At 40.8% G+C, this 66,858-nt stretch overlaps 2 protein-coding genes and 1 pseudogene across 4 annotated transcripts; 2 read left to right on the top strand and 1 right to left on the bottom strand.

Annotated features, from left to right (window-relative positions):
• Positions 1-9,219: 9,219 nt before the first annotated feature.
• Positions 9,220-15,043, top strand: RAB39B (RAB39B, member RAS oncogene family). The gene is made up of 2 exons (XM_027534459.1): positions 9,220-9,789; positions 12,191-15,043. Exons 1-2 carry the CDS (start codon positions 9,575-9,577, stop codon positions 12,615-12,617), a joined length of 642 nt encoding a protein of 213 aa, XP_027390260.1. The 5' UTR covers positions 9,220-9,574; the 3' UTR covers positions 12,618-15,043.
• A 6,038-nt stretch (positions 15,044-21,081) lies between these two features.
• Positions 21,082-22,696, top strand: LOC113887353 (annotated as a pseudogene). Its single transcript, XR_003509716.1, has one exon. The product of XR_003509716.1 is annotated as an obg-like ATPase 1 pseudogene (transcript).
• An 8,530-nt stretch (positions 22,697-31,226) lies between these two features.
• VBP1 (VHL binding protein 1) lies at positions 31,227-56,469 on the bottom strand. 2 transcript variants are annotated; one of them, XM_027533745.1, is made up of 6 exons: positions 56,331-56,469; positions 52,062-52,186; positions 40,793-40,859; positions 37,893-37,991; positions 35,278-35,416; positions 31,227-32,769 (listed from the first exon to the last, which is right to left on the bottom strand). In XM_027533745.1, exons 1-6 carry the CDS (start codon positions 56,421-56,423, stop codon positions 32,699-32,701), a joined length of 594 nt encoding a protein of 197 aa, XP_027389546.1. In that variant the 5' UTR covers positions 56,424-56,469; the 3' UTR covers positions 31,227-32,698. The 2 variants fall into 2 exon arrangements, with proteins under 2 accessions (XP_027389546.1, XP_027389547.1); XM_027533746.1 differs by lacking the exon at positions 56,331-56,469 and adding an exon at positions 55,735-55,976.
• Between the last annotated feature and the right edge of the window lie 10,389 nt (positions 56,470-66,858).

Below are 66,858 nucleotides of genomic sequence, written 5' to 3'. Positions count from 1 at the left end.
TAGCTTCCAAATTTTCCATGCCTAGCGAGGCTAGGTGCTTCCTGACAACCAATCCAAGTTTGGGATCTAAGTCACAGTAACAGTATAATCACAAGTCCCTTGAAAGTCCGACAGATTAGATTCGTACTTCTAATTCCCAAGGAGTTATGAAATGGTCAAAGAGACCAAAAAGTTAGACCAAGAAAGGAGAGTTTGGTCCACATGCTTTATCCATTTCCGGTCGGTCCCCAAAGAAGACATTGGGTGTCTCTTGGCATTGGCAGGTCGGTATAAACCCCCAACAGGTTTCTGCCGTAAGCTGTATGAGGTCACCGCGGAATCGCAGAGCAGGGCTCCTCACTTGCTTCATGCAGGGCATTTCATTCATTCATGCAAGCACACCGTAGAGTTAGTAAAGCATAGCAGAAAACGTGTTTGCTAGGAGAACAAAGAACTAGAACTCCAAGCATCCTTACCTTGTCCTGAAGAATCACGTATGAGCCCCCAAGATGAAATGTTGTTGCTGAACCATGCAAAGACGCCAGGATTCTTGGCCTCCAGAGGAGAAGAATTCAATCTGGGGCCAGAGACGAGACTTGAATGCTCAGAGCTTTTGTGTAATAAAGTTTTATTAAAGTATAAAGGAGATAGAGAAAGCTTCTTACATAGGCATCAGAAGGGGGTAGAAAGAGTATCCCTTTGCTAGTGTTAGACATGGAGTTATATACTCTCTAATTAGTTATTGCAGTGAATCAATACACTGTTGGTGGGAATGCAAACTAGTATAGCCACTATGGAGAACAGTGCAGAGATTCCTTAAAAAACTGGAAATAGAACTGCCATACGACACAGCAATCCCACTGCTGGGCATACACACCAAGGAAACCAGAATTGAAAGAGACACGCGTACCCCAATGTTCATCACAGCACTGTTTATAATAGCCAAGACATGGAAGCAACCTAGATATCCATCAGCAGATGAATGGATAAGAAAGCAGTGGTACATATACACAATGGAGTATTACTCAGCCATTAAAAAGAATACATTTGAATCAGTTCTAATGAGGTGGATGAAACTGGAGCTGATTATACAGAGTGAAGTATGCCAGAAAGAAAAACACCAATACAGTATACTAACACATATATATGGAATTTAGAAAGATGGTAACGATAACCCTGTATGTGAGACAGCAAAAGAGACACAGATGTGTAGAACAGTCTTTTGGACTCTGTGGGAGAGGTGGGGGGGGCTGATTTGGGAGAATGGCATTGAAAAATGTATAATATCATAAAAGAAATGAATTGCCAGTCCAGGTTTGATGCAGGATACAGGATGCTTGGGGCTGGTGCACTGGGATGACCCAGAGGGATGGTATGGGGAGGGAGGTGGGAAGTGGGGTTCAGGATGGGGAAAACGTGTACACCCGTGGCAGATTCATGTTGATGTATGGCAAAACCAATATAATATTGTAAAGTAATTAGCCTCTAATTAAAATAAATAAATTTTTAAAAAGGGTAATTATTATGAATATATATATATATATATAAAGAATATCTGGAAGTTGTAAAGACCTCACTAGACCTACTCCCATAATTTACAGCTTAAGATAACAGGATTAGCCAGAAGGTTTTTTCCAGAGACTGTCTTCAAGCAGGATACATTATTGTTATATAATCCTAAGGAATGTAGAGGGACAAAAAAGTTTGTCCTTTCTTCCTCCTTGAGAATTCCAGACCCCTTTCTCCTTGGGGACCCCTAGACTTATTATCAACCTGCCTAGGAAATGACTCTCTCAATGATCTTCATTTTTTGAATGTTGCATTTTAAGCCAGTTTTTTCACTCTCCTCTTTCACCCTCATCAAGAGGCTCTTTAGTTCCTCTTCAACTTCTGGTATCATCTGCATATCTGAGGTTGTTGATATTTCTCCCAGAAATCTTGATTCCAGCTTGTGATTCATCCAGCCTGGCATTTTGCATGGTGTACTCTGCATATAATTAAATAATCACGGTGACAATATATAACCTTGTCGTACTCCTTTCCCAATTTGGAACCAGTCCATTACTCTACGTAAGGTTCTAACTGTTGCTTCTTGACCTGCATACAGGTTTCTCAGAAGACAGGTAAGGTGGTCTGGTATTCCCATCTCTTGAAGAATTTTCCATAGTTTGTTGGGATCCACACAGTCAAAGGCTTTAACCTAGTCAATGAAGCAGAAGAAAATGCTTTTCTGGAATTCTCTTGCTTTTTCTATGATCCAAAAGATGTTGGCAATTTGATCTCTGGTTCCTCTGCCTTTTCTAAATCCACCTTGAACATCAGGAAGTTTTCGGTTCATGTTCTGTTGAAGCCTAGCTTGAAGAATTTTGAGCGTTACCTGGCTAGCATGTGAAATGATCACAATTGTGTGGTAGTTTGAACATTCTTGGGCATTGCCCTTCTTTGGGATTGGAATGAAAACTGACTTTTCCAGTCCTGTGGCCACTGCTGAGTGTTCCAAATTTGCTGGCATATTGAGTGTAGCACTTTCACAGCATCATCTTTTAGGATTTGAAATAGCTCAGCTGGCATTCCATCACCTCCACTAGCTTTGTTCACAGTGATACTTCCTAAGGCCCACTGACTTCCCACTCCAGGATGTCTGGCTCTAGGTAAGTGACTATACCATTGTGGTTATCCAGGTCATTAAGACCTTTTTTGTATAGTTCTTCTCTGTATTCTAGCCACCTCTTCTTAATCTCTTCTGCTTCTGTTAGGTCCTTACTGTTTCTGTCCTTTATTGTGCCCATCTTTCATGCCCATCTTTGCATGAAATGTTCCCTTGGTATCTCCAATTTTTTTAGAGACTTGGACTATGCTAGAAACAAATAAGACCTAATTCACATATAGGACAATCCACCCAAAAGTAGAATATAAATTTTTCTTAAGTGTACAGGGAGAATTTACTATACCATAAAACAAATTTTCAATTTTAAAAAGTACAAATGATACAAAGAATGTTCTCTGACCACATGAAGTAAAATTACAAGTGGGGGAAAATGTAGAAAACTCACAAATATATAGAAATTAAACAAAACCCTCCTAAATAACAAATGGGTCAAAGAAGAAATCAAAAGAGAAATCATAAAATAATTTGAAATAAATGAAAATACTTATATGAAAATTAATAGGATGCAGATAAAGAACTGCTCAGGGGGAAATTTATAACTGTGAGTGAAAGTGAAGTGAAGTCGCTAAGTCATGTCCGACTCTTTGCGACCCCATGGACTGCAGCCTACCAGGCTCCTCCCTCCATGGGATTCTCCAGGGAAGAGTACTGGAGTGGGTTGCCATTTCTTTCTCCAGGGGATCTTCCCTACCCAGGGATGGAACCCGGATCTCCCACATTCCAGGCAGACGCTTTAACCTCTGAGCCACCAGGGAAGCCCTCCTGGTAGCTCAGAGATAAAGAATCTGCCTGCAATGCAGGAGACCCCGGTTCGATTCCTGGGTTGGGAAGATGCCCTGGAGAAGGGCATGGCAACCCACTCCAGTATTCTTCCCTGGAGAATCCCCATGGACAGAGGAGCCTTCCGGGCTGCAGTCCATGGAGTCACAAAGAGTCGGACACGACTGAGCGACTAAGCACACACAGTACAGAGAAAAAGAAGATCTCAAATCAATAACCTAACTCTACACCTTAAGGAACTGGAAAAAGATGAATAAACTAAAAGCAAATCACACAGAAAGAATGGAATAAGATTAGAGCAGAGATAAATTACATGGAGAGCAAAAAACAAAAACAAAATAGAATCAACAAAATCAGAAACTGGTTCTTTGAAAACAAATTGACACCATCTTTAGCTAGATTGACCAAGAAGAAAAAGAAGATTCTCAAATCACTAGGATCATAAATGAAAGAAGGGACATTGCCACTGACCTTATAAAATTTAATATTCCATAAAGTAATATGATGAACAATTGGATGCTGACAAATTGGATAACTTAGATGAAATGGAGATATTTCTGCCAATACACAAACACTGAAACTTACTCAAGAAGACATAGACAATTTGAACAGAGTTATAAGAAGTGAAGAAATTGAATTAGTAATCAAAACACTACCCACAAAGAAAAGCTCACGCCCAGATGGCTTCATTGCTAAATTCTAGCAGATATATAAAAAAGAATTAATACTAGTTCTTCATAAACTCCCCCAAAAAGCAGAAAAGGAAGGAATTTTAGGAGGCCAAAATTCAGTTCAGTTCAGTCACTCAGTCATGTCCGACACCTTGCGACCCCAGGAATCGCAGCACGCCAGGCTTCCCTGTCCATCACCAACTCCCGGAGTTCACTCAAACTCATATCCATTGAGTCGGTGATGCCATCCAGCCATCTCATCCTCTGTCGTCCCTTTTCCTCATGCCCCTAATCCCTCCCAGCATCAGAGTCTTTTCTAATGAGTCAACTCTTCGCATGAGGTGGCCAAAGTACTGGAGTTTCAGCTTTAGCATCATTCCTTCCAAAGAACACCCAGAGCTGATCTCCTTTAGAATGGACTGGTTGTATCTCCTTGCTGTTCAAGGGACTCTCAGGAGTCTTCTCCAACACCACAGTTCAAAAGCATCAATTCTTCGGCGCTCAGCATTCTTCACAGTCCAACTCTCACATCCATACATGACCACTGGAAAAACCATAGCCTTGACTAGACGGACCTTTGTTGGCAAAGTAATGTCTCTGCTTTTCAATATGCTATCTAGGTTGGTCATAACTTTTCTTCCAAGGAGTAAGTGTCTTTTAATTTCATGGCTGCAGTCACCATCTGCAGTGATTTTGGAGCCCCAAAAAATAAAGTCTGACACTGTTTCCATATTACTCTGATGCTAAAGCCAGAAGAGGACATTACAATAAAAGAAAACTATAGACCAATAAATATCATGCATAAGAATGCAAATATCCTCAATAATACTAGAAAATCAAATTGAAAAACATTTTAAAAATTATATACCATGATCAAGTAGGATTTATACCAGGAGTGCAAGGTTAACTCAACATCCAAAAGTCAATTAATGTAATACATTATATCAATAGAATAAAATCACATGATTGCCTCAAAGATGCAGAAAAAGCATTTGACCAAATCATAAGGAATGCACTAAAAAAATTGGCTCTCCAATGGTTAGAACTCAGTGCTTTCACTGCCAGGCCCCAGGTTCTGTGCCTGGTTGGAGATCTAAGATCTGCAAGCTATGCAGTGCAGTCAAAATAAAAAGACTGAAAAATGCTATGAAGAATCCAAAAATGAAAAATTAAGAAAGCAGATAACTTAGCTGAAGAAGTTCAAGACTTGTAAACAGAAAACTACAAATCTTTGTTGAAAGAAAATTTAACATACCTAAATATATTGAAAGATATTCTATGTTCAAGCATTGGAAGACTTAATTTCATTATGATGGCAGGCAGTATTCCCCAAATTGATCTATATATTGAATGAAACCTCAATCAATATCACAGCTGCCTTATATGCAGAAACTGACAAGCAGATGCTAAAATTCATATGGAATTGAAAGGGGCCCCAAAATAGCCAAAAACAATCTTGGAAAAAAAGGAACACAGTAGGAAGCTCTTGCTTCCCAATTTCTAAACTGACTACCAAGCTACAACAATCAAGACAATGTGGTACTGGCAGAAGACTAGACACTAGACATAGAGCAATGGAATAAAATTGAGAGTCCAGAAATAAACCAGTCTACGGTCAACTGACTTTCAACAAGGGTGTCAAAATCATTCAGTGGGGGAAGAATAATCTCTCCAACAAATGGTGCTTGGACAACTAGATATCCACATGCAAAAGAATGCAGCTGGACCCCTACCTTATAGCATATATAAAAATTAGCAAAAAATGAAATATAGACCTAAATGTATGAGCTAAAACTACAGAACTCTTCGAAGAATGCATAGGAGTAAATCTTCATGTACTTGAATTTGGCAAAGCCTTCTTAGACATGATATCAGAAGCACAAGCAACAAAACAAAAATAGACAATCTTCATCAAAATATAAAACTGCACTTCAAAGGGCACTCTTAACAAAAGTCAAAAATGGACACACAAAATGGGAGAAAATATTTACAAATTGCATATCTGATAAGGGACTTGCACCTACAATATATAAAGAGCTCTTATAACTCAATAATAAAATGATAAATAATCCAATTTTAAAATGGGAAAAGGGGCAATTCCCTGGTGGTCCAGTGGTTAGGACAACACACTCTCACTGCCATGGTCCCAGGCTCAATCTCTGGTGGGGAAATAAGATCCCACAAACTACTTGCTCGCCACTTGGCATGGCCAAAGAAAAGAAAAGAAAAAGAAAGAAAAGGCAAAGGATCTGAGTCTACATTACTCCAAGCCAGTTATGCAAATGGCCAATAAGAATGTGAAAATATGCACATTGTCATTAGTCATCAGGGAAATGTAAGTCAAAGCCACAATGAAATACTACTTCATACTCACTAGGACGTCTAGAATAAAAAAGTCGGAAAATAAAGTGTTGGAAGATATGGAGAAATCAGAATCCTTGTGCATTGCTGGTAGGAATGTAAAATGGTGCAACTGCTGTGGAAAACATTCTAGCATTTTTTCAGAGGATTTAGCATAGAGTTATTATAGGTCACAGGAATTCTGCTCCTAGGTTTAAATCCAAAAGAGTTCAAAGCTGGGTTTTAACAAAAACTTGTACATGAATGTTCATAGCAGCATTATCCGTAACAGTCAAAAGGCAGAAACAACCCAAATGTCCATCAACAGATGAATGGATAAACAAAATATGGTATGTCATACAATGGAATATTATTCAGTTATAAAAAGGATCAAAGTCTTGATATATGTTACAATGTGGATGAACTCAAAAACATTATGATAAGTGAAAGAAGTCAGTCACAAAAGTCCATATATTGTGTGATTCCATTTATTTGTAATTACATCAGATTGGAAAGAATTAATAAAGAATATCACATATGATGCTTGAAGTAATGCCAAAGAAATGGTCTTTTCAAGCCTCACTGTTAGGGCTTTTAACTGCTGTAAACTTGTCGCTGAAACTTGGCCTCTGTTCAACGGTGCCAAATAGGAACAGGGACACAGAGTTTTGGGTAAAGTAGAAAATAATAGTTTTTTTATTGCTTTGCCAGGCAAAGGGGGCCACAATGGGCTAATGCCCTGAAGGCCCTATGACCCAGCCTGGAGTGGGTAGTAAGGAGTTTCTATAGTGTTCAAGGAGTAGGGTGTGATCAGCTTGTGGACAGTTCTTGGATTGGTTGACATCAAGGTGACATTTCAAGCATTATCAACCTTCTTGTTTCAGCCAGCCTAGGGTCTGTGTTCTTGAGATCAGCAGTTTTCATCTGGTGGGAAGGGGGTGTCTGCTTCCTGTAAAAACAACTTAGGAATATATATCAGGCCTTTATCTATATCCTTCAGGGAACTGGGACTTTGGGTGATTCTGTTATGTGGCAGAATTATAGTCTAAATTGTTACCAGTTCCTTAGCCTGACAGCTATTCTTTGTTTCTAAATCTTCACATTTTCCAATCATTGACTCAACTCAGCATTTTACTTCAAAAGACAAGGCCACAGAGGCTTGAACACAGTTTTAAACTTTGTACTGGTTTTGTCAGGAGTAAAGTTAATGATTTTAGTACATCATATTCAAAGACTACAAGATGTTCACTCTGCAATTTATAGTCTTGGGAGAGCCAGACACCCCACTGTACCCATCCCACTGTGGCAGGATTTAATTTTATTAAAGTAACTTCTGATAGTTTTCCTAAGAAAAAGAAAAGAAAAAAAGAAATGGTCTTTTCAAACTTTGCCAACTAGAATTTAAATTGCTAAGTATGTTTTCAAAGTATAATGGCCATATCTATAACATTTAAAATATTCATACTCTTTGACTTTTTGGTCTTTCTTTTTAAAACCCTATTTCATAGAAATAACATATGTGTTGTTTATCCATTTATCTGTTGATGGACATTTGGGTTGTTTTGCAGCATTGTTATGGCAAAAGGAAACTGAGTTGGAAATAAAGAGATGTCTACGATTCTTTATTAATTGCAAAAAGCAAATGTCAGAATGGTCCAGTTTGATCAAATTTGTGTAAAATCAAACAGCAATAAATGTGTATATGTATATATTTTATAGAAATACATGTGGAAGAATATATAGCAAACTTCATATTTCTTTTCAGTATATTTATACTGTTTCACTAGTTTTAATGAAGAGGTGTTACTTTTGCTATTTGAAAGACAGAGAAAAATTTTAATTAAGAAAAGGAGGTGGGTGGAAGAAAGGAAGTTGTTGTTCAGTGGCTAAATCGTGTCCAACTCTTTGTGAACCCATGGACTGCAGTACACCAGGCTTCACTGTCCTTCATTATTTCCTGGAGTTTGCTCAAAGCATTGAGTGGATGATGCCATCCAACCATCTCATCCTCTGCCATCCCCTTCTCCTCCTGCCTTCAATCTTTCCCAGCATCAGGGTCTTTTCCAGTGAGTCAGCTCTTCCCATTAGGTGGCCAAAGTATTGGAGCTTCAGCCTCTGCATCAGTCCTTCCAATGTATATTCAGTGTTGATTCCTTTAGGACTGACTGGTTTGATCTATTTCCAGTCCAAGGGTCTTTCAAGAGTCTTCTCCATCACCACAGTTCAAAAGCGTCAATTCTTCGGTGCTCAGCCCTCTTTAGGGTCCAACTCTCACATTCATAGGTGACTACTGGAAAAACCATAGCTTTTACTATAGGTACCTTTGTTCACAAAGTGATGTCTCTGCTTTTTAACAGGCTGTCTAGATTTGTCATAGCTTTTCTTCCAAGGCTTCCCTAGTGGCTCAGGCGGTAAAGAATCCGCCTGCCAATGCAGGAGACCCGGGTTTGATCTCTGATTCGGGAAGATCCCCTGGAGAAGAGAATAGCAATCCACTCCAGTATTCTTGCCTGGAGAATTCCATGGACAGAGGAGCCTGGCGGATTACCACCCATGGGGTCGCAAAGAGTCTGACACGACTGAGCGAGTAACACTGTCTTCTTCCAAGGACCAAGCGTCTTTTAATTTCCTGGCTGCAGTCACCATAGCCTTTGATTTTGGAGCCCAAGAAAAAGTCTGTCACTGTTTCCATTTTCCCCCCATCCGTTTGCCGGGGAAGTGATGAGACTGGATGCCGTGCTCTTAGATTTTTGAATGCTGACTCTTAAGCCAGAAAAGCAGGGAACTAGCTTCTGCCCCCCCAACCCCCGCCCCCGGCCATTTCTATGTGCGCTGCTTTTACAGACAATGTGGTGCTGGGCGTCGCCTCTACCTGGAGGATTACAGTAAGCCTGTTGTCAGTGATGAGTCAGAGTGCGTGGTGCTGATGCTGCTGCCATTTCATCACCTCCGCGAGCGCAGCATCCATCCCTCGGTCCTCCCCGCGCCTGGGCCTACCTGGCCTGAGGCTCCCAGGCCAGCGATGCCCTCGTGGCTGATCTAGATCAGGACCGAGCCGCGCTCTCCGAGGCCCCGGCCTGGCGCCCCCATCTCGCCGCCTGAGGCCCGGGCCAAGGAGACCTGCCGAGCCTCGGCAATGGAGGCCATCTGGCTGTATCAGTTCCGGCTGATTGTCATCGGGGATTCCACGGTGGGCAAGTCGTGTCTGATCCGCCGCTTCACCGAGGGCCGCTTTGCCCAGGTTTCGGACCCGACGGTGGGGGTGGATTTCTTCTCCCGTCTGGTGGAGATCGAACCCGGAAAACGCATCAAGCTCCAGATCTGGGATACCGCGGGTCAAGAGAGGTTCAGGTGGGAGCGCAGACTCGGCCCGTGAGCAGTGGGAGGTCTTCTGGGTTTTCCCGATCCCCGGGGGAAGAGGACTTCCTGGTCCCGGTCGCCGCCCTTAGCGAAGGTAGCGAGGCTCTGAGAGTTTCTGCTCAAGCCCACCTTCAGCTAGCTGGGAATTCAGTAGAGGGAAAGATACATCCTGGCAGTCAATAATACATATTGCTCGTACCACAACTCCACCAACTTGCCCCCTTCGTGGTTAATCAACTCGCTGGAGTTGATCTCTGTCATTCATCAATTTCAGTCCCTATGCTACATTTCAAAAAATGTTCCCAGGTCATCCTAATGTAGGATGACAGATCTAGATAGGTGATGTAGAGATAAAGATATAGATAGAAACATAAATACTAGATAGAAATAGAGATGTATGTGATGATTGATTCTTTCTTGCAACTAGCACGCATGCAATGATCATTCACTCTCTGCCAGACACTGCACCTATCACTGGGGAAACAGCCTGAGGAACCTCCTGTAAGGGGATGCCATGTAAACAAAATAGACACAGGCATTGCCCTCCTAGAATGTCTCTGCTAGCATAGTGGAGGGGGAACTAGGTCAGTAATTACACAAAAGAGTGCCTTGTTCATATTTGTAGGCTCACCGCCTATGATAACATTTAGCACATAATGAGTGATAAATAAACAGGTGGAATTTTCTCTTCCAACACTTTGTTTCACTTGTAGCATGTATCACGTGTAATTATATGTATGGACACAGATGAGGGAAGGCTTACTGGAGACAATGACGCCTGATGAGTGTGAGGAAACTGCATGTATAAAGACAAAAGTCAGAGCAGTGTACGCAGAAAACTTTGAGCTACAGTCATGCAGAGCAGCCAAAACTCAATCAAGAGGCCTCAATAAATCATCATTTATCTAGTGAACAAGAATCAAACATAGAAGATATTGGTTAGCTGGTTGAAGAGGGGTGGGGAGAAAAGTTAGACTTGTCTCCACTTCCCCACTTCTGCAAACAAATATCCTTGTCCAGGTTCACTTTGAACTTGTGATTTCATGTTTCACATTATAACCGAAGAAAGGCATCTTTTGTGTTTGTCGCAATTTCTTTCTGTATGAACAGCCTTTTCATATCCACGGATTATTATTTATTGGATGATAGTGACTTCTAAGGGTTCTTTGTATATTAAGAATATTAATCCTTTTCTGTCATGGATGTTGTAAAGTGTTTTTTCAGTTTTTCATTTGTCTTTTAACTTTGTTTACATTAAGAAAATTTTTTGCTGTTTTGTTCTTACCATCATCTAGCTAGGACTCCAATTCCCTGGACAATGTTTGTTCTGTGGCCCCAACTGGGCCATTTGTCCTAAGGCTTAAGCTATCGAGTCCCTCATTGTTTATATTCTTCATCCAAGGAGAAAGAAAAACTAAAAATAGACATAGGTCAAGAAGCATGGTAGTCTAAGGAAAGTGACTGGATAAGCAAATAGTTCTACAATGTCTAAGATGCCCTGAGAAAAGTACCATAATGCACATTGAAAATGAAGCTCCTCAAATCAAGAAGCGAAAATATATGTGGTTTCTTCCATTTCAGAAGTAGAGAAAATGTATAATAGGTTTTAGAAACATTCTGATTACAATGCTTTAAATAAATCATACGATTTTAAGGGGAAGCTTTGTCTATTTAGGCAGTTTCTCCCACCTGGTGGCTCCTGAGTCAGCCTCTCTGAAGTGGGGCAGACAGACAATTGGCTCAAGGTCTTTGCAGACAATCCCTCTTTTTCCTATTCCCACATGGCCTGCAAAGTAAAAAAACAAAATCGTGTTCCCCTTCACAGAAGAGGTTGAAGACCTCTGGTGAAAATAAAAAGGTAACAGAGAAATACGGTAATGATAAATGGAGCACTTTTGTGATATATACTTGTATTTCCTGTCAACTATCATAAATTCATTTTTCTTTTTTAGAAAATCCTATGCCAACTATGATCATTTGTAATGAGCTCTCCAGGTGACAGAATACTTAATCCATTATTTCATTTGCCTCATGATAACCTGTTACTTAGATATCCCACTTAGCAGAAAAAGAAATCTCATTCAGCTCTTCAGTGGTGAGAATGGACAGGTTAACTATGGTTTGACCTAAGCTGAGGGAAAATGCCTGTATGCCCACGAGCATTCATTTCTAGAAGATACCATTTCAAAGCTTAGCTCAATTGAAAAGTTTAGCTCAATTGCAAATTCATGTATCGTTATTATGATGGAATGACGTTTGTATTCCTTTGTTACAAAGAGAAAAGCATTTTCACCGAAGGACTCTGTCGCTAACCAGAGACCACTCTTTGAGTTCACTGAAGTACAGGAGTTTGGGCTTGGCATTCAATCTTGACTTCTCTCTTGTGTTCTAGATCCATCACTCGTGCCTACTACAGGAACTCAGTAGGTGGTCTTCTCTTATTTGACATTACCAACCGCAGGTCTTTCCAGAATGTCCACGAGTGGTTAGAAGAGACCAAAGTACACGTCCAGCCCTACCAAATTGTATTCGTTCTCGTGGGTCACAAGTGTGACCTGGATACACAGAGGCAAGTGACTCGCCACGAGGCTGAGAAACTGGCTGCTGCGTATGGCATGAAGTACATTGAAACGTCAGCCCGAGACGCCATTAACGTAGAGAAGGCCTTCACAGACCTGACAAGAGACATATATGAGCTGGTGAAAAGGGGGGATATTACCATCCAGGAGGGCTGGGAAGGGGTGAAGAGTGGATTTGTCCCCAACGTGGTTCACTCTTCAGAAGAGGTAGTCAAATCAGAGAGAAGATGTTTGTGCTAGTTAGCCCTTGTGTCTCCAAAACCTGCTGTCCCACCTGGACTTCCAGCTGATCAAAATGATAGAATCATCATGCGACTCAAGAGAACTTAAACCTCTATATTGGATACCAAGTGAGCCTCTTCCCCAAGGGGCCCTCAGACAGGTGATTGGTAGGTGGGCGGGGGAACCTGGAACTGGAACTGGCCCTGTTTTGTGGCCCAAGCTGCGCACTGGCTGCTCTGTATGCCCTTTGTAGACTGTATGTCAAGAAGCTGAGGTCCAGGGAACCAGGCCCCCCAGGAAAGTACACCCACAGTCAGGACAACTATTTCTCGGTGTTGCATAGGTCACGATCATAATAAAATATGTAAAAGGGATAAAAGTATCACATCGGGAACAATGATCAAACCTACAAAAATGAGAGATATTGACCCAACCAATATGAATATCCTGCACTAAATGTATGTGTGGGGTTTGGTTAAAAGGTACCAATTAGCTCTCCACAGCTCATCTGTAAAATGAGGGGTATGGGCCAGTCTTTTCATAAGACCCTTTCAAGGCCTGGTGTTCTGATAAAAAAAAATGGTGTGAATGTCAAGAGGGAGTCAATTTATACACTGTTATTATCAATTCAAAAAAATGTACAGTCTTGTGCAAGAATAACCAGCACTGTGTAAGAAATTTTCCCATGCAAATTATCATGGAATTAGAAGAGAGAAATACTATTAATACCGATGTCATCCCCCTTTTGCCTCTGACCACACCTGGGATTTCACTGCTTTGGTGACTATGATCTGAACGTAAACATCTGCTTAGGAGGGGCTGTAACCCTTACAGACACATTATGGTTCACTGAATGACCTGTTTGATCATTGTAAGAGGCCATGAGGTTTTCTTCCCCAGTTTACAAAAAAATTAACTGAGAGGCAGAGGAGAGTCACTAGGCCAAAGTGAAGGTCTTCTGACTCCTGGTTTTTACTTCACTGCATCATCCTGCTGCCCAATGAATAAACTGTTATTGTTTACTTTGGAAGAGATATGACTGCAAATAAATATTCTCTACATGTTAGGATATGTTTCCTTATTGATTATAACTCAGCTCTAACCCTGAGGAAACCTGGGCATAAGTCAAAGGTAAAGCCCATTCAGGTATTATTGACAAGAGGATTTTACACAAGTGAATAATTGCACAGTGAACACATATTAGAACTATTTGGGTTATGTGTTCTTATCACTGAAATGCAGTGGATATATTATTGAAAGGAACTAAATACAGCAATGGGGAGTGGGGTGGGGGTAAATACTCACTTCACAATGACCTTGGCTCCTTGTTTGCCATATGCCTACACTGGGCTCCTATCTACCCTACAAAGTTAACTCTTAATTCTCAGGTGAACAGACAGCTAACTAGTTGCATCAGAAACTTGAAATGGTTGCCTTGCGGTTCCATTATCTTCTTTAAGAGAGGTGATGCTTTAAATGATTTTTTGATTGTAGCCAGTTCAGCTAGGCAAAAGCCATACTTTTTGTAGTAAAAAAACCAATTCTGATTAGAGTCAGGTTTCTCATTTCCATTGTGATACGAACGCCTAAGGATGGTAAATTGCTTTGAAATATGGTATTAAATTTCAGAATGGATGTAACTGAATCTGAAATTTGGAGGATTTACTTCAGCCAAAATAAAGCAGTAAAATCATGAAAATTATGGGAACAAACCACCTTAGACCTACCTGCAGCATCCACTACAAGTGACCCAATCATCATCTCTTCCTTGGTTTAGCGTGACCTAGCTTGGGTGGAGTAACTAAGTTGCCAGCTTTGTGGTTGTAGAAGACAAATAAAAGATAGTAAATTGGGCTAACACAAAGTTTCATCAACTGCTATACTTAATTATGTTTAGAAGATTCTGAAAGCAAGATTATCCAGTGGATAGATGAGAGTTGACTGGATTCTGTCAGTTCAAGAAAAAAAGGATAGAAACAAAACTCTCTACCATTTTCTTGACTTAAATACATCATATGTATATTTTTCTCATTCTTTGCATTTTTAGGCAGGTTTAAAAATACTCATCATAGATTCAGCAGAAGTGGCTGAGCTTAACTGCTTAAACAAATTCTAGAACTTTAAAACTCATTTTAGTAGAATTCAGTGCTGTTGTCACTGCAATAAGTGGGTTTTGGAAAAGGTGTGAAAAAGTCAGGTGTTAGTACAATATTAAGGGTAAAGCTCTAGAAGCTATTTTACTACATAGGTGAAGACAAGATAAACTAACTTGCAACAAAGACCACAACTGCATGTTGGATTAGATTGCCTCATATTCCAGAATAAAATGTACTGTGTACTTTTCCTCACTTTGTTGTGCACTGTAATGAAATGTGAAAAACTTTAGCTGTATGTGAATGAAAATATGCTTGTATTTAGTAAAATGGTTGATTATGTGACTGTAAGATTCCAAGTGTGTGTTGTAGCTATTTCCAGAGGAGTCTGTCCCTACAGTGTAGCAACTGCTACCAAGAACATCAGGTAGGTGGGACATACGCATAACAGTATTCACCAATATCTTAAAGCCAGAAAGTTACAGGATCATCAGGTTGAAAGTCACAGAGACCTCACTAATCCCTGGAAATGCCATATGACTTTTGCAAACATTTGTTCTGTGAAGCCTAAATATGAATCGTTGCAATTTTTAGTCAAGGGTTTTTTGTTTAAATTTAACTATTTTTGTTAAATAGCTCCTAAAAATTGGGGGGGGGTTGTTTTTTAATTGAAGTATAGTTGATTTACAATATTATACTCATTTCAGATTTATAAAATAGTGATTCAGTATTTTATAAACTATACTCCTTTTAAAGTTATTACAAAATATTGGCTATATTCCCTGTGCTGTACAATATACCCCTGTAGCTTACTTATTTTATACATAGTAGTTTGTCCCTCTTAATCCTCTACCCCTATCATGCCTCTTCTCTTTCTCCCTGCTAGGAACTACTGATTTGTTTTCTATATCCATGAGACTGCTTCTGTTTTGTTATATTCAGCAGTTTATTGTATTTTTTAGATTCCACATGCAGGTGATATATTTGTCTTTCTCTGTCTGACTTACTTCACTTTGGTATGATAATCTCTAGGTCCATCCATATTTCTGCAAATGGCACAATTTTGTTACTTTTTATGGCTGTGTAATATTCTACTATATATATATATATATATATCACATATCATATATATATGTGTGTGTATATATATATCACATCTTGTTTGTCTATTAATCTGTTGATGGCCACTTAGGTTGCTTCCATGGCTTGGGTATTGTACATAGTGCCACTGTGAACACTGGGGTGTGTGTATCTTTTAAAATTAGAGGTTTTATTTGCTTTAGATAGATGCCACATAGCTTATTACAATTGTTTTCCCTAGAAAGTCTTCTTTTCTCAAGGCTACATTGCTTCTATCTTTTCAAGTACTACTAAGATGTGCATTTTGTGTCAGGATCACTTGCAGTATGGAGCCCAGATTGCAACACAAGAGTTCCATACACTGCCTAGGGTTTATAGCACATATTTGGTGGAGGAGTAAAAAAAAAAAAAAAAATGGAAGCCCTTCCCAATAGCTCAGCAGTAAAGACTCCACCTGCAATGCAGGAGACACAGGTTCTATTTCTGGGTTGGGAAGATCCCCTGGAGAAGAGAATGGCAACCCACTCCAGTATTCTTGCTTGGAGAATCCCATGGACGGGGAGCCTGGCGTGCTACAGTCCATGGTGTCACAAAGAGTAGGACACAAATGAGCGACTGAACACACACATGAAAAAAAAGGGAAAATGTTTGATTCAGAGTCTGAGCATAAGCTTTATCACTTTTATAATCATGAGTGAATGAGGGAGGTAGGGAGGGCGGGGAGAAAGGAGGGAGGGAAGGACCAAAAATGCAATATCATTCAGTTACATGACTGTAAATATCACCTGTCAGCCAATGAGTCCTGAATTTCTATCTGCAGCTCATCTCTTTCTCCCTTGAAGTTTACACATTTAGAACCAACTGTGTAGCCAACGTCTCCATTTGAATGTCTATTAGGGTCATAAGTGTAACATGTCACACTGTCATTTGTTGCCACGGTTGTTGTGATCACTGATCTCCCTGCTTCCAGAGTCTATTCTCCACACAGCAGCCAGAAGGAGCCTGAAAAAACATTTATTATCAGCAATCAGCTGCTCGTAATGCCCCAGTGGTTATCCATTTTAGTCAGCTGAAAACCCAAAGTATTTCCAGTGGCCCTCAGAAAAACTTTTAAAAATGAAGTTCAACCCCTTTGCATCACCTGTGTGGCCTTGTTCATCAAACACCCCTGGCACATTCACACCTCAGGGTGTTTGTATTTGCCCTTCACTCAATCTTAGATTCTCTACCTTGAGATGTCTTCATGGATTTCTCCCTGACCTCCATCAAGTTCTGAAACCAACAGCTGCTGAAATCTGCAAGCAGCTTCCTGATCCTAGAGAAGATGTGGCTTGAGAAGTTGTTCCTGACAGTGCAACCTATGGTCTAACTCCTTAGTCTGCCCTGGGAAACCACAAGGTTTAGGGAAAGGGAACTTCAGTTCAGTTCAGTTCAGTTCAGTCACTCAGTCATGTCCAACTCTTTGTGAACCCATGGACAGCAGCACACCAGGCCTCCCTGTCCATCACCAACTCCTGGAGTCCACCCAAACTCATGTCCATTGACTCTGTGATGCCATCTAACCATCTCATCCTCTGTTGTCCCCTTCTCCTCCCGCCTTCAATCTTTCCCAGCATCAGTGTCTTTTCCAATGAGTCAGCTCTTCCCATCAGGTGGCCAAAGTATTGGAGCTTCAGTTTCAACATCAGTCCTTTCAATGAACACCCAGGACTGATCTCCTTTAGGATGGATTGGCTGGATCTCCTTGCAGTTCAAGGGACACTCAAGAGTCTTCTCCAACACGACAGTTCAAAAGCATCAGTTCTTCAGTGCTCAGCTTTCTTTATAGTCCAACTCTCACATCCATACATAACTAATGGAAAAACCATAGCCTTGACTAGACAGACCTTTGTTGGCAAAGTAATGGAACTTAGAAGGAGAGAATGGGAAACTTTGAGAGCACAGTTTCACATGAAGGAGTAGACAGTAGTATCCCCAAGCAGCAGTGGGTTCAGAAAGACAAGTCTGAAAATATATCCCTAGGATTTCAGGGAGCAGGAAGGTATGCACGACCTTTGCCAGTATAGTGCTGGTGGAGTGATTTCTGCCGACACCAAGCCTCTTAGTAAGTTGATGTTCTGAGTTCTGTTGGAGGCCCAATCTTTTATGATTTTAGTCACTGTCTTTGTATTGATGACTCCCAACTGAAGGATTCCAGCCCACTCTTGTGTGCACTATACCAATACAACCAACCTGCCTACTAAACACATCCACAAATTCCTCAAACTTGACATATCCAGTATGAAATCAATGGTAATCAAAACAAGCTCCTTCAACCCCAGACTTGCTTCTGTAAATGACACCACCATCTACCCCCTTGTTCAACACAGAAACTTAAAAGTTATTCTATTTCCTCACTTTCCCTCACTTCCCATATCAAATAGGTCATCAAGTCCTATCAATTCTTTCTCCAAAATATAGCCAACTCTGCCATTTTCTCTGCCCCTATTACTATCACCTTTGTCCAAACCACTATCGACTCTTTGCTGAACTATTTACTATCTTTCTAAGTGGTCTCCCTACTTCAGCTCTTATTCCCATGATACATTCTCAATATAACAGCCAGAATGATCTTTTCAAAAAGGAAATCACATCAAGTCATTCACCTGCTTGAAACCCACCAACAGTTTCTCATCACATTTAGAACAAAGTCCAGACAAACTTGACATTTCTTAATGTGGCTACAAGGCCATGCATGATCTGGCCTCTGGCTACAGCTCCAGTTGTAAGGTCCATGAAAGTAAGAACATTATTCATCTTGTTCACAGATATTTCTCTTATACAATGTGTACTATAGATATAGGTTTGAATCATGATTTCTTCTTGCCCAACTTCAATTCAGTAAGAAAGATATACCCACCTGAATGCAGAGTTCCAAAGAATAGCAAGGAAAGCCTTCCTAAGTGATCAGTATAAAGAAATAGAGGAAAAGAATAGAATGAGAAAGACTGGAGATCTCTTCAAGAAAATTAGAGATACCAAGGGAACATTTCATGCAAAGATGGGCTCAATAAAGGACAGAAATGGTATGGACCTAACAGAAGCAGAAGATATTAAGACGAGGTGGCAAGAATACACAGAAAAACTATACAAAAAAAGATTTTCATGACCCAGATAACCATGACGGTGAGATCACTCACCTAGAGTCAGACATCGTGGAATGTGAAGTAAAGTAGGCCTTAGGAAGCCTCACTATAAACAAAGCTAGTGGAGGTGATGGAATTCCAGCTGAGCTATTTTGAGTCCTAAAAGATGATGCTGTGAAAGTGCTGCACTCAATATGCCAGCAAATTTGGAAAACTCAGCAGTGGCTACAGGACTGGAAAAGGTTAGTTTTCATTCCAATCCCAGAGAAAGGCAGTGTCAATGAATGTTCAAACTATCACACAATCACACTCATTTCACATGCTAGCAAAGTAATGCTCAAAATCCTCCATGCCAGGCTTCAACAGTACATGAACTGAGGACCTTCAGATGTTCAAGCTGGATTTAGAAAAGGCAGAGGAACCAGAGATCAAATTTCTAACATCCCTTGGATCATATAAAAAGCATGAAAATTCCATAAAACATCTACTTCTGCTTCATTGACTACACTAAAGCCTTTGACTGTGTGGATTCCAACATACTGTGGAAAATTCTTCAAGAGATGGGAATACCAGACCACCTGACCTGCCTCCTGAGAAACCTGCATGCTGGTCAAGAAACAACAGTTAGAACCAGACATGGAACAACAGACTGGTTCCAAATTGGGAAAGGAGTATGTCAAGGCTGTATATTGTCACTCTGCTTATTTAATTTATATGCAGAGTACATAATGTGAAATGCTGAAATGGATGAAGCACGAGCTGAAATCCAGATTTCCAGGAGACATATCAATAACCTCAGATATGCAGATGACACCACCCTTATGGCAGAAAGCAAAGAGGAACTAAAGAGCATCTTGATGAAGGTGAAAAGAGAGTGAAAAGGCTGGCTTAAAACTCAACATTCAAAAAGCAAAGATCATGGCATCCAGTCCTATGACTTCATGGCAAATACATGTGGAAACATTGGAAAGAGTGACATATTTTATTTTCTTGGGCTCCAAAACCACTGTAGACGATGACTGCAGCCATGAAATTAAAAGACACTTGCTCCTTGGAAAAGCTATTGGAAGAAAAGAAAAGCTTGGAATGAAATCTAGGCAGTACATTAAAAAGAAGAGACATGACTTTGCTGACAGAGGTCTCTATAGTCAAAGCTATGGTTTTTCCAGTAGTCATGTATGGATTTGAGAGTTGGACCATAAAGAAAGCTGAGCCCTGAAGAATTGATGCTTTGAACTGTGGTGTTGGAGAAGACTCTTGAGAGTCCCTTGGACTGCAAGGAGATCAAACCAGTCCATCCTAAAGGAATAAGCCCTGAATATTCATTGGAAGGACAGATGCTGAAGCTGAAGCTCCAACACTTTGGCCACCTGATGCAAAGAACTGTCTCATTGGAAAAGATCCTGATGCTGGGAAAGATTGGAGGCAGGAGGAGAAGGGGACAACAGAGGATGAGATGGTTGGATGGCATCACGGACGTGAGTTTGAGCAAGCTCCGGGAGTTGTTGATGGACACGGAGGCCTGGCGTGCTGCAATTCATGGGGTCTCAGAGTCAGACCCGACTGAGTGACTGAACAACAACATAGCTGCACACAGACTGTCTAGATTAACACATGAATCCTTGTAGGTAAATTTTGGTAATTTATATTTCCTTTGAAACTTGTATCTTCCATCTAGAATTTCAAATGTATGGGCATACAGTTGAGCTTAGTATAATTTTAAAGTATCTGTATTTGTGGATAGAAACCTTTCATTTACAATGTTACATGTTTCTGTTTTTTATTATTCAGAGGCGTTATATTAGAGGTCTGCCTATTTTTATCAGTATTTCCAAAGAATCAGTTGAGTTCTTGGTTTTATGCTTTTTTACTTCTTCTGCATTGTGATGTATTAATTATTATGTTACCTACGTAAAAGGCCTTCCTTTTTCTGTGCTCCAGTCAGAATTCCCAACCAAGCCAACATGATTGAAGGCAGAAGGGGAGGTAAGAACAGAGTGTTAACTGCTGTACAAGTATAAAGCAGGGCTGTCTCTAGTAAACAGTGGCATCCATACTAGAGTTTATTTTTCTGGGCTCCAAAATCACTGCAGGCTGGGTGGCCGGCATGGGGCGAGGGCAGCTGGCGGCGTGCAGCGTGTGGATGAATGAGGTGTTGTTGGACTAGGCCGCGCCTCACGAGAGCGGCCCACGCCTCACTTGATGCCCCCCAAAAAGGGAGGTGATGGAATTAAACCACCCCCAATCATTGGAAGATTTGGAACCTCCTTGAAAATTGGTATTGTTGGATTACCAAATGTTGGGAAATCTACCTTCTTCAATGTACTAACCAATAGTCAAGCTTCAGCAGAAAACTTCCCATTCTGCACTATTGATCCGAATGAGAGCAGAGTACCTGTGCCTGATGAAAGATTTGACTTTCTTTGCCAGTACCACAAACCAGCAAGCAAAATTCCTGCTTTTCTAAATGTAGTGGATATTGCTGGCCTTGTGAAAGGAGCTCACAATGGGCAAGGCCTGGGGAATGCCTTTTTATCTCATATTAGTGCCTGTGATGGAATCTTTCATTTAACACGTGCTTTTGAAGATGATGATATCACACATGTTGAAGGAAGTGTAGATCCTGTTCGAGATATAGAAATAATACATGAAGAGCTTCAGCTTAAAGATGAGGAAATGGTTGGGCCCATTATAGATAAACTAGAGAAAGTGGCTGTGAGAGGTGGAGATAAAAAACTAAAACCTGAATATGACATAATGTGCAAAGTCAAATCCTGGGTTATAGATCAAAAGAAACCTGTTCGATTCTATCATGATTGGAATGACAAAGAGATTGAAGTATTGAATAAACACTTATTTCTGACTTCAAAACCAATGGTCTACTTGGTTAATCTTTCCGAAAAAGACTACATTAGAAAGAAAAACAAATGGTTGATAAAAATTAAAGAGTGGGTGGACAAGTATGACCCAAGTGCCTTGGTCATTCCTTTTAGTGGGGCCTTGGAACTCAGGTTGCAAGAATTGAGTGCTGAGGAGAGACAGAAGTATCTGGAAGCGAACATGACACAAAGCGCTTTGCCAAAGATCATTAAGGCTGGGTTTGCAGCACTCCAACTAGAATACTTTTTCACTGCAGGCCCAGATGAAGTGCGTGCATGGACCATCAGGAAAGGGACGAAGGCCCTTCAAGCTGCAGGAAAGATTCACACAGATTTTGAAAAAGGATTCATTATGGCTGAAGTAATGAAATACGAAGATTTTAAAGAGGAAGGTTCTGAAAATGCAGTCAAGGCTGCTGGAAAGTACAGACAACAAGGCAGAAATTATATTGTTGAAGATGGAGATATTATCTTCTTCAAATTTAATACACCTCAGCAACCGAAGAAGAAATAAATTTTAATTATTGCTCAGATAAATGTACAACTTCCAAAAGGCATATACTTTTTTTTTTAAATTAAAATTTCTGAAAACTGAAAGGGCAGGTAAAGTTGGGGTGATGGGAATCTTCTACAAACAATTATTTTTGTTTTAAAATTAAAATACTGTGTACCTCCAATGAGATGCAAGTTCACCAAATGTGAACAGCTTTGCTTTTCACGTGATTAAGACCCTACTCCAAATTGTAGAAGCTTTTCAGGAACCATATTACTCTCATGATACTTCATTAATCTCCATCATGTATGCCAAGCCTGACACATTTGACAGTGAGGACAATGTGGCTTGCTCCTTTTTGAATCTACAGATAATGCATGTTTTACAGTACTCCAGATGTCTACACTCAATAAAACATTTGACAAAACCAAAAAAAAAAAAAAAAAATCACTGCAGATGGTGACTGCAGCCATGAAATTAAAAGACACTTACTCCTTGGAAGGAAAGTTATGACCAACCTAGACAGTATATTAAAAAGCAGAAACATTACTTTGCCAACAAAAGTCCATCTAGTCAAGGCTATGGTTTTTTGAGTATTCATGTATGGATGTAAGAGTTGGACTATAAAGAAAGCTGAGCCCTGAAGAATTGATGCTTTTGAACTGTGGTGTTGGAGAAGACTCTTGAGAGTCCCTTGGACTGCAAGGATATCCAACCAGTCCATCCTAAAGGACTGAATATTCATTGGAAGGACTGATGCTGAAGCTGAAACTCCAATACTTTGGCCACCTGATGTGAAGAACTGACTCATTGGAAAAGACCCTGATGCTGGGAAGGATTGAAGGCAGGAGGAGAAGGGGATGACAGAGGATGAGATGGTTGAATGGCATCACCAACTCAATGGACGTGAGTTTGGGTAAACTCCGGGAGTTGGTGATGGACAGGGAGGCCTGGCGTGCCACAGTCCATGGGGTTGCAAAGAGTTGAACATGACTAAGCGATTGCTGAATTGATACTAGAGTTAAGTACTCATGGCAAAATAAAGCAAGGAAGAGGGGTAAGGACACACATTTGTGTGTGTTGTGCAGGGGGCCAGTCCTTTCCAACGTGTGTATGGTGGCCTTAAGAAGCTCATTTAGGAAGTTATATTTGAGCAGAGACTTGAATTTAGAAGAGTTCAGGGGGAAGCTATGTAGATAACATCTGTATATCTGGACAAAATGGGGAAGGATTTTCCAGGAAGAAAGAATAGCAAGCAAGAAAAGTCCTGAAATAGAAGCAAAATGATTGTCCATTCCAGGAAGAGCAGAACCAGGCGTGCTAAAGCAGAAGGCCCACAGGGAAGGGTACGAGGTAGGCAAAGGGCCGGAGTGGAAGCCAGCTCATGTCAGTGAATTTAGATCATTGTCAGGATGCTGGCTTATGCCCTGAGCTCTGACCTCTTCACATGGTGGACCACAGAGAGACAAGCGTGGAAGCAGAGAGCCCACCTCAGAGGCTGTGGTGGTGATCCAGGCAACAAATGTTGGGACTTGGGCCAGGATTGTAGCTGAGGAGGTGATGAGTCAGTCACATTTTGGATACACCATGATGTTAAGAGTCAGGATTTACAGATGGATGAATAGGAAATCAGAGTATGTTGGAGTGTGGATAGACTTGAGTTGGAGGTGAGGCAAGGGAAGGAGTTAAGTTTTTGACACGTTGAGCTTGAGATGTCCATGAAGTTTGGCAGATGGAACTGTCAAGTAAGCAGCTGGATACAGGCGTCCAAAATTCTGAGCTCTCAAGGTCCAAGTTGGAGACCAAATTCTGAGGCTCACCAGGGCAGGAGTGTTTTCCAACACGAAATGAGTGAAGTCACTCAGTCGTGTCCAACTCTTTCGACCCCATGGACTGTAGCCCAGCAGTTTCCTCCATCCACGGACTTTTCTAGGCAAGAGTATTGGAGTGCGTTGCCATTTCCTTCTCCAGGGGATCTTCCCGAGCCAGGGATCGAACCCAGGTCCCCTGCATTGCAGGCAGATGCTTTCCTGGCTGAGCCACCAGGGAAGCCCTTGCAACACGAGGGTGAATGACAAACCAGAGGTCTAGGAGATAGAAGCGCTGGCACATGAATGTGAGAAGAAGCAGGCAGAGAGGTGAGAGGAAAACCAGGCAAGGACCCTAAAAAGCCAAGAGGGAATCTCAGGAGGAGAGAGCAATCTTCCATGTTAGCTGCATCTGACTGAGAACAGGAGAGAAACAGGAGAAACAACGGGGACCATGAGTACAAACACTTTCAGGACAATGCTTTCTGTGAAGGGCAGAGAAATGAGGATGGCAGCTTGAGGGGAAGAGAAGCCAGGAGAGAATTGTTTTTAAGATAAGAAAAATTCAGTGGACAAAGATAGAGGATGCAGGAGAGAGGGGCCCTGGTTGTGGAGAGGGCGGGTGAAGTGGAGAGAGGCCAGCTGCTCTGCTGTGGACCGTGACACGATGCCCATGCTCCTCTGACATTTCCAGAATCTGCAGGGCCATGCTCTGCCTCTGATGGGCTGATTTGTGTCCCCCCAGCAAGATATGTTGAGGTCACCACAGTGAATCTGACCTCGTTTGGAGACAGGGTCAGAAGCTGTCATTAGAGGGGTGGCCCCATGGATCCGTTGATGTCAGACTTCAGCCTCCAGAAAAAACTCGAAGACATTTCTGTTGTTTAAGACTTCCCTGGTGGCTCAGAAGGTAAAGCGTCTGCCTACAACACAGGAGACCTGGGTCCGATCCCTGAGTTGGGAAGATCTCCTGGAGAAGGAAATGGCCACCACCTCCATTCTTCTTGCCTGGAGAATCCCATGGACGGAGGAGCCTGGAGGGCTACAGTCCATGGGGTTGCAAAGAGTTGGACATGACTGAGCATCTTCACTTCACTTCTAGGCCATCAGAGGCCAAGAGTTACAAGGACGAAGGAACAAACAGGTTTGGTCACTGGCACTGGGGACAGAATGTGTGCACTACCCAGGCCAGAACCTGGCTGAGCAGATATGGCCCCTGCACACATTCAAGATGCTTCACATACCGCCCAGAATGCCTATGATGGTCCACATGTCTTGGCGAGGGTAGGGTGGCCAGAGGCTGACAGTAGGCAGAACTGAGTTGGGTGAGACAACTGTGGACGGAGGCAGTCATAGGCTGGGGGCTACACTCAGCAAGGGGCCTCCTGCAAAAGCTTTTTTTTTTTTTAATTATTTTAATTGGAGGCTAATTACTTTAAAATAAAAAAAGTTAGAGAAACCACAGCACAAAAAAAGCTTCTGTCTTTTACAGCCAAAGAGACACAGACGTAAAGAACAGACGCTTTTTTGGGGGTGTGGTTTCTCTTTCACTTTTTCTTTTTGTAAATTTATTTATTTTCATTGGAGGCTAATTACTTTACAATAAAAAAGCTAAACAGAAACCACAGCACAAAAAAAGCTTCTGTTCTTTACAGCCAAAGAGACACAGATGTAAAGAACAGAAGCTTTTTTGGGGGTGTGATTTCTCTTTAATGTTTTTTTGGGGGGGGTAAATTTCTTTAATTGGAGGCTAATTACTTTACAATATTGGCGTGGTTTTGACCATACATAGACATGAATCAGCCACGGGTGTACATGTGTTTCCCATCCTGAACCCCCCTCCCACCTCCCATCCCAACCTACCCTCAGGTCATCCCAGAGCACCGGTTTTGAGTGCCCTGTTTCATGCATTGAAACTGGACGGGTGATCTATTTCACACATGGTAATATACATGCTTCAATGCTATTCTAACTTTTTTTGCTGTTGAGTGACAGAAGCGACAGCCAAGGCTGACAGATATTGACAGCTGGGAGCAAGAATCGGAGCATGGAGGTCTGAATGGCTGACCTACGGATGGTGGAGCCTTGCACCCCTGACTTTAAAGTGCTGGGAATTTGATGTCTGATTAAACAAGACACTGGCTTAGCCAGGTCAGGACAGCACAGCAGGAGTGGAACCAAAGCATGTGTGGTGTGTGCAAGGACCTGAACAAGACAGACCATGAAAGAAGTCAAGATGTGGGGGACAGTGAAAACCTGGAAGGGAACAGAATGGCTTGAGGTGGAGATTAAGAAGGCACTGCAGGGATTGACAAGGTCTTAGCTGTGACTGAGGCTGAGAGATGGGGAGATGACAAGACACCCCAGAGAGGGAGATCAAACAGGAGAAACACTGTCCTTACCTTAAGGACAGACCAGCTGCAATCTCTATTGAGGAAGGCAACAGAAGTTAGTTTGTTTGACATTTTTGTTTCAAATTTCTATTTTCATCCAAATCCCTTGTTCCCAAGTTGCCTAATGTCCACATTCCATTAAATTCTGCAAGACACAAAATTGATTCTCCAAAACCTCCCACTGCTATCTCACTTGAAGTGTTCAAAACATTAAAAAAAATGTTACTCTGAAAAACTTCATTTGTATTAATGACAATTCCATGCAAATATTTTTTGGGGGTGGGAAAAAAGCAGAAACAGGTGGGTTAACAAAAGTCATACTAGATAATGTTTACAATATGAATACTGATTTCCATAACCAGTGTTCAGTATACCCCACCACTTCTAAGCTCAATATTAAATATTGGTATATATTTGCCATTATTCAGCTACTTGAATCATTTTTCCTTATGACATACGCAGAGTCACATCAAAGTTTCGAGCTACACAAAAGCACTCTGACCATATTCCTGCCCTTTTTAAAACTCTTCCAAGCTTTGTTACTATCTGCTTTTAAAATATCGTTTCCCTTGGTCATTCCTGCTGCTGCTGCTAAGTCACTTCAGTCGTGTCCGACTCTGTGCGACCCCATAGACGGCAGCCCACCAGGCTCCCCCATCCCTGGGATTCTCCAGGCAAGAACACTGGAGTGGGTTGCCATTTCCTTCTCCAATGCATTAAAGTGAAAAGTGAAAGTGAAGTCACTCAGTCGTGTCCGATTCCTAGCGACCCCTTGGACTGCAGCCTACCAGGCTCCTCCATTCATGGGATTTTCCAGGCAAGAGTACTGGAGTGGGGTGCCATTGCCTTCTCCGTTGGTCAGTCCTACGGGTGAACAATTCTCCCTATGGTCACTAGTTATCTGGATTTCTCCCAGAAGTATGTTGGGACCCATCAACTTTCCGCAGTTCGTGGTGTGACCACCTGAATACATATAGGATAGGAGGAGAGTCAAGGACGGGATCTTCCAGGATTATTTTATCTTGGACCAATTCTTATTTTTCCAGGACCTTCTTTGTATCATCTGAACTGTGCAGATTCTATCCTTAAAGCCAAGGTCAGTCCTAGACCCTGGTCATCTCTTGCATAGCTGAGGACCAATGGAAAACAAGGGCAACTACAGCCCACTTGTAACTGAACCCTGGAGTCGATGTTTCAGGGTGACACCAAGTCGATCCTGAAAAGCTAATATTGTCACTTTGCTGTGGTATTGCAAGCAACAGTGATCGTGGAGTTGAAAATTACATGTCCCGGGTCAGTTAAAATGTAACTCTTAAGCTGCCTCTGGACCACCTGGCTGAGAATAAACAATTGCCCAAGCCACTCCAAACATGGACCTAAGTAGCCAAAGATGTAGGTATTGACGAAAAGGAAGAGATCATTATCTCCTGACCTTTAGCTTTTTAAAATTTTTGTGTATTTTACTCTCTAGAATCCACAGCTTTGAACTGGAGAAAATAAGCTGATTCAGCCTAAGATGGGTTTACTTGGAGGTGCTAATAGATCCGGGAAAAAACTCACAGCCCCAAAGACAAGTTGTTACACAATCTACTGAACATAAGCCATGGCTAGGAGGCATGATCCTTTATACACAAACTGCTCAAATACACTGTGCACACAAAACAAGAAAGAGACACAAATAAAAGTCAATTCTTTACATGAACTTTGAAGCACTATCCATACCTCAAAGGAGTCGGCTCTTCACATCAGGTGGCCAAACTATTGGAGCTTCAGCTTAATATTATATCAACTTAGTAATATATTACATATTATATTAGCTTAGTATTAACTTATCATTATACTAGCCTATTAGCTACTAATATATAATTTTAGCATTAGTTTATTGTTAGCTTAATATATTAAATATACACAATTTATATACATACACATACATATATATATCCAATTTATATATATATACAACTTACATAATTACATAATTTTGTATTATATTAATACAGAAGTGTATTAATGTAGAGATGTGGCGAATAGCAAGCCATGTAGTCTATGATACTGGTTGTGGTTATAAAATTTCAAATTAATACATGTACAAATTCAAAAGTTTATTGACTAGTTTTGGCCACAAGACTAAAAAGTCACTTTGCTTTAGTATACTGTATTGGTGTTTTTCTTTCTGGCTTACTTCACTCTGTATAATAGGTTCCAGTTTCATCCATCTCATTAGAACTGATTCAAATGTCTTCTTTTTAATGGCTGAGTAATAATCCATTGTGCATATGTACCACTGCTTTCTTATCCATTCATCTGCTGATGGGCATCTAGGTTGCTTCCATGTCCTGGCTATTATAAACAGTGCTGCAATGAACACTGGGGTACACGTGTCTCTTTCCCTTCTGGTTTCCTCAGTGTGTATGCCCAGCAGTGGGATTGCTGGATCATAAGGCAGTTCTATTTCCAGTTTTTTAAGGAATCTCCACACTGTTCTCCATAGTGGCTGTACTAGTTTGCATTCCCACCAACAGTGTAAGAGAGTTCCCTGGACTCTGTGGGAGAGGGAGAGGGTGGGGAGATTTGGGAGAATGGCATTGAAACATGTATAATATCATGTATGAAACGAGTCGCCAGTCCAGGTTCGATGCACGATACTGGATGCTTGGGGCTGGTGCACTGGGACGACCCAGAGGGAGGGTATGGGGAGGAAGGAGGGAGGAGGGTTCAGGATGGGGAACACAGGTATACCTGTGGCGGATTCATTTCGATATTTGGCAAAACTAATACAATATTGTAAAGTTTAAAAATAAAATAAAATTTAAAAAAAAGAGGAAAAAATTGAGAAGAAAAAAAAAAAGTCACTCTGCTACGAGCTCCTGAAGTTCAGTAAATTTATGGCAACACCTGGCTTTGGGTTAAGGAGAAAACAGCTCTCCAATCTATCATGTCATTGTCAAACTTGACCTTTCAGCTGATTCCTGAGTTTTGCCTCACCTAGACAGAAATTATTCCATCTGGCTCTTTAAAATATCTTAACTTTTTGTTGGTATTTTAAAATAAACAAAAGATTATTGCTTTTGTTTTTTTGCGGAGGCAGATACTAGCTAAGCAGCCTTATGAAGGGGACTAGAAAAGGAAGTATCCCACTGACAAAAACTGACCATGATCATGCAAGATCCAACAGGCCAGGTGAGAGGTGTTGAAAAACCCTTTCTCCCTCGAGGCAAGATGCTCACCTTGGATCAGCTTTCTAGTTTGGTTGTCCTGGAAACATGATGAAGGTGTATGGTCCTCTGTGGGACTGCTGGGCCTGCTTCCAGTATAAAGTCATGGGTACCTGACTCCTGGCCTGGGAGGGCTACAATTGAATGTAAACATCTGCTGGGGGCCACAGCTCAGGGTCCCTGAGTGCAATGGACCTCTTGTTCCCAGGCCTTGACCCTAGCTGGGACCCAGGCTGTGCACAGGGGGCTGTTACAAGATGGTTTCTAAACCCAGCAGCTCCTGCACCCATCTGTGTCGTCTGCGGGGACCACTGCAAGAATTTCCACCTAAGAATGATGCTTCAAGCTGACCCCTGGCATGGCGTCCATGGGGTCTTGCCTGTCCCCTATTCTTCAGAGTAAACTGGTATTCAGGCATGGCCTATCCAGGTCTTGGGAGTTCAAATGTGTTGCTAAACACAACTCTAACTATGATGAGTATTGCCTGTGCTCTTGGCTGTCTTCAGAGACAATACACCTCCACATTTAGCACTAAACAGACAACAGACATGGCTCCATAGGGGATCAGGACCAACCAAGATGAACCTTTAAGAAATGATTTGAGACCCTTAAAGATATTGTGAGGTACAGGGCTGAGAATAGCAAACATAAAAGAACGGAGAGTATTCATTCATTAAGGAACTGAACTTAATGAATTACTCAGTATGTGCCATGGTACAGACGGAAGGAAATTCACCTGGGAACCAGACCTTGGTTTCACTCTGGCTTTGTGGTTGTGGCCATCAGTATCTAAAGTATGTCAGACATTTTTTTTTTTGGGGGGGGGGAACATTTATTTTTGTTTCAAGTTCCTGTGTTCATCTGAATCCCCTGTTGCTTCCCATCATCCCCTTACCAAACTCCTCTCAGTTAACCCCAGAAAATAAAATGTTATAATCTTTGACTCTGTAATTCTATTTTTGGTAATCTAATCTCAGGAAAAATCCTAAATACAGGAAAAATCCTTTTGTAAAAATGTAAAGTGCTGAATTATTTACTTCACACACAAAAAAATTTAAAACATCAAATGTCTATAGGTCACAGTTTACTAGGGTCCAGCTATTTAGAATACTGTTAAACCAGTAAAATAATGTTAATTTAAAAGCATTATATAATAGGCAGATTGCAAATTCCATGTTAAGTATGATAAAAATTATACAGACAAAATTATTTAAATTATGTTTTTTTAAAAACCTATGCATAGTAAAAGAAATGGAAGCCATAGAATCATTAAGGGGCGGCTGCAAGTGGAACTGAAATGTCTTTTTTTCTCCTAATTTCAAAACGTTCTCAAGTGAACATGTTTTACAATGGAAACGTTGATTTCAGTTGCATTTTCAACGCATTTGTTACTCAATATCACAATTTTATAGTCAATCTTGTGCTCATTATGCTTTCAGGTATACTATACTAATATTAGCCTTGAAGAAATCATGGCAAATCAGGATGGTTATGTTATTCTGAAAATGTAAACTGTTACAAGAGAAATAGTCTGGCAGACGCAAGATTTAAATATCTTTTATTTAATTAACAAAGCCTAATACTCTCTCTGACACATACTGCATACTTAGGTAATATTTGTTGTGCTTAGAAAACCTAAAATTCCTTTTTAGATTTTCATGGACTTAAAGGAAGACAAAAGGAAGATCTTCTGACTAAATCATTCCTGTTAACAGGAACATTTCATACCAATATACTTACCATAATAAAGTTTGGGGGAAAAGTAACACAAAAATATATTAAGATGTTTACAAAGCTCAAATTCTAAAATATGGGAATTTAAACTCATGAAAGAAACCCTGAGAGGAAACTTTGGTATCTCTCAGATTTAACTTCTGAATTGTTTGCTTATCTATATTCCTTCCAAAGGGATCTTATGTTGTTTCTACAAACATAAAAGGTTCTGGACATGGCCAGTTATACGTGCAAGTAAATAAACTTTACAAAAGACCCATGTTGATTTTAGAAAGAATAACACGATAAAGGTGCTGTGCTACAATTGTTAACTTCACTGCTTTAGTATCATGAAATACCAGTACAAAACACTGTACAAGTATACTCTTTGCTACAGGGACATGGAACAATACATTTGTGTTTTTACCAGAATTCTGTATCACCCAGCCACTGTACCAATGGCTTTCCACAGGGATTTTCTACCACTCTTATGAAGTTTTACCATGAATAAAAAATCTCACAACTCTCTTAAACCACTGCAGATTTATATTTATCTTAATATTCCTGTCTTGCTGCTTTGGAGAACTGTCAAGAAGTACAAAATCACCTCAGGCAAGAGTTTTCAGTAGGTAATTTTGTTATTTTATGTTGGCCAAGATCTCCTTTATGTTGGCATTGCAAAGGCTCTGTGTACCTATATCGGGTTAGAAAAAGTGTTGTCTCAATAGCCCTCTTACAATTTAGGAATGAAAATTTCCATTTCCTTAAAAGTATAGAACATTACGTAGTTATTAGCTAAGCAGTAATTCATGAAACTCCATTTACAAAGGACAAATAACAACAGAGGACCATAAAGCCCTACGTGTACTAAAGAAAAACAAATTTTCAAATATTTCAACTGTTTTTTCTACCTCTAAACTCATTTAACCATATCACAAGTGAGAGTAACACCAGGCAATACAGAAAAAGTAAACTGCGCTAAACTGTCCAGAAATCAGCTTCTGTAACATATCTCACAGTTTCTAGCCATTTTGGCTAAGACCTTCCTTATGAAAAACAGACAAACAAACAAAAATGATGAAAGCAGCATTTACTTTGTTGGAAATGCAAAAAATAAAATAACAACACTGTAAGTTTCATAAAATATTTGCAACTAATTTTGTTTTTATAAATAAATAAAGTGGTGCTTATCTGTTTTTAAAGTTTTAATTATTCTTGCTGTTAAAAATCATTTAAAGTTATGTCAACTTTTAAGCATAAACATGTTTGGAAAACTGAACCACATTTTTAACTGCCATCTTTATGCTTTGTTCTTGGTAGAATCATCTTTGTTTCTTCTCTTAACATCCCAATTATAAACTCTGGCCATATCTGCAAGAATTGTCAAAGAAAATGCCAAAGCAATTCAAAAGATAATGTGCAATCACACACACAAAATACTAGTGTCTACAGCAAGGTGTAGTATCACCTGCCAAGCAAAGACTGGAATAAAATTCCACCAAAACTTAGTCAAGACCTCAAATCAATGATTGTTTAGCATAGTTGGTCAACTATAGTATTATATTTGACACATGTGTGCCTGACACTCCCAACAGTTTTCAAGAGAGCCCCTCATCCACAGTATTTCAAAGGTGGTTCAAAGCATAACCTGACATGCAATATTTAAATTATTACAATTTAATTATCGCTAATTTTATCTCTTACCCTCTGTTTGGCTTAATTTATGCAATCTATTCAGCATCTATATCTTTTCCTTTCCACAAGCACCACCCTGCATAGGCCTTCGCCTATCGGTGCTTTCTTTCCCAGCTCATGCCTTTGGCGGTATGTCCTGAAGGTACAATATTATCTTCTAGGTATTTTATCTTTTTTTTCCCTCTGAATGAAGTCTCCACATTACCAATCATGTGCTAACGCCTGCTCTAGGCCTCAGACAGGCCTTCACCCAACCCCTTAAAACCTGTCATGCACTACATGCTATGGAGGAGAGAGAACATGGAGCTCTTACACTTGAAGAGCTCCCAGTCTGGCACGAAAAACAAATTTTAAGTACTATATGCAAAGTGCTCAGGAATCACAGAGGAGCAACAGAACACCCTGAGAGGACTAGAAAATGTTCAGAAATGTTCTGCTGCTTGAGCTGAAAGATGAAAGATAAGATGGAGGAACCCAAGCAAATAGGGGGAAATCGGTCTAGGTAGGAGGAACCAAGTGTGGACGTATAAAGGGCACACCCCATTTAGGGGGTGAGGAAAACCACCTGGGGTGATTTGGACCTTGGGTGCACCAGGGGAGGACCAGGGCAGGAAATCAGTCAGTGGCACATGGAATCGAGACTGGCAGGGACCACCCCCTAAGAGTGCCCATGTGCATAGCTGACAAGTAACAAAGAACCACTGAAGCATTATAGCCAGAGGAATAAAAATAAGAAGTGTGACTCAGTGAATTCATGGCAGAGAGAGTGTGAAGGACTGGGGGGAGGAAAACAGAGTAGAAAACTGCCATATGACCCAGCAATCCCACTGCTGGGCATACACACTGAGGAAACCAGAATTAAAGAGATGTGTGTACCCCAGTGTTCATCACAGCACTGTTTACAATAGCCAAGACATGGAAGCAACCTAGATGTCCATCCTTAGACGAATGGATAAGAAAGCCATGGTACATATGCACAATGGAATATTACTCAGCTATTAAAAAGAATTCATTTGAATCAGTTCTAATGAGGTGGATGAAACTGGAGCCTATTGTACAGAGTAAAGTCAGTCAGAAAGAAAAATACCAATACAGTATACTAACACATATATATGCAATTTAGAAAGATGGTAATGATGACCCTAGCCAGAGAGATACAGACGTAATGAACAGACTTTTGGACTCTGTGGGAGAAGGCGAGGGTGGGATGATTGGAGCGAACAGCATTGAAACATGTATATTATCATATGTGAAACATATCGCCAGTCCAGGTTCAATGCATGAGGCAGGGTGCTCAGGGCTGGTGCACTGGGATGACCCTGTGGGATGGGATGGGGAGGGAGGTGGGAGGGTCAGGTTGGGAAGACATGTAAACCCACGGCTGATTCATGTAAATGTATGGCAAAAAACACCACAATATGGTAAAGTAATTAGCCTCCAATTAAAATAAATAAATAAGAAAACTACTGACCCTTAGTTCTAAAAGGCCAAAATGAGTGTAACAGAGAGGTAAGAAGATTGACTCCCAGGTTTCTGTCTTGAATGACTGTGTGGGGCAGATGGAAAACGCCAAGAGCTGGGTTTCAACACAAGAGCCTTCCCTTTCTCTCTGCTAAAAGAAATCCTACATTACCTTTAAATACAGTCTCAGCCCTATCTTCTCAAAGACTTCTGAAATCACTCAAGCTCACATCTATCGCCCTAATTTTAAACTGCCTTGGTGTTGACTACCTGAAGTTGAATGACTTCTATTTTGCTAGGAAATGATCACTAGCTGTCTTATGTGTGTTTTGTCATTCTTTTTTTACACTGATCTCCTCACCAGCACATGCCCCACACAGCTTAGCACAGTTGTAGGAACACAGGAGACCCTTAATAAGAGCTGTGGAACTCTAGTACTTATCTAGCTATAAAGATTATCTTGAGAATATATTTGAAATAGAAATACTCATGTACTAAATTGAATTTGCTATTTCCACACTTTCACACCTCAAATTCAGATAAGTCTATCCATAAACTTATTTCAGTATTAGTTCTAAAATATGTCATTTACTACTGTTATAAAATCTGCAACTTAACATTAGTCTAAGAGTAAGGACATTCTTCTCATTAAAGCAATGCACATAAGAACATAAAAAACATTTTTCTCCTTTCCCTCCTTTGCCTTTCTTTAGCAAAGGATACTGACTTCCGTGGTAGTAAACTGATCTCGAAGAAAGTCAAGGTCTTCCTCAAGAGAATCAAGATTCTTTGTGGCCGTCAATAAATTCTTTTCCAACAACGCCTGAGCTTCATCAATATCATATTCAAGCATTACGTTCGCCTGCAGAGAAAAGCGTGACAATGAGTGAACACTGACTTTATGCTTCATAGGTTAGAGCAGCAGTTGGCAAACTACAGCCTTTGGGTCAAATTTGGCCAGCCATCTCTTGTCCTAAGTTTTTTGGAAACCCAGCCACTCTTTATTCACTTAAGACTTTCATGCCGTAGTGGTGAGCCAAGTACTAGTTGTGACAGAGACCATGTGGTCTGCAACACCAAAAATATTTACTCTCTGGCTTTTAACACAATATTTATTGCCCCCTGAGTTAGAGAATATATTTACATACATTATATCATTTCCTCCTCAACTTCTCTACAGTGAAGAAAGTACGCTCTGAGAAGTCAGCTTACCTATGATTTCAGAGATACTAAATAAATGGAAGAATTAGGATAGGAACCAGTATCTTTAGTTATCAAACCCTATCTTTCTACCACCTCTATTGGGACACTAAATCAACTGAAGTAGTTGTTTCTGAGCTTAAGGTAGAACTTTAAAGCTTTCAAAGACATACGTATTATCTACATTTGGTCCATTAAGAGAAACAGCTAGCTTTAACTGCCCCCTTCCAACCTCCAACAGATGCCAGAGGCAAAGGCAAGGTGACCAAGTCTGGATCTAAGATCTGGAGTAACTGCTGACACTTGGGAAGGCATGCACTCTGTAACAGGGAACCGTACCTTTCACAGCTCTGAACTACCACCCGACTTAACACCAGGCATTTCCTGAACCACTTTCATCACATGACAAATGAAATTTAAAAATTACTCAAAGGATTGTTGTAAGAATTAATGAGACAACATGAAAGGACTTAGCACCAAGCAGGTGCTACACACTTATCGACTGAATATGCCAGTCCATTATAACTGCAAGTGAGTGAGTGAAAGCCGCTCAGTCGTGTCCGACTCTTTGCAACCCCATGGACATGGATTTCTCTAGGCCAGAATACTGGAGTGGGTAGCCTTTCCCTTCTCCAAGGGATCTTCCCAACCCAGGGATCGAACCTAGGTCTGCCACATTGCAGGCAGATTCTTTACCAGCTAAGACACAAGGGAAGCCCTTGTGATAATTAGAAAGCTGCATAAATTCAGACAATATTCAGTGCAAAGTAAATGCTTCTCCAAACCCAGATTCCCAATCTTACTTCTCAATTACTGATACTTATTAGCACTTTTTTTTCCCCCAGAAAATGTGTACACTTTGCTTACCTGTAACAAGAGGAAATAGAATATATTTTAAAACACTTCGTGTCAAAAACCATCATTCATTCATTCAAGTATATCTCCTTAGTTGATTCACTCCTCAAACACTGCCTTATCAGCCTCTCTACTTGACAGTCTAACAGACATCTGAAGACTGACATGCCCAAAAGACAACTCCAAGTCGTCCTGCAAACCTGTTAGTCCTTTGCATGCAATATGAGTCACATATATTTTTTCTTGTTGTCTTTTTACTTTGCTCATGGTTTCCGAGTTTTGAGGCCTGAAAAATAATCCTTATTCCAGGGCTACAATTTTCTGTGACTTGGTCTACAACTTTGATGATGTCACTATTTCATGTGAATACATGATCCATTTGAAATCCATCTCGTGTAAGGTAGGCTCCAGCCATAATTCTCAGGAGAGCACTCCCTGTTGTCCCAGTCTACTTTATGGAATCATCTTATCCCCACATGCTGATTAAGTGTGGGCCAAGGAGAAGAAAAACCAAGGAGGATAACCCCTAAGATCTGAGCTACTGGGTGGCTAGCTGTTCCATTTATAAAACTAAAACTAAGCAAGAATGGGAATTATGTTTGTAGAAATAAATGCATAAACTCTGAAATGTTACTGCTAACAGAAATCAGGAAGGAGGAACTAACAGAGAAGTGAGTTTCCATGTATGATCTGCCAACCCTTCATGGCCCTAGAGTGCCTCTCGGGGATGACTGTATAGGATAGCAGCAAGTGGAAATCCTCGCAATTTGCTACTTTGCATAGGAACTTGCCTGAGGTAGCAAGACCTACCTGTGTAGTCAGGCATGACTTGTTTGATCATGGGACTCAAGAGTAGTAACAGGAAAAATCACAGACAAGGTCTCTGAAATCATCACAACTGAAATGTTTGACTTTTTCAAATGGGTTCTAACCCCAAGGTTTTTATAATAATCTGTTCCCCCTTAAGTTCAGAGAGATCTTTCTAGAACTCATAAATTCTGATGATGAACAAACATCTATCTGAGGTTCAACAATACCTTCTGTTACATTTAACAGATAAGTACTAACTGGAGGGAAAGCCAGGTATTGGTCTATTTTGTTTTGACTGGAAGAGACTAGAGCATGTTTCTGCGGCAATCTTTCTCATACTCCTAGTCCCCCGCAATGCCACCCCTTCATTCCATCTACGGTCAAGTGCTCCTCTCCAACACTGCCATGTTGGGGAAAACACACTGCCTTACCAAATGTCAGCCAAGGAAGCTGTGACAATGACATTGACTTACCCCCAACCACAGACACACTTTATCGGTAGGAGGAACTGAAGCTTTGCAATACAGGTTGTCTGCCAATAAGAACCTGGTCTCCAGTGAACTGGTGGACTCCTTCAAAAAAAATAAATAAATAAATACATGACGGTACTGTAAACTGTCCATCTTAATACCAAGGTCATACAGGCGATTGCAGAGCTGAGCTTAAGCCATTTAAAACAGTCCCAGATCAGATAAGTCGCTCAGTTGTGTCCAACTCTTTGCAACCCCATGAATCGCAGCACGCCAGGCCTCCCTGTCCATCACCAACTCCCGGAGTTCACTCAGACTCATGTCCATCGAGTCAGCAATGCCATCCAGCCATCTCATCCTCTGTCGTCCCCTTCTCTTGCCCCCAATCCCTCCCAGCATCAGAGTCTTTTCCAATGAGTCAACTCTTCGCATGAGGTGGCCAAAGTACTGGAGTTTCAGCTTTAGCATCATTCCTTCCAAAGAAATCCGAGGGCTGATCTCCTTCAGAATGGACTGGTTGGATCTCCTTGCAGTCCAAGGGACTCTCAAGAGTCTTCTCCAACACCACAGTTCAAAAGCATCAATTCTTCGGCGCTCAGCCTTCTTCACAGTCCAACTCTCACATCCATACATGACCACAGGAAAAACCATAGCCTTGACTAGATGAACTTTTGTTGGCAAAGTAATGTCTTTGCTTTTGAATATGCTATCTAGGTTGGTCATAACTTTTCTTCCAAGGAGTAAGCGTCTTTTAATGTCATGGCTGCAGTCACCATCTGCAGTGATTTTGGAGCCCAAAAAACAAAGTCTGACACTGTTTCCACTGTTTCCCCGTCTATTTGCCATGAAGTGATGGGACCGGATGCCATGATCTTCGTTTTCTGAATGTTGAGCTTTAAGCCAACTTTTTCACTCTCCTCTTTCACTTTCATCAAGAGGCTTTTGAGTTCCTCTTCACTTTCTGCCATAAGGGTGGTGTCATCTGCATATCTGAGGTTATTGATATTTCTCCCGGCAATCTTGATTCCAGCTTGTGCTTCTTCCAGTCCAGCGTTTCTCATGATGTACTCTGCATATAAGTTAAATAAACAGGGTGACAATATACAGCTTTGACAAACACCTTTTCCTATTTGGACCTAGTCTGTTGTTCCATGTCCAGTTCTAACTGTTGCTTCCTGACCTGCAAACAAATTTCTCAAGAGGCAGATCAGGTGGTCTGGTATTCCCATCTCTTTCAGAATTTTCCAAAGTTTATTGTGATCCACACAGTCAAAGGCTTTGGCATAGTCAATAAAGCAGAAATAGATGCTTTTCTGGAACTCTCTTGCTTTTTCAATGATCCAGCGGATGTTGGCAATTTGATCTCTGGTTCCTCTGCCTTTTCTAAAACCAGCTTGAACTTCAGGAAGTTCACGGTTCACATATTGCTGAAGCCTGGCTTGGAGAATTTTGAGCATTACTTTACTAGTGTGTGAGATGAGTGCAATTGTGCAGTAGTTTGAGCATTCTTTGGCACTGCCTTTCTTTGGGATTGGAATGAAAACTGACCTTTTCCAGTCCTGTGGCCACTGCTGAGTTTTCCAAATTTGCTGGCATATTGAGTGCAGCACTTTCACGGCATCATCTTTCAGGATTTGGAATAGCTCAACTGGAATTCCATCATCTCCACTAGCTTTGTTCGTAGTGATGCTTTCTAAGGCCCACTTGACTTCACATTCCAGGATGTCTGGCTCTAGGTGAGTGATCACACCATCTTGATTATCTGGGTAGTGAAGATCTTTTTTGTACAGTTCTTCTGTGTATTCTTGCCATCTCTTCTTAATATCTTCTGCTTCTGTTAGGTCCATACCATTTCTGTCCTTTATCAAGCCCATCTTTGCATGAAATGTTCCTTTGGTATCTCTGATTTTCTTGAAGAGATCCCTAGTCTTTCCCATTCTGTTGTTTTCCTCTATTTCTTTGCATTGATCGCTGAAGAAGGCTTTCTTATCTCTTCTTGCCATTCTTTGGAACTCTGCATTCAGATGTTTATATCTTTCCTTTTCTCCTTTGCTTTTCCCACAGACAAATCAGGTGGAGGAACCGAGGGACAGAGAGGTAAAGGAGAAGGGTAAAGAAAGGACCACTGGGGCCACAGGACTGTGCAGGGAGTGCATGCATCCTGACTCAGCTACTTACTGCAACCCTGAAGGCTGTGGCAAGCAGCGCTTGTACGAACACAAACACATACACTTCAGTGCCTGGCACAGAGTAAGCACTAGACAAGTGTGATTATTATCATTTCATCAGCACTTCATGCTCAACCAACCAGTCTTCTGAAGTCTCTTATAAAGTTTGTGACATAAAAAAAACAGAGATGTAGCTACTCTGCCAGTCAAGTAATAAATCATAAATATATACACACACACACACATATATATATAATAGGTTAAATATTTTCTGAAACTTCATTTTTACACCCTGCTTTTATTTAACAAAAAAAAACGGGTGAGAGCTCAGAAGATTCTCAAATTCAGTTCTGCCAGTAACTAGCTATGTGACACTGGTCAAGTATACCCTCTTTGTAAATATTTCCTCAACTGTGAACTGAGAGCCACAAACAATAAAGACTATTCATTTCTTTTTGCACTTAAAATAATTTCAAGTTGCATTTAAACTTCACAAATACTACATATAAGTAAAAGACCCCAAGCAGTGTGGGCCCTAGAATTAAACCTGACTTTTGGTGGAAAGCCACATGTCTCACAGAAGCACACCATCTGTGATATTACTACATGTGCTTAGGAAGGCAGACTGGATCTTCCAGCACGGGTTCAAATACCAGTGACCAAGGAGTCAAGGAACACATGTCTCTGCTGAACTATCCTGGTTTGCTCATGTTTACAAACAAAAAAGGCACTTACTTTTTTCTTCTGCATGTATTTTAGAATTTCTAAAGTCTGCTTAATTTCAGGAATCTGGCCTTTTAGCCTGTGAATAAGAAAAAGGTTACTTTAGTATCTGGCACCAAGAAACAGTCTTACTAGCTTTGTACTTTCTATTGATATGTTTTGAGGACAATATGTAAATATGAAATAGTCAATATATTTTATATGTAAGATAGTTAATGAATTGTTTATTAAAATATCTAAGATATTTCAGACATAAATATTTACTAAACTACTTAGATATAATAGCAAATACTTACGGAACACCTATTGTGAACAGAGTCCTGTTCTGTATGTCAAATCCACCATTAGTTAACTTTTCTGGGCTGTGTGTGCTTAGTCACTCAATCATGTCCGACTCTTTGTGACCCCATGGACTGTAGCCTGCCAGGCTTCTCTGTCCATGGGGATTCTCCAGGCCATACCAGAGTGGGTTGTCATGCCCTCCTCCAGGGGATCTTCCTGAATAAGGGATTGAACCCAGGTCTCCTGCACTGCAGATTCTTTACCAGCTGAGCCACCAGAAAGTCATATCCCCCAGAGGTGATTCAAAGGTTCTACATTTAATTAGAATTGCATTTTAAATAGATTAATTTTTAAAATAACATGCATTCAAGTATTATATTCTCAACTGGAAACCACCAACCCAACAGCAGCAAGTGCAGGGACAGCTTCTCAGCACCTGCACTTCTCACAATGCAAAATCAACTGAATGTGTAACACACCACAGTAAGATACAATATAATTTCATGATCCTTTTAAACTTTGGGTGATTTTTCTTTAACTTTTATGTTGAAAAATACTATTTCTTTTCAAGTTAGGTAATAATTGTTACCTAAAAGTTAGGTATATATTATAATAATATAATAAAATTATAAATGGATCATTGGTTTGAACCCAGGAAATTTACGAAAACAATGATAGACATGATGAGACTGATCAGACTGAACCAACTGGACATCCACACATAAAAAAATGAATCTAAACACAGACATACATACACATTTCACAAAACTTAAGTTGAAATGAATCACATATGTAAAGTATGATGCAAAACTATAACACTCCTAGAAGATAAAACAGGAAAAAAGCTAGATGACCTTGAGTCTGGTAATGATTTTTTAGATATTAATACCAAAGACATAATCCATAAAAGAAATAATTGATATGATAGACTTTAATGAAAAGACAAGCCACAGACTGGGATAAGATATCTGTAAAAGACACGTGATAAAGGACTGGTATCCAATATATACAAAGAACTTTCAAAACTCAACAATAAGGAACAACTGTATTAAAAAATGGACCAAAGGACTTAATACCCTACCAAAGAAGATATACAAATGGCAAATAAGCATATGAAAAGATGCTCCACATCATATATCATCAGTATCAGTTCAGTCGCTCAGTCGTGTCCGACTCTTTGCAACCCCATGAACTGCAGCATGCCAGGCCTCCCTCTCTATCACCAGAGAAATGCAAATTTAAACAATGACATAACCACTGCACACCTATTCTGGGCTTCCCAGATGACACTAGTGGTAAAGAATCTGCCTGCCAATGCAGGAGATGCGTGTTTGATTCCTGGGTCAGGACAATCTCTTGGAGGCGGGCATGGCCACCCACTCCAATAACTCTTGCCTGGAGAATCCAATGGACAGAGGAGCCTGGTGGGCTACATTCCATGGGGTCGCAAAGAGTCGGACACGACTGAGCCACTGAGCACACACACACCTATTACAATGGCCAAAATCCAGAATACTGACAACTCTGGATGCTGGTGAGGATATGAAGCAACATTAATTTTCATTCATTGCTGGAGGGAATGCAACATGGTACAGTCACTTTAGAAGACAGTTTGTCAGGTTCTTACAAAACTAAACACATTCTTACCATACGATCCAGCAATCATGCTCCTTGGTATTTATCCAAAGGAGCTGTAAACTCAGGTCCACACAAAAACTGCACACAAATGCTCATAACAACTTTATTCATAATTGTCCAAACTTGGAAGCAACCCAGATGCCCTTGGTAGGCAAACGGAGAAATAAATTGTGGTCCATCTGGACAATGGAATAATATTCACTGCTAAAAAGAAATGATCTATCAAGCTATGAAAAGACATGCAAGAAGCCTAAATGCATATGACTAAATGAAAGAAACCAACCTGAAAGGGGTACTACATACTGTAGGATTCTGGCTGTAAGACATTCTGGAAAAGACAAAACTATGGAGACAGTAAAAGCATCACTGGTTGCCAGGAGTTTAGGAAGGGGAGGGAGGGATGAATATATTGCACGCAGAGCATTCTTACGGCACTGAGACTACTCTGTATGACACTATAATGACAGATACATGTCATGGTGCACGTGTTCAAACCCATCAAATGTACAACGTAAGAGTGGACACTAATGTAAACTATGGACCTTAGTTAATAAAAACATATCAATATTGGTTCATCAACTGTAACTAATGTTCCACTCTGGTAAAAGATATAGATAATGGGAAGGTTATACATGTGTAGGGGCAGGGGCTAAATAGGAAACCTCTGTACTTTATGCTCCATTTTGCTACAAAACTAAAACTGCCTTTAAAAATAAAGCTTATTCAAAATAATTTTAAAAAACTACTAGCAACTGATTCCCAAATGAAGTCACTCTCACTGACAACAGGTAACAATATGCTGAAAACACTCAAGGCCAAACTCAGAGAATACAGAATGAGACCTTTTTAGCTCTTTTGTTTTTGACGATTAGAAGCTGCCCAAGGCTTTCAAATGTTTCACATGGAAAAATGTGCAAAACTGTTCTGGGAGTCCTGTCAAATCACAGTATAATTTGTAACCAAATGGACTAAAAGCAGACTAAAAAAGCTGTGGTTCTTTCAGAAGACATGCAACTAAATATTATTAGAGGTCAGTATGTAAATAAATTCTAAATATGATAATGAACATGTACTTCCTGAATCATATAAAGGAAGTCACAGTACTGTGTGAATGAGGTTAGCATGGCAAACTTCTTTACAATCTGTGCTACTGACCTGGAAAATGTGTCACAGAGGCCTGCTGCTTGAAAAATAGTATCACTATCTGGCAAGACAACTCAGTGAAGAGTCGAGAAACACACACTTAGCACTGACTTTTTTTTTTAAAGCATAGCTTGAGGGCTACTGTTCTGTGAACTCTTTACAATTCAATATAGATGTCACAGGTCTCTCAATTTTGCTTTTTTGTCTATGCTGATATACGTAAATCAGAGAAAGATGTAGACGTGTTCATGTGTATAGTATCTGATAGACATGTAACATTAGTATGTTCAGATCAAATTGTTTTGGTCATACAAATGATTTCTGTTATATTGTTGAACATGTAGATATTACATGTAATATATAGGTTATGAAGCATAGCAATCAATCAAGCAGCTGCAACCCCGGACATCTCAGGAACTAGACCACCAAGGCCACTGTGCATGTCTGAGCAATACACCCACCCCACCCTTGTTGTTCATTCACTAAGTCATGTCTGATTTCCCACGACCGCATGGACTGCAGCACACCACGCTTCTCTGTCCTTCACTATCTCCCAGAGTTTGCTCAAACTCATGTCCACTGAGTCAGTGATGCCATCTAACCATCTTATCCCCTATTGCCACCTTCTTCTACCCTCAATCTTTTCTAGCATCAGTGTCTTTTCCAATGAGTCAGCTCTTCATATCAGGTTCCCAAAGGACTGGAGCTTCAGCTTCAGCATCAGTCATTCCCATGAATATTCAGGGTTCATTTCCTTCAGGATGGTCTGGTTTGATCTTCTTGCTGTCCAAGGGACTCTTAAAGAGTCTTATACAGCATCACAATTTGAAAGCATCGATTCTTCGTTGCTCAGCCATCTTTATGGACCAACTCTCACACCCATATATGACTACTGGCAAAACTACTGACATCACTAGAAAAGTGATGTCTCTGCTTTTTAATATGCTATCTAGGTTTCTCTCAGTTTTTCTTCCAAGGAGCAAGTGTCTTTTAATTTTGTGGCCGCAGTCACCATCCACAGTGATTTTAGAGCCCGAGAAGATAAAATCTACCACTGTTTTCACTTTTTCCCCATCTATTTGCCATGAAGTGATGGGACCAGATGCCATGATCCTAGCTTTATCAATGTTGAGTTGTAAGTCATTTTCATTCTCCTCTTTCACACTCATCAAGAGGCTCTTTAGTGCCTCTTCGCTTTCTGCCATTAGAGTGTGGCATCTGCATATCTGAGATTGTTATTTCTCCAGGCAGTCTTGATTCCAGCTTGTGATCCATTCAGCCTGGCATTTTGCATGATGTACTCTGCATAGAAGTTAAATTAGCAGGGTGACAATATACAGCCTTGATGTACTCCTTTCCCAATTTTGAACAAGTCTGTTGTTCCACATCCAGTTCTAACTGTTGCTTCTTGACCTGCAGACAGGTTTCTCAGGAGACAGGTAAGATGGTCTCATATTCCCATCTCTTATAAGAATTTTCCAGTCTGTTGTGATCCACACAGTCAAAAGCTTTAGCATAGTCAATGTTGCAGAAGTAGACGTTTTCCTGAATTCCCTTGCTTTTTCTATGATCCAACAGATGTTGGCAATTTGATCTCTGGTTCCTCCACACCCTGCTCTGTCCCCAAAAATAGCAGCTCTCCTGAACTGTGTGTTTATAGTCTCTTTTTTACTTCTTCAAATAGTTTCATAGTTACGTGTATTCCTAAACAATATATTCTTTGCTAGTTTCTTGATATAAATGGGCTCATGTTAGTTGCATTTTTCTGGTGTTTGCTTTATAACCCAATCAAATTCCTAAGAGTTTTCTTTTCATCCATTTTCACTTCTGTGTAATATACATTTACAAATATAACACAACCTGTTCATCCATTCTCCTGTCAATGGACATTTGGGTCAGTTCTAGGTCTTTGTTATTCTATGAACAATGGAAATTTCTAGGTGAGAGGAGACACAGAAGGGAACTAGAAGGGAACTAGATCAAGTTTTCAAAGGGAGGAGCATTTAAGGCTAAAGGGCAACTTTCTAGTTGTTTTTCCTCCCTCTAAATTGCCCTGCGTGAATCACATTACCTACCCCATGACTGTGCTACTGCCAAGTTGCTTCAGTCGTGTCCGACTCTGTGTGACCCCATACATAGCAGCCCACCAGGCTCCCCCATCCCTGGGATTCTCCAGGCAAGAACACTGGAGTGGGTTGCCATTTCCTTCTCCAATGCATGAAAGTGAAAAGTCAAAGTGAAGTCACTCAGTCGTGTCCAACCCTCAGCGACCCCATGGACTGCAGCCTACCAGGCTCCTCCGTCCATGGGATTTTCCAGGCAAGAGTACTGGAGTGGGGTGCCATTGCCTTCTCCGACCCCATGACTGTAACAGGGCAGAAAAACAATACAATTGGCCAGAGGCAGGGAGAAGATCAGACTGAGGGCTGAGAAGAAAGTACTGGCCCCTAGTAGTTCTGTTCTCCCCATCATCCTCCCAGAGGAGATGCCAGTGAAACCAGTCAAAGAGAAAGGAATGGAAAGAATCTCCCAGAGCCTGAGGCACTTGGCTGAAGAGAAGGAGCATTTGTCTGATGGCCATGCCATAGAGTGTAAACTCTGCCCACCAGGAAGGACTTGAATTACTCACTCCCACTTCCACACATATTACTGGCCAAAGGGAATGGATATCCCTGAGGGAATATGAGCTGACAGGGGAAAAAATGGTCATCTGATAAACTCAACTACAAAATAAAACAAAGAAAATAAACTCAACGACCTCTACCAGATGAAACAAGTGCAGTTTAGTTCAGTTCAGTCACTCAGTCATGTCCGACTCTTTGTGACCCCATGGACTGCAGCACGCCAGGCCTCCCTGTCCATCACCAACTCCTGGAGTTTACCTAAACTCATGTCCATGGAGTTGGTGATGCCATTCGAATACTAAAGATTATACAGTGAATATTTTTAAATACCTCAAAAAGACAAGACAGGATACTGGTAATATAAAAAAGAAACGAGTAGCTGTAAGAAGAACCAAAAATACTAGGTTTAAAAAATGTAATGGCTGAAATAAAGGACTCATGGATAGCAATCCATTTAATCATCAAAAGACAAAATTACTGAAGTCAGCAGAAAAAAGGAAACAATAAACAGAAAGGCAAGGCAGAATTAGAAGAGTTAATTAACATCCACATTAACACGAATCCCAGAATGAGAAAAGGAAAAAAATTAACAGATGATCGAAAAAAAATGATAATCACAAAATTTCCAGTTACAGAAATTTATAAAAGCACATAAAAATTCATGTGTTAAAGAGACCACCACACGAAAATTATGAATTAATAAGTAACTTTTCAAGTGGAAGGTAAATTTATATGACAGGGTGCAAGAAAAGATAAACAACATGTGTAAAGAAAAGGTTAATATCCACACTACACAGAGCCATCTGCTGTAAAACAATCAACCACAGAAGTAGTTCTGTTGCATAGCTGATATCACAGAGGTAAGGGAACTTTCAGGAGGAAAAATAAGATAATAAAACTGGAAAACGCTTTGAGTTGAGCAGTGAGGACTACAGAAAAGCATGTGTCTCGAGGCAGGTGCCAATACCAGCTGGAGACCTGAGCCTGGGCCCCTGACTCACACTTCAGTTGGGAGCTCACATATTTAAGTGCAAGAACTAGGAACAGGGTTCAAGAGGTCCAAGGCTGATATAGATGCACAGCTCCCAAAAAGCAAACTCCTCTATGCATAAAAGCAATCCATACAGGTATCCATGGCTACTGGAACCTGAATATAAGTCAGTTAAGAAAGAATTTAAGAAAGATAGCCTCAAAAAACACAAATCTGTATACAGGTCAAGAAGCAACAGTAAGAACCAGACATGGAACAATGGACTGGTTCCAAATTGGGAAAGGGGTATACAATGCTGTATGTTGTCATCTTGCTTATTTAACTTATATGCAGAGCACATCATGCAAAATGCCGGACTGGATGAAGCACTAGCTGGAAGCAAGATTGCCAGGAGAAGTATCAATAACTTCAAATATGCAGATGACACCACCCTTATGACAGAAAGCAAAGAAGAACTAAAGAGCCTCTTGATGAAAGTGACACAGGAGAGTGAAAAAGCTGGCTTAAAACTCCAACATTCAAAAAACTAAGATCATGACATCTAGTTCCTCACTTCATGGCAAATAGATGGGGAAACAATGGAAACAATGAGACAGACTTTATTTTGGGGGGCTCCAAAATCACTGCAGATGGTGACTGAAGCCATGAAATTAAAAAACACTTGTTCCTTGGAAGAAAAGCTATGACCAACCTAGACAGCATATTAAAAAGCAGAGACATTACTTTACCGACAAAGGTCCATATAGTCAAAGCTATGGTTTTTCCAGTAGTCTTGTATAGATGTTAAGAGTTGGACAATAAAGAAAGCTGACTGCCAAAGAATTGATCCTTTTGAACTGTGGTGTTGGTGAACTCTTGAAGAGTCCCTTGGACTGCAAGGAGATCCAACCAGTCCATCCTAAAGGAAATCACTCCTGAATATTCTTTGGAAGGACTGATGCTGAAGCTGAATTCCAAAACTTTGGCCATCCGATGTGAAGAACTGACTCATTGGAAAAGACCCTGATGCTGGGAAAGATTGAAGGCAGGAGGAGAAGGGAACGGCAGAGGATGAGATGGTTGGATGGCATCACTGACTCAATGGACATGAGTTTGAGCAAGCTCCGGGAGTTGGTGATGGACAGGCGTGCTGCAGTGCATACAGTCACAAAGAGTAGGATGCGACTGAACTGAACTGAAAACAAAAGAGCTGACAATCTTGAAAGTATCCAAAAAGAAAAATGAGCTTATCTAAATAGATAGGTTGGATTAAAAAAAAAAAACAACACCATATGTTGTTTACATGGAACACCCTTAAATATAAATAGTAAAAACAATTGAAAGAAAAGGCACTGGAGAAGATATACCAAGAAAATGTTAGCCACCACTCCTGGGCATATATCTGGAGAAAGCCATGATTCAAAAGGATACATGCACCTCAATGTTCATTGCAGCACTGTTTACAACAGCCAGGACATGGAAACAACCTAAATGTCTATGGACAGAGGAATGGATAGAGAAGATGCAGTACATATGTACCATGAAATATTACTCAGCCATAAAAAGGAATGACATCATGCCATTTGCAGCAACATGGATATACCTAGAAATTGTGATATGGAGTGAATTAAGTCAGACAGGGAAAGACTAATATCACGTGACACTGCTTACATGGGGAATCTAAAAAAAAAAAAACCAGGTACACATGTACTTATTTACAAAACAGAAACAGACTCACAGATGTAAAAAACAAACCTATGGTTACTAGGGAGGAAATAAAAGGTGAGGGATAAATTCAGAAATTGGGATTGACATATATATACTGCTGCTGCTACTGCTAAGTCGCTTCAGTTGTGTCCGACCCTGTGGGACCCCATACACGGCAGCCCACCAGGCTCCACCATCCCTGGGATTCTCCAAGCAAGAACATCGGAGTGGGTTGCCATTTCCTACTCCAATGCATGAAAGTGAAAAGTGAAAGTGAGGTCGCTCAGTCCTGTGTGACTCTTAGCAACCCCATGGATTGCAGCCTACCAGGCTCCTCCATCCATGGGATTTTCCAGGCAAGAGTACTGGAGTGGGTTGCCATTGCCTTCTCCGATATATACACTACTTTACAGAAATCAGATAACTAGTGAGGACCTACTATATAGCACAGGGAACTCTGTAATGACCTATATGGGAAAAGAATCTAAAAAAGAGTGGATACATGTATATGTGTAGCTGATTCCCTTTGCTATATGGCAGAAACACAGTATCTATTATAATTCAACATACACCAACAAGTTTTTAAATGTTAGCCAAAACAAAGGTGAAGTAGCTCTAAGTTTCCAAAAAAACTGACTAAAACAAGAAGCATTATTTTACATGGGTTTAAAATCAGCAAGAAGATTTCATAATTCTCAAACTGCATGTACCTAAAGAAACAGAGTAAAAAGCTTAAAAAAAAAGGATAGAAATTATTTCAGGTTAAGATGGAGGCAGACCCAACATGTACGCTTCTAACTGTTCAAGTAGCCAGGGAAAATACACACTTCCTTTGCAGCCAGGCAGCAGAGAGCTGTTGAGGTGACAGGGACAAACTGAGAGGTGAGCCGATTTCTTACAGCCACTTTTACCAAAGAGAACATGAAGGAACGTTTCTGTTTATAGCAACATTCCAGCTTATTAAGAAATAAAAAATAAATAACTGAATTAGAACATCATCATTTTGCGACTCATCATTAATGGATTGAGGAATTAAGTATCATTGTAGGAGAGAACTAGATACTATTTACCTCTTAATGGAGAAACCATACACAAACCTATGAAAGTATTACCAAAACAAAAAAAGAGAGAAAGAAACAAAAGAAAAACCTGATTATGAACAAGACTGCAGAGGCAACTATCAATGTATAATACACAGAAAGGGCAAAGAAACATACTTGAAAAGCCCACAGCTGCTGTGAAATTTAGCAACATCCTTCTGAATAACCCACAGATTATAGATCTAAGTGTGAGATAAACAATAAAGCTCTGAGAATAAAACATGAAGAGAATACCCTCATGAACTTGAGATATCTCTTAAACAGGATACAAAAAGCACTAACCATTAAGGGAAAAAAACCTGTTAAATCAAAGTACATTCAAATTAAATGATAAGTCAAACAGGATGTCCACAGTGTATCCTAAAAAGAAAGAGGAATTCCCATCTAAACACCAACTTTTGTATCTCTGCCTAAGTGGTACCCTCACACCCAGACTACCCTTCCTCCCTTTAGTCTGCTTCTAAGCTCATAACCAGCCTTCAACATTCTACACAGCTATCTGCTCCTCTTGGAAGTTTCCCCTGAACCCCTGTGTCTCCCTGCAGCTCACCCCTTCCCCTCTGCTAACTCATCACTCTGTACCACAGCACCTTAACTGCTATATTTTGTGTACTTCTTTTATTTACATACCTATCATGCCACTAGACTACACCCCTACTGAAAGCAGATATTGGTATTTTACCCAAAAACAGTATCTGACACCTATTAGGAACTCCATAACATTTGATATCAGAATGCTGGCACATGTGTATAACAGGTCTCCATAAGTATTTATTACAGTGAATTGACTGCATAAGCTACTATAAAAACATAGGGGAATAAAGGACTGAAAATGGGAATACTTTTGGCCCAAGCTTATTAGTTATGAAATCTTGGGAAAGTCATAACTTCCATGGGTCTGCCATCTCATTGGCAAAATGAAAAAATGAAGTAGACATTTAGGATGTTATGATCCTAGATGCTATGGAATAAGGACTTCAATACTCATTCTGTTAGGTTTTCAAAAGCATCTTAGACTGACAACAGCAAGTGCTGGTGAGATTGAAGAACTGGAACTCCCACACATTGCTGTAATGTAATATACAACAATAATTGCATATAATGCAATTATAATTGCATATAATAACTGCAATAATGTAATACTGCTGTAATGTAATAATGTAATGTGGCTGTATAATATGCTAAAGCCACCTAGGATTTTTGGCAGTTTCTTATAAAATTAAACATACTTACCATACAAGTCAGCGATTCTACCTCTTGGATAATAATCCAGGAGAAATGAAAATATATGTCCATGGAAACATTTAAAACCAAATGAGGAAACAACCCAAATGTCCATTAATAAGCAAATAGATAAAAACAGACAAAAACTGTGGTAAACCCACATACAGTGGAGAATGACTCAGCACTAAAAAGAAACTAATGTATTGATACCCACAGTACCATGGATGATGACTCTCAAAACCACTATACTAAGTGTAAGAAGCCTGACATAAAAGAGTAGTTACTATATGGTTCCAGTCATATGACGCTCAAGAGCAGACAATACTAATTTATGGTGAAAATAATCAGAACAGTGTTTGTCTCTAAGAGTGAGCATGGTTGGCCAGAAAGGACCGGGAGGAAACTTCCTGGGTAACAGAAATGTTCCATATGTTTATCTGGGCAGTGGTTACAGAAATGGATACATTTATCAAAATTCATAAAACTGAATATTCAACACATAGACATTTTATCTGTGTGCAAATTATCTCCATCTTTCAAAAGTTTCAGCGATGTAATATTAATCTTAAAAACTTAGAAATTTTTACACTTACCTCCTTTTTTTTTGGGCAAGATTGAGTTCCATAAACTTATATTTCTGATACTGTTCATCCAGCTTCTTCAGTACAATATCTGCAGTCTCATTCCCAGGCTGTTTCATGAAGGAATCTACATCTTCCTTTTAATATCAAAAAGAATACATTAAGAATTTTACAATTCATACCTCAGATTTTTGACTGCTTTAGCTTTTTTAAAACATAAAAGGAGCTTGGGGGCGAGGTGGGGGGGAAGAGCTTGTGTTTCTTTTTCTCCAAAGACTTGTTTTTAACTTTTTTAGTTATAAAAAGTTAGAGACCATTTCAGACAGTGCAAATATGTTATGTAGTCAATGTATTCTTCTCCCACCTTCCTATTTACATATAGGGAAAGATGACCTTGCTGAGTTATATATATGCCATGCAGCACTCACAGTAAATACAAAAATTACCAACAAACATGTCATTTAGTCATGTGCCTTAGCCACAAAATGATTCAAAATTATCCATTTTATTACTTACAATTTTAACTCTACAAGCTCTGCCATAAAAATCATGCTAAATATGGTCATTAGGTTCCCAAGAGAAGCCACAAATACTTCCTTAAGTTATCAACTGATCGAAATAAAGTAAGCCAAAGTGTAAAAGTGTTAGTTGCTCAGTCTGGTCCGACTCTTTGTGATCCCATGGACTGTAGCCTGCCAGACTCCTGTGTTCATGTAATTCTCCAGGCCAGAATACTGGAGTGGGTTGCCATTCCCTTCTCCAGGGGATTTTCCGCCCCAGAGATCAAACCCGGGTCTCCCACATTGCAGGCAGACTCTTTACAATCTGAGCCACCAGGAAAGCCCAAGCCTAAAAGGCAAACAAAACAATCTTTTCTAACAGGAATAAATAAGCAAAAGCAAAGCAATAAAACTGAACAGCATTTTTAATGTATATTACACATGCTTATCCCTGAAGAAAAGCTAGTTAAATAGATAACGATCAAGAACTAAGTGAAACTCTATGGAAACAAAGGAGATTCTCTAAGAACCTTCCAGTAGTTTAAACAACTTTAGTCCTTCAATACAGGAAACTTAAATTTAGACTTTTGCTGCTGTAGTTCATTCTCCTTGCTCATATCTAAGCTTCTAATAACATGTGCTGGAAACATTTCTTTTCCTATAACAATCTTTCTAGGAAGATGCTATCTCCATTTTATTTCCAAATTATCTTACAGTTTCTGGGATCTTTGCTTATCTGGGATAAGCATTATTCTTATCCATGCTTACTAGCTAGGGTTTCCCTGATGGCTCAGCAGGAAAAGAATTGGTCTGCAACACAGGAGATGCAGGAGATAAGGGTTCAATCCTTCGGTGGGGGAGATTCCCTGAAGGAGGGCATGGCAACCCACTCTAGTCTTCTTGCTGGGAAAATCCCATGGACAGAGGAGCCTGGCAGGCTATGGTCCATGGGATTGCAAAGAGTTGGATACCACAAGTGACAACAGGTGAGCACGTGCTTACCAGCTCGAAGGGAGTATTTTAGCCAAAACCAAGCAAGAAGAAAAAGCAAGAGAAACAAAGCAAAGGAGTGAACTATGAAGCCATCAAGTTAGACACTGTAAAAGAAAACTGAAAAGGTGAGCCTGAGGCAACATCTGAGTCCTGCATGGTGATCAAGTGTAAGGAGATAGCATTTTGGAGATAGCATCTTCCTAGAAGGATTGTTGTAGGAAAAGAAATGTTTCTGGCACATGTTATTAGAAGCTTAGACACGAGCAAGAAGAAGGAACTACAGCAGCAAAAGTCTGTGGTTAAGACCCAGAGGCTGCATGGCTTGAATGCTGGCTGCATCACGTACTAGCTATGTGGACCATGAGGCAGTTGTTTAACTCTTGTCTTGGCTTCAATTTCCTCATCTGTAAAAGAAAAAAGTGCCTCTTCCCCACAGGGGATTAAATGAGTTACCACATGTAAAAGACTCAGAAGAGGACACAGTAGCTAGTAAGTGTTCAACAAACATTAGATATGGCTAAGGGAACAGATGGAAGCACCAAGAATTCTATCCTGGGGTGGTGGTCAGGAAAAACTACAGAGGTCATATCTGAACTAGATGTTAAGAGATGGGAGCAGCCAAACAATGGACAAGGGGGAAAAAGATCAATTAAAGCAGAGAAAGAAAAAAATTACTGTACCAACTGGAATGGGAAAAGGCAGTCTGACTTCTAACCACTATGGTACACTGCCTCATTACCGAAATGAGTATGTATTAAGTATCTACTTGCAATACTGAAAGCACATTCTCTGTTTCTCAGAAGAAATATGTAAGTAATGTTATCCTTATTTCAGTTAAAGAAACAGAGGGGCTCAAAGTTGTAAAACAATATGCTCAAGATAAATAGCAACTGGGAAGCAGAGGCAGAATTCAAACTCTAGTCTCAAAACCAATGTTCTTTATAAAATACGTTATTTCCCATTAGTTGGGGAACATAAAAATATTTATATAAATTTGGATTGTTTATATATTGTATTGATAGAAATTTTAAAGATCTAGAAAAAGCAACTCATAACATTTCAGAGAAAATGCATTTTAAGATAACACTTAATATAGCCCCTTGATAAACTTTATCTTCCTGAATCAGATTTCTGAAGCCATCATTTGTTGAGCACCATGAATGCAGGATTTTAAGGCACTATGGAAATTCAATCTGACATTTAGTTATGAGTTTATACTGTGTGTCAGGAACTGTGCTAGGATCAGGGGAAATGCCAGTGAGCAAGATAATGAACTCACTAGAGGTCTGGAGCCCACAGACTGACCAAGTTTAAAGCTTGGATAACTCACTTACACATTGTGTGACTTGGGGCAAATTACTCAAGGGCTCCGGGGCTCAGTCTGAACATGTACAAAATGAGAATAACAGTACTTGCCTCTTCCTGAGTTGTGTAAAAGCATTAGGAATGTGCCTGGTACTCAACAAATTTTGTCTCTTGTTGATGATTAACTGGGAAATGAGCGGAAAGAAATACATGGCACATTTCAGGGACAAAAATAAATAAATAAATAAAATAGGAGAAAACTGAATCAGTCAATGCAAATATTCATAGAGTGCATATAAAAGTGGTCTAAATAAAAGACAGGGGTCTTCTGAACGGTGGAAGATTTCATCAACAAAAAGCCAATCCAGGTTCGATGCATGAGACAGGGTGCTCAGGGCTGGTGCACTGGGACGACCCTAAGGGATGGGATGGGGAGGGAGGTGGAAGGGGGGTTCAGGATGGGGGACACATGTACACCCATGGCTGATTCATGTCAATGCATGGCAAAAACCAGTACAATATTGTAAAGTAATTAGCCTCCAATTAAAATAAATAAATTTTTTAAAAAGGCAGAGATTAAGACAATATTGGGACAAAGCAAAAGGTGGAGAAATTTCCATTAAGGTTTTATAGTAGTTCAGCCAGAACTGAGTGAACAAAGATGGGTGATACTGGCCTGGAACACCCATCAGGTTTTCTCAACACTCAACTAGCTCTCAAACACTATTTCGAGAACAGCCTTATGGAGAAACAGGATTGAAAGCCTCTACGTGCTTCTCTGTTTGGCCTTGGTTTAGTCTCCCCGTTCAGTGAACCCTCCAACACGGCATTGCCAGCTTCCTCTGTGAACTGCACCCAATGGACTCTACGTTGTTAGAACCATGTACCTCAAAGTAATTACAAGTGGCTTCACTTAGACAACCTTCTAGTGAGCGCCGGCAGCCAGCGGGCTAAGGCCTCCATGGCCTAGCGGGTTCCACATGGCCTTCGAGAGCTTTCCCGGCCGACGCGCCCATCATGGGGTCTTCTTCTGAGGCCACAGGCCGCCGCAGCCCTTCCACACCCGAGGTGTCATTTCCGAGCGTCACACCTGAGCCCCAGCTCCGTTACCCCGTCCCCCTCGGTCTCCTCAGAACCCAGGCTGAGGCTCCAGCTTCTCACCGCCTCCCGTCTTCTCGCAAGCGGGGTCGGAACCTCAGGCCGCGGAGGGCAGAGGAAGGCGGTCCCTCGAAGCGGCCCCGCCTCCGCCCCCGAGTCCTCCGCCCCAAGTCCTCCGGCCCCGCGCCCCCTTAGCGCCTGTGACCTGCTCGGACGGCAGGCCCCCTCCCAGGCAGGTCCCGTCCCAGTTTAGTCCGTTCAGGCCGGAGCACCCCCTCCCAGGTAACTGGGCCCAACGGCTCTCCCTCCAACAACCAAGGCCCGGGTGAGGGGCCAGGAAGAAAGGGAACAACAGCGTAGCATCAAGCACCCGCTGGCCACTTACCACAAAAACCGCTTCAGGAATCCCCAGGTGGAGTCGCCTCCCGTTCCCAGCGGCCACTTCTCCCACACCACAACCGTCCTTAGAGGCCGCCATTTTGGAGAAGCGAGCGCGCGACTAACGTGCCTCGCGAGCGGCCTGTAGCCCGGGGCCTGTGATTGGCTCAGGTCACAGCCGCGGGCCCGCCCCCTGGCCTGGTAGTCTGTGCGTTCGTTGGCTTACAGGAAATACCCGCCCCGTCCCCGCTCGGCAGGGTCGCTCGATCTGTGGGTTCTAATTGGCTGCGCGGGTGAGTGACAGGCGTGGAAGGGCCGCGGAGGCGAGGCTGGCTCTGCGGGAAGGACCAATACCGAGTCCTGGGAAAAGGGATTCCGGGGGTTTTGTGGGTGGGGCGGCGGGCTGGAGGATGCTGACAATCACGGAAGAAGCCGGAACGGACTACCAGCCTGGAACAGGCCTCTCCAGAACCTTCGAAGCTACCCGATCCCTTCTCGAACTCAAGCAGACACGAGACCTAGACGCCACCACGGGACTTGGGCCTCGGTGACATTCTGGGCCCACGATCCTCGCGAGCTTTTTGGCCCCTGAAGGGTGCTTGTTTTGAGCCTGCTTCCGAGGGGACCTAGTGGCTTGATTCCAATAAATACCCCGCCCGTTGCATCACAATTTACTGAAAGCCACCTTTGGTCAGACTCTCACCACCAGCTCAAACGTTTTCCAAACTTCACGCTGTACATATTAATACAAAATCCTAAGAACTTTCCCGATGTTTCTAGACCCAAGGAATCCCCAAGCTCATCCACCACTACACCCGTTTTCTGACATCGAAGCACCGTGTTGGTTCCTGCCTCGGGCTTCCCTGGTGGCTAAGTGGGTAAAGAATCCACCTGCCAATGCAGGAGATGCAGGAGACATAGGTTCGATCCCTGGGTCAGGAAGATCCCCTGGAGAAGGAAAGGGCAACCCACTCCAGTATGCTTGCCTGGGAAATCCCATGGACAGAGGAGCCTGGTGGGCTACAGCCCATGGGGTCACAGAGTCAGACGTGACTTAGTGACCAAACCACAACCAAGAAACACGGACGTCTCTATCTTGCCTGCACGGGGTAGGAAAGGAGCACAGGTGAAGACACTATCTGAGTTATTTAAAAATTAAAATGACAATGGGTACCAACAAGGCTGTTGTAAAGATTAAATGAGATTATGTATATAGACTACCTGGGTTTTCGTGCTGGTTCAGATCGTCAAGAGTCTGCCTGCAATGCATAGATTGGATCCCTCCGTCAGGAACATCCCCTGGAGAAGGAAATGGCAACCCCCTCCAGCATTCTTGGCTGGAAAATCCCATGGACGGAGGAGCCCAGCGGGCTACGGGCTACAGTCCATGGGGTTGCAAAGAGGCAGGCACGACTGAGCAACTAACACTTTCACTTTTCGCGCAAAATACCTAATAAGTAGTTGGCATACAGTAGGACTACAGTAGTGAGGGAACTTGGCCAGGATGAAGAAGTGGAAAGAGGGAGGCAATTGTTGTTGTTGTTCAGCCGCTAAGTGGGCAGGGCTTTGAGCTGGACTGAGTGGTGAAGGACAGAGTTTGCTGGAAAGTTTGGAGGATGGGAAAGAGGGCGCTACTAGACGTGGGGTAAGGGCTAGAGGACTGGGAAGAAGGGAGGGGTTGGAGGGGTGGGGGGATGGCTGGTATCCCAGGAATGGAGAAAGTGGGCAGGGCAGTAAGACTCAACTGTGAAGGGGCTGAGGACTCGAGACAGTGGCAAGGCTTGAGGCCTTGGAACACGGGTGGTGGTGGATGAGAGTGAGAGCCTTTATATAGTAGTGACAAAACTTAGAAAATGAAATTAAAGAATACCATTATGGTAGAATTAAAAAACATAAAATACTTGGTAGTAGTCTTTATTTATGTACTGAAAAGTGCTAGTAACTGTTCAAAACCTCAAATCAGAAGACAGAAGTTAAAGAATGCCTGAGAGCTCCAGCATGTTCATGATTGGGAGGGACAGATATAGTTAGGATGTCTATATGTCTGTTTTCTCCAAATTGAACTAGAGAGTCAATGTAGTCCTAAGCAGCATGTTCTCTGAGGCCTTTTCTTTTTCATAGAAATTGATCAGTTGACTGGAATGTTTTATGTAATTCAAAGAACACCTGAATACCTGAACCAATCTTGAAAAATATGCATAAACCTAGAAGACTAATACTGCCTGATTTTGAGACCTACAGGAAACTGTGATAATCAAGACAGGGTGTTATTGGACTAAGGACAGATCTTTGGATCAATGGAACAAAACAAAAGGTAACACAAACCCATAAATATGTCGTCAGTTGGCTTTTGAGAAATGTTCCAAGACAATGCAAGGTGAAACGAATTTGTTTTCCCCAAATGTTTCAAGAACAACTGGATAATTATATAGAAAAAAGTTAACCTCTACCCCTGTCACCAAGCTCAAAAATGTAGTTTAGATGGATCATAGATCTAAACATAAAAGCTACAAATTCCCTTGCTGTCCAGTGATTAGGACTCTCCACTTCCACTGCAGGGAGCACAGGTTCGATCCCTGGTTGGGAAACTAGGATACTGCAAACCATGTGGTGCAACCAAAGGAGAGGGGGAAACTCAAAGGAAAACATTAAAATGGGAAAAACAGTTGGATGCTTCACACAGTAAAAGAGATGGTGGAATGGCCAGTAAGTATATGAAACGTTGCTTAGTCATCGGGGAAGGGTAAATTAAACCACTGTGAAATATTACTTACAAACCCACCAGCATGGCCAAAATTTAAAATACTAACAGCAGTCATTTTTGGCCAGAATTCAAAGCAATAGAATTCTCATAGACTGCTGGTGGGATAAAGTGGTACAGTAATTTTGAACAACTTTTGGCAGTTTTAATTTAATTTTTTGGCCATGCAGGGTCTTCATTGTGGTGTGCAGGCTTCTCTAGTTGTGGCATGTGGGCATCTGTAGTTATGGTGAATGGGATTAGTTGCCTTGTGTCTTGTGGGATTTGAGCTCCCTGACCAGGGATTGAACCCACGTCCCCTGTTATTGGCAGGCAGATTCTTAACCACTGGACCACCAGGGAAGTCCTGGCAGTTTTAATTTTAGATAAACACCTACCTGATGACCCTGTCATTCTACTCCTAGGTATTTACCCAAGAGATAGATCCACATTTGTCCACAAAAAGATTCAAACAAGAATGATTTTGTATGTATGTATCAATTTAAAATTTAGTTTAAAATAATGAGTACGAAGCACTACATTTTCCAATAACAACTGAGTTTATCATCAGTATAACTACACTAAATAAACTTCTAAAACATGTACTTCAAGAAGAGGGAAATGGTTCCAATGCAAGAAGGGATGGTGAAAAAAGAATTTGTGAACACATTTCCAAGTGTAAACAAAAACGTTTCTCTAACACCTTAAATTTGGGACAGGGCTAATATATTGGGCCACCATCATCCATAAGTTGGGAGGGAATGCCCTTGTAGTTTAAAAGTATTCTAAGGTCTTTGTGTTATTTAATAGAAGAGATTAAGATATTAACTTTAGGGTTTTTTTTTTTTTTTTTTTATAATTTTACAGGTAAAGTTTCCAGGATAACTATTAAAACAAGAGAGTGCATCACTTCAAAAACACTGAATTGAAGAATCCCAAGGGTATTGAATGTCCAAATGAATGTTTATTGACTTGGAAGCTGTTGGTGATTCAGTTCAGGCTGCAGAAAGATCATCATTTGTTTTGACCTCTGATTCGGAATCATTTTCACTTTGGTACTTCGACATGGATTTTATCTATTAAAGACAGATATATAAATCTTTCATTGTTCCCACATACTTTTCCTTGTGGTTATAAAATAAACTACAAATATTATTACATAAAACTCAGAGGTCAGTCTGCTCACTATCTGATGCTTGAAGCTTTATCAGGCCTCTTAAAACCTTCAGGAACCAGGGGACTCCCAGGGCATGGTCTGAAGACTGAAGGTAGAAACCTTGTAAAGATTTCTAGAGAACAATAATCAGAGGCAATGAACACCTGGATCATGACACTCTCCCTTTTGCTTCTGAGGTTAGCTATACCTCATCCATGTTACCACTGCCTGCTTCCACTTCTGTGCTCAAGCTGTTTTCTCTATGTCTAATGTCAAACTTCTATCATGCATACCTCCACTAGTCGCAGTTCTGCTTAACATTTTATAAGTAATGCCACGCACGCAGGCTCTGAAACCTTTTATCCCTGAATTAATTGTTCCCTCCTGTGATCTCCCATGGTGCTTTGGCTTTCCTATCTGTTTATATGCTTGTCTGGAAGATCCCTTTCCCACTCCCTTGACTGGCTACCCATTCTTAAGTCTGAGCATGCAACTCAGGTGCCTAAAACCTTCATACTGAGCTACCCACCTCTTCAGCACTGCTCTCAGTTGTGTCTGTTGAATGAATGAATAAAAGGTTTGCTGACTACATATCGGAACTTGGTTGAGGTTTCACCACACAACTTTGTAGAGGATTGGGTTTTTACAGTTTTGTCTTTTTAAAATGTTAGAATGCAAAAAATAAAATGTTAGAATGCTGAAACTGTTGTGCTGAAATTGAAGGCTGAAAATGTGACAATTCCTTTTTCTTCTATGAAGAAACAACAGTACACAGAAGACTGCAAAACTCTGTTCTAACACTGGTCTTGCCTCCAGTGACTGCACATGTCTGCATGCATGCTAAGTCGCTTCAGTCGTGTCTGACTCTTTGCGACTTTATTATGGACTGTAGCCTGCCAGGCTCCTCTGTCCATGGAATTCTCCAGGCAAGAATACTGGAGTGGGTAGCCATTCCCTCCTTCAAGGGATCTTCCCAACCCAGGGATCAAACCCATGTCTCTTATGTCTCCTGCACTGGCAAGTGGATTCTTTACCACTGGCACCACCTGGGAAGCCCCTGCACATGTCTACCAAGGGCCAAAACAACAACAGTTCAAACATACGTTATTTCTTGTGGGTGCAGCACAAGCCTTGCTGGTCCTTAAGCCTGGTTGGGTGTAACTCATGGATTGAGGTGCCATCACAGAAGGGAGTCTCACTGGAGTTGGAACCTATGAATTCAAATGGAAGAGAAAACAAAGGAAAAACTTAATTACTATTTTATTACTCCATGGTGCTGGAGAAGACTCTTGAGAATCCCTTGGACTATGAGGAGATCCAACCAGCCCATCCTAAAGGAAATAATTCCTGAATGTTCATTGGAAGGACTGATGAAGCTGAAACTCCAATACTTTGGCCACCTGACACGTAGAACTGACTCATTTGAAAAGACCCTGATGCTGGGAAAGATTGAAGGCAGGAGGAGAAGGGGACGACAGAGGATGAGATGGTTGGATGGCATCACCAACTTGATGGACTTAAGTTTGAGTAAACTCCAGGAGTTGGTGATGGACAGGGAGGTCTGGCGTGCTGCAGTTCATGGGGTCGCAAAGAGTCGGACATAACTAATCGATTGAACTAAACTGAAAACAATAGTACCAAGAGGACAAACAACTGCTCTAGAGGAAATATTACATTTAAAGGATGTCCACTGAAAATGCTAAATGTCAGATATGAAAAAAAAGAGAAAATGCCTCCATCCTTAAACATGAGAAGATGCCAGCTGAGTCGTGGCAGACCCTGGAGATAAACATGGAACTAGAATTTCAAGTATTTTGCTCAGATGCTGACAGCGTTTTGTGCATTCAAGGACAATAAAATATCACTAGTTTACAAATCAAGTGCTCTGATGTTTCTAAAGAAGCAACAGATACTGGCACTGGAGAGGCTGTAGAAAAATCTCCAAGGAAAAAAAAGGAAAAGATGACGCACAGCCATGAAGTAGAAGGGATGCGGTAATATGGGGGTTACTTGTGACTGAGATAAGGACAATGAGGGGGGCCAGGCAGAATCCTTACTGGAACAGGTTCAAGAGAGGAGGAGAGCAAAAACCCAACAAACTAGTGAATATACCAAAACAGAAGCAGACTCACAGATACAGAGAACAAACCAGTGGCTACCAGTGTGGAGAGGGACCTGGGGAGAGGCAAGATAGGGGTAGAGGATTAAGAGGTACAAACTACTACGTATAATATACATAAGCTACAAGCATATATTGTAAACCACAGTGGATATAGCCAATATTTTATAATAATTGCAGAGCATCACCTTTCAAAATGGTGAATGACCATATGGTACACCTGAAACTTATATAATAGTGTACATCAACTATATTTCAATTTAAAAAAAACTTAAAAAATAAGTTGGACAGAGAAAGACAGATATCATATGTGATCACTTATGTGTGGGATCTAAAAATATGATACAAATGGACTTATTTACAAAACAGAAACAGACTCACAGACTTAGATAAGGAACTTATGGTTGCTGGGGGGTGGGTGGATAGGGGGAAGGATACTTAGGGAGTTTGGGATGGTCGTGTACACACTGCTGTATTTAAAATAGATACCAACAAGGACCTACTGTATAGCATAGGGAACTGTGCTCAGTGTTATGTAACAACCTAACTGGGAAAACAGTCTAAAAAGGAATGGATATATGTATATGTGTAACAGATTCCCTTTGCTATAGAGCAGAAACTATCACAACATTGTAAATCAACTATATTCCAATAAAAATTTTGATTTAAATTTCAAAAAAAGAATGAAAAGAAAAGAAGTAATTACATAGCATATTTAAGAACCCTTTTAAGGAATTTTTCAGTAAAGGTATAAAATATACCACTAAATCGTAGTATATTCCTATATGAAATATCATTGAGCCTTTATATATGTAGTTAATATATACCAATCTATAAAACATAATATCTCAAAACATAAATACATATCTCAAAAACATAAATACAAAATAATACCAATTATAATCAATTTTCTAAAATCACATAGAAGAGTACTACATATTTTTCCTTAGTAAAAGAATGAAAATGTTCTGAAAGGCTATACAGAAAATTCACCATAGTCATTGTCTCTGGAGTGGCAGAGGGTGATTGGGAAAAGGGATGAGCCAAGGAGAGTTTGGTCTTATTTGTAAAATTTCATTAAAAAATGATCTGGAAAAATTATGACAAAATGTTAATATTTAGTAATTTAGAATGTTGAAGCATAGATGCTTGTTATCCTCTATACTTTCCTACATTTTAAACGTTTTTCCAAACTGACACCAACAGTAAAAGCATGAGTGAACTGGTTGTGAGGTTGTGTGGGCTAAGGGACTTCAGAATTTCCATTACTTGTATTCAGTTCAGTTCAGTCGCTCAGTCGTGTCTGACGACCCCATGGACTGCAGCACGCCATGCTTCCCTAACCATCACCAACTCCCAGAGTTTACTCAAACTCATGTCCATTGAGTTGGTGATGCCATCCAACCATCTCATTCTCTGTCGTCCCCTTCTCCTCCTGCCTTCAATCTTTCCCAGCATCAGTGTCTTTTCAAATGAGTCAGTTCTTTGCATCAGTATTGGAGTTTCAGCTTCAGCATCAGTCCTTCCAGTGAATATTCAGGACTAATTTCCTTTAGGATGGACTAAGGGACTCTCAAGAGTCTTCTCCAACACCACAGTTCAAAAGCATCAATTCTTTGGCACTCAGCTTTCTTTATAGTCCAACTCTCACATCCATACATGACCACTGGAAAAACCATAGCTTTGACTAGATGGACCTTTGTAGGCAAAGTAATGTCTCTGCTTTTTAATATGCAATCTAGGTTGGTCATAGCTTTTCTTCCAAGGAGCAAGTGTCTTTTAATTTCAAGGCTGCAGTCACCATCTGCATTGATTTTGGATCCCAAGAAAATAAAAACTGTCACTCGTTCCATTGTCTCCCCATCTATTTAACATGAAGTGATGGCATCAGATGCCATGATCTTAGTTTTTTGAACACTGAGTTTTAAACCAACTTTTTCACTCTGCTCTTTCACTTTCATCAAGAGGCTCTTTAGTTCCTCTTCACTTTCTGCTATAAAGGTGGTGTCTTCTGCATATCTGAGGTTATTGATATTTCTCCCCGCAATCTTGATTCCAGCCTGTGCTTCATCAAGCCTGGCATTTTGCACGATGTACTCTGCATATATGTTAAATAAGCAGGGTGACAATATACAGCCTTGATGTACTCCTTTCCCAATTTGGAACCAGTCTGTTCTTCCATGTCTGGTTTTAACTGGTGCTTCTTGAGCTGCATACAGATTTCTCAGGAGGCAGGTAAGGTGGTCTGGTATTCCCATCTCTTTAACAATTTTCCACAGTTTGTTGTGATCTACACAAAGGCTTTGGCATAATCAATAAAGCAGAAGTAGATGTTTTTTTCTGGTATTCTCCTCCTTTTTATATGATCCAACAGATGTTGGCAATTTGGCCTCTTGTTCCTCTGTCTTTTCTAAATCCAGTTTGAACATCTGGAAGTTCACGGTTCACATACTGTTGAAGACTGGCTTGGAGAATTTTGAGCATTACTTTGCTAGCATGTGAGATGAGTGCAATTGTGTGGTAGTTTGAACATTCCTTGGCATTGCCCTTCTTCTGGACGGGAATGAAAACTGACCTTTTCCATTCCTGTGGCCACTGCTAAGTTTTCCAACTTTGGTCCCATCACTTCATGGCAAATAGATGGTGAAAGAATGGAAACAGTGACAGATTTTATTTTCTTAGGATCCAAAATCACTGCAGATGGTGACTACAGCCATGAAATTAAAAGACACTAGCTCCTTGGAAGAAAAGCTATGACCAACCTAGACAGCGTATTAAAAAACAGAGACATTACTTTGCCGACAAAGGTACATACAGTCAAAGCTATGGTTTTTCCAGTAGTCATTCATGTATGGATGTGAGAGTTGGACTATAAAGAAAGCTGGGTACTGAAGAACTGACACTTTTGAACTGTGGTGTTGGAGAAGACTCTTCAGAGTCCCTTGGACTGCAAGGAGATGAAATCAGTTCATCCTAAAGGAAATCAGTCCTGAATATTCATTGGAAGCACTGATGCTGAAGCAGAAACTCCAATACTTTGGCCACCTGATGCGAAGAACTGACATACTGGAAAAGACTCTGATGCTGGGAAAGATTGAAGGCAGGAGGAGAAGGGGACAACAGAGGATAAGATGGTTGGATGGCATCACCAACTTAATGGACATGAATTTGAGTAAACTCTGGGAGTTGGTGATGGACAGGGAAGCCTAGCTGCTGCAGTCCATGGGGTTGCAAAGAGTTGGACACAACTGAGTGACTGTGAATTGAGCATAATAATTACTGATTGAAAGAAGGAGGTCACAAAAGAATATGTACAGTATGATTCCATTTATATAAAGTTCAAAATTGGAAAAACCAACAACACAAAAGAGAACTAAGGTGACAATATGAAAGTGAAAGTGTTGCTCAGTCGTGTCCCACTTTTTGGGACCCCAGGGACTGTAGCCCGCCAGGCTCCTCTGTCTATGGGATTCTCTAGGCAAGAATATTGGAGTGGGTAGCCCTTCCCTTCCCCAAGGGATCTTCCTGACCCCGGGATCAAACCCGTGTGTGGTCTGAGCCACTAGGAAAGCCCAAACTTAAAAAATAAAATTAAATTAAAAAAAAGAGCCGAATATATGAGTGAGAGGAACTTTCTTCTTCATTAGGTGGAGCTGTGGCTTCGTGAACCAGCTGACAGAAAATATTTTTCAATTCTCTCTCTGTCCTACCACTACTTGGAAACTTGTTTCAATCACAAAGATAGAGAAGCTTGGAGAAGCTAGTTATGACCTCCTGGGTTCATCAGCCCCCTTCCCACTCTTGTACGTGAGTGAATGGGCTCTTAATGAACACACCAAAGACTTTGATTACTAAGCCCCTGGAGAGACCAAAGCCCAGGTCCCAGGTTGACTGCTTAATGGAGTATATGCAGGACAGACAGGAACAGCAGAGCAAAGGCTATAGAAACTGAGCTGCCACTGGGACCACAGGTCAAAGAAGTGGGCTGGAAGGTGTAGCTTAAACTGAACCAGGTCAAGTGTCTGCTAAAGCACAGATATCAACATTCTCCATAATTTGGCCAGACTGAAGCGACTTAGAAGAAGAAGAAGAAGGGTCTTTTAAATTAACAGTCAAAACATCCAGGATACATGTACATCCATGGCTGATTCATGTCAATGTATGGCAAAAACCACTACAATATTGTAAATTAATTAGCCTCCAATTAAAATAAATTAAAAACATAATTTAAAAAAATCCAGGATAAAATCCAAAATTAGTTGGCACATGAAGAACCATGAGACTCTCAACTCCCGTGGGAAAAAACCATTAACAGTCATGACATAGATGATGGAATTATCTGATAAAGACTTTTAAAGTGGCTAGTACACAAATGCTTGCATGAGTAATCATGAACACTTGAAACAAAAGTTAAAATAGAAAGCATCAGCCAAGAAATAGAAGATACAGAGAAAAGCCAAATAGAACCTTCAGAACTGAAAAATATAATTAACTGGAATAAAAATACCCAATAGAATGAG

Source organism: Bos indicus x Bos taurus, chromosome X (genome assembly GCF_003369695.1).
Source record: "Bos indicus x Bos taurus breed Angus x Brahman F1 hybrid chromosome X, Bos_hybrid_MaternalHap_v2.0, whole genome shotgun sequence".
NCBI classification, from domain to species: Eukaryota; Metazoa; Chordata; class Mammalia; order Artiodactyla; family Bovidae; genus Bos; species Bos indicus x Bos taurus.
The sequence above is the reverse complement of the archived record's forward strand: the minus strand, read 5'-3'. Positions and strand labels throughout refer to the sequence as shown.

What these genes read in the sequence shown, in the direction of transcription:
- RAB39B (XM_027534459.1), top strand. Translation starts at nt 9,575, where the DNA reads ATGGAGGCCATCTGGCTGTATCAGTTCCGGCTGATTGTCATCGGGGAT. An exon ending in GCGGGTCAAGAGAGGTTCAG is followed by an intron (nt 9,790 to 12,190) that starts GTGGGAGCGCAG and finishes CTTGTGTTCTAG; the next exon opens with ATCCATCACTCGTGCCTACT.
- VBP1 (XM_027533745.1), bottom strand. Translation starts at nt 56,423, where the DNA reads ATGGCGGCCTCTAAGGACGGTTGTGGTGTGGGAGAAGTGGCCGCTGGG. An exon ending in TTCCTGAAGCGGTTTTTGTG is followed by an intron (nt 52,187 to 56,330) that starts GTAAGTGGCCAG and finishes TGATATTAAAAG; the next exon opens with GAAGATGTAGATTCCTTCAT. An exon ending in GTTTACTACCACGGAAGTCA is followed by an intron (nt 32,770 to 35,277) that starts GTATCCTTTGCT and finishes CAATTCTTGCAG; the next exon opens with ATATGGCCAGAGTTTATAAT.